Raw genomic sequence first — 72,089 nt, forward strand, 5'->3', positions numbered from 1 at the left:
GGCTCTCACTTCGTGGGTCCTTACCTTCAGCAAAGCAAGGTCTTCCTCCTTCATGTGAGAATGGGCTTCTCTAATCAGAAGCCTTATATAATACGAAACTGCGTTTTTGGACATAGGCATCGAAGGTTTCTTGATTGCACACCATAAGGCTTCTGACTGTCCTCGTATAGGTTTTGACCTATTAAGATAATATTTTAGAGCTCTGACAGGGCAAAGAACTCTTTCTAGCTCGTTACCCACCATGTTGGAAAGGCTAGGAATTTCAAACGATCTAGGCCAAGGACGTGAAGGAAGTTCATTCTTAGCTAAAAATCCGAGCTGTAAAGAACATGTTGCAGATTCGGATGTGAACCCAATGTTCTTGCTGAAGGCGTGAACCTCACTAACTCTTTTAGCTGTTGCAAGGCAGACGAGGAAAAGAGTCTTGAGAGTAAGGTCTTTGAAGGAAGCTGACTGGAGAGGTTCGAACCTAGGAGACATAAGGAACCTTAAGACTACGTCTAGATTCCAGCCTGGAGTGGATAAACGACGTTCTTTAGAAGTCTCGAAAGATTTAAGGATGTCTTGAAGGTCCTTGTTGGAAGAAAGGTCCAAACCTCTGTGGCGGAGAACTGAAGCCAACATACTTCTGTACCCTTTAATCGTAGGAGCCGAAAGGGATCTCTCATTCCTTAGATGTAATAGGAAGTCAGCTACTTGGGTTACAGAGGTATTGGTAGAGGATACTGCATTGGCTCTGCACCAGCTTCGGAAGACTTCCCACTTGGATTGGTAGACTCTACGAGTGGATACCCTCCTTGCTCTGGCAATTGCTCTGGCTGCCTCCTTCGAAAAGCCTCTAGCTCTAGCGAATCTTTCGACAGTCTGAAGGCAGTCAGACGAAGAGCGTGGAGGTTTGGGTGTACCTTGTCTACGTGAGGTTGACGTAGAAGGTCCACTCTTAGAGGGAGAGTCCTGGGAACGTCGACCAGCCATTGTAGTACCTCTGTGAACCATTCTCTTGCAGGCCAAAGGGGAGCAACCAGCGTCAGCCGTGTCCCTTCGTGCGAGACGAACTTCTGAATGACTCTGTTGATGATCTTGAACGGCGGGAATGCATAAAGGTCGAGATGGGACCAATTCAGCAGAAAAGCATCCACGTGAACTGCTGCTGGGTCTGGAACTGGGGAACAGTACAAAGGAAGCCTCTTGGTCATGGAGGTGGCGAACAGATCTATCGTAGGCTGACCCCACAAGGTCCAAAGTCTGTTGCACACGCTCTTGTGAAGGGTCCATTCCGTGGGGATGACTTGATCTTTTCTGCTTAGGCGATCTGCTGAGACGTTCATGTTGCCCTGAATGAACCTCGAACCTCGTTACTAGAGTGAGATTTAGACTTCTTGACCAAATGAGGAGGTCCCTTGCTATCTCGTACAGCTTCCTCGAATGGGTCCCTCCCTGCTTGGAGATGTAAGCCAAGGCTGTGGTGTTGTCGGAGTTCACCTCCACCACCTTGCCTAGCAGGAGGGACTTGAAGTTCATTAAGGCCAGATGAACTGCCAGCAGCTCTTTGCAGTTGATGTGGAGCGTTTCCTGTTCCTTGTTCCATGTTCCCGAGCATTCCTGTCCGTTCAAGGTCGCGCCCCAGCCCGAGTCTGATGCGTCCGAGAAGAGATGAAGAATGGGGGTCTGAATCGCTAACGATAGAGCCTCCTTGAGAAGGATGTTGGTCTTCCACCACAAGAGAGTGGTTTTCATCTCTTTGGTGACAGGAATAGAGACTGCTTCTAGCGTCAAATCCTTGTCCCAATGAGCTGCTAGATGGAATTGGAGAGGGCGGAGGTGGAGTCTCCCTAACTCGACAAACAGGGCTAACGATGACAGGGTTCCTGTTAGACTCATCCACTGTCTCACCGAGCAACTGTTCCTCTTCAGCATGCTCAGGATGCATCCTAGGGCTTGGCTTATCCTTGGGGCCGATGGAAAAGCCCGAAAAGCCTGACTCCGAATCTCCATTCCCAGGTAAACAATGGATTGGGAGGGAATGAGCTGGGACTTTTCTAAGTTGACTAATAGACCCAGTTCCTTGATCAAGTCCAAAGTCCAGTTGAGACTCTCCAGACAGCGACGACTCGTGGAGGCTCTTAACAGCCAGTCGTCTAAATAAAGGGAGGCTCTGATGTCCGATAAGTGGAGGAATTTTGCAATATTCCTCATCAGATGCGTAAACACCATAGGAGCTGTGCTTAGGCCAAAACACAGGGCTTGGAATTGATACACAACCTTTCCAAAAACGAATCTCAGGAAAGGTTGGGAGTCTGGATGAATAGGAACGTGAAAGTAAGCGTCTTTCAGATCCAACGAGACCATCCAGTCCTCCTGCCTGACCGCTGCTAGGACCGACTTCGTCGTCTCCATAGTGAACGTCTGCTTGGTGACATAAGCATTGAGCGCGCTGACGTCCAGCACCGGTCTCCAACCTCCTGTCTTCTTGGCCACCAGAAAGAGACGGTTGTAGAAGCCCGGGGATTGATGGTCCCGGACTATAACCACTGCCTTCTTCTGTAACAGGAGCGACACCTCCTGGTGTAACGCTAGCCTCTTGTCCTTTTCCTTGTAGTTGGGAGAGAGGTTGATGGGAGAAGTGGTCAGAGGGGGTTTGCGGCAGAATGGTATCCTGTAACCCTCCCTCAGCCACTTGACAGACTGGGCGTCTGCACCTCTTCTTTCCCAAGCTTGCCAGAAGGTCTAGAGTCTGGCTCCTACTGCTGTCTGGAGAGGAGGAGAGTCAGTGTTTGCCTTTTGAAGTCTTGGGACCTTTCCTAGACCTGCTCCTGGAAGAGTCTGGACGGGTACTTCCTCGGCTGGGGGCTCTGCCACGAAAGGGCGGAATAAACCTTGTAGCAGGAGTATCGGCCACTGGGGTGCGGTAAGTTCTGGGAACTGAGGGAGCAACCTTAGCCTTACGAGCTGAAGAGGCCACAAGGTCATGAGTGTCCTTCTGAATAAGGGCCGCAGACAAATCCTTGATAAGCTCTTCGGGGAACAAGAACTTAGAAAGCGGAGCAAAAAGGAGTTGAGACCTTTGACAAGATGTGATGCCAGTAGAAAGAAAAGTGCAAAGTTGCTCCCTTTTCTTAAGAACTCCTGAAACAAACATTGATGCAAGCTCGCCGGACCCATCCCGAATTGCTTTATCCATGCAGGACATTATAAGCATGGCTGAGTCCTTGTCTGCAGGGGTGGTCTTCTTGCTCAAGGCCCCCAGGCACCAGTCGAGAAAATTGAAAATCTCAAAGGCACGAAATATACCCTTTAAGAAGTGGTCTAAGTCGGAAAAGGTCCAGCAGACCTTAGAGCGCCTCATCGCTGATCTACGAGGAGAGTCGACCAAACTTGAGAAGTCAGCCTGGGCAGAGGCAGGGACTCCCAAGCCTGGTTCCTCTCCTGTGGCATACCATACGCCCGCCTTAGAAATCAGCTTAGTAGGTGGGAACATAAAGGAAGTCTTCCCTAGTTGCTGTTTGGACTGCAACCAATCCCCTAACATTCTTAAAGCTCTCTTAGAGGATCTAGCAAAGACGAGCTTAGTATAGGCCGACTTAACAGGTTGCATGCCCAGCGAAAACTCAGATGGAGGAGAGCGGGGGGTAGCAGAAACAAAATGGTCCGGGCATACCTCTCTGAAAAGAGCCAGGACCTTGCGAAAGTCAATGGAGTGAGGAGAAGACTTGGGTTCCTCCACGTCCGAAGAGGGATCATCTAGGTGCGCAGCTTCCTCCTCAGAAACCTCATCACCAGAGTGTTGCGAAGCGAGAGGTACAGTAACAGCGGTGTGCTGAACAGCAGAATCTTGACAAGCGGGTGCATAAACACTTGCGGTTTCATCCTCAAGTCTCTGTTGAAGAGGATGAGGGCTGGTAACTACAAAGTCAAGAGGTTGGGAAGAAGGAGGTTCTGCGGCGGTCTGAGGAGCAAGTGTGGAGAGAGGCGACTGAATTAAAACCTGAGGTTCAGGCTGCAAAGACTGGTCAGGTAGAGTAGAGGAAGGTAGATGCATGCGTTGAGGTGGCTGACTCCTAGCATGAGCTTCCTGTCTCAAGAGTTGCGCTTGCTGCAAGGGTTGTGGATGCGCAGTAGCAGGTTCCTGTCTCACGAGTTGAGGTTCTTGCGGTGTGAGCTGCGAGAGTTGAGGTAGCGGTTGCGCAGAACGCAGTTCTTGTCTCACGAGTTGAGGTTCTTGAGGTGCTAGCCTTAAGAGTTGAGGCTCTCGCCTTGAGGAAAGTTGAGGTCGCTGCAGCGAGAGCTGAGGTGGTTGCCTCATGGATGGAAGAGGTTGTCGTACCTCAAGAGGTTGTTGCCTCGATGGTCTAACCGCAAGAGGAAGAGGAGGAAGTAAGGCATAAGACTCCTGTTCCCATTGTTGAGGTTGTCTTAAGGAAGGTGGAGGTTGCTGCACAACGCTGGTAACTGGCAACTCCGACCGCGGTAAGGTAGCCTGAGGAACCTCAACTTCGTACGCCTGGCAGACTGGACTGCGGTGAGGCGGAGCGCTCGCAGGAGGAGGTGTAACCTTCTCAGCCTGAAACTCACGCATTAAGACCGCAAGCTGCGACTGCATGGACTGCAGCAAAGTCATCTTGGGATCAACAGACGCTAAGGTCTGCTGAGGCAAAGCCTTAACAGAAGATGAGGTCTGTTGAGGTATCGCCTTACCTCTCTTAGGAGGTGTACAGTCACCTGATGACTGCGGAGAGTCAGAGCTAATCCAATGACTGCATCCGGGTTGTTGAACTCTTGAGGTCTGGACTTTACGTTTAAGAGGTCTTGAGACCTGAGTCCAGCGTTTTCTCCCCGAAATTTCTCCTGCAGACGAGGAAAATAAGGGCTCAATCGTCTGCGGGTGGGAGTGACGGTCTCTGTAAGACACGCCCGCAACCACCGAGGATACTTCTGTGCGCCGATCAAGGCCTGCCGAACCCTTTTGCCCTTCGACATTGCTTCTCCCCTGGGCTTGGGAGCTTGCAAGAGGTCCCGGACTGGGAGGACGACTGGCACGCACAGAAGTACCCTCACGCACAACACTGACACTGACACTAGCACTCGGCACCGCCCTGACACTAGCACTTGGCACAGCACTGGCACTACCACCTCCCACTGCACTTTTGACCTTAAGTTCTTTGACGTCCGCCAAGAGAAACTTATGATCACTCACTACCGATTCCACTTTGTCACCTAAAGCCTGAATGGCACGCAAAACATCGGACATATCAGGCTGAGCACAAATAGTAGGTTCGGGGGTAGCCACTACAGGAGGAGGAAAAGGTTGAGGATCATGAGGTGAGGAAAAAAGCGAAGAGCGAGCAGAACTCCTCCTAACTCTCTCTCTCTCTAACTTAGTTGAATATTTAAGGAATCGAACAAACTCAAGTTCCGAAAGTTCGGCGCATTCCTCACATCGATCTTCCAACTGACAGGGTCTTTCCCTACAGTCGGAACAAGCGGTGTGAGGATCAACCGAGGCCTTCGGAATACGCCTATTACAAGACCTACATCGTCTATGGGGAGGGGCTTGTGAAAGGTCGGACATCTTGAATCAAAGAGCTAGTCAAGGGGGATTCCAAATCAAGCAAAAGATCGTTAACCATAAATCAAAACCAAATAAAAGCTATCTAAGCTAATAGAAAAGTTTCCAGTATAGCGAAAGCTGAAATCTTAGAGAAATACTTCACCAAAAACCGTGAACAATACTCCAAAATTATAAGCGTATCCAAGAACGTCTTGCCGGAAGCACGACAGAGGAAAAATTGAGGTGGTGTCAACAAGAAGTACTGCAGTACCTGGCCACAGGTGGCGCTGGTGAGTACACCCCCTTCTAGTATAGTGATCGCTGGCGTATCCCTTCCGTAGAATTCTGTCGGGCAACGGAGTTGACAGCTACATGATTATCGGGTAAGTTTAATATTGAAAAATAGCCCAGTGAGAAAGGAAATAAATAAATTACACGAGAAGTAATGAACAATCAAAATAAACTATTTTAAGAACAGTAACAACATTAAATCTTTCCCACATAAACTATAAAGCGGTGTGCCCGAGCGTACTCTCAAGCAAGAAAACTCTGCCCTAAGGCAGTGGAAGACCATGGTACAGAGCATATGGCACTACTAAAGAAGAATTATTTGATTTTGTAGTGTCCTCCTAGAATAGTCGCTTACCATACCTAAAGTCTCTCTTTTACCCTTACCAAGAGGAAAGTAGCTACTAAACAATTACAGTAGAGTAGTTAACCCCTTGAGTAGAGAAAAGTTGTTTAGCAATCTCAGTGTTGTCAGGTGTATGAGGATAGAGGAGAATGGGGAAAGCATAGGCCAGACTACTCAATGTATGTGTAAAAGGCGCTGTAACCAGAGAGAGGGATCTAGTTTAGTGCTGTCAGGCCAGTCAAAGAACCTAATAATTCTCTAGCAGTAGTATCTTATTCTACCAAAATTGGAAATAGGGGCTACAGTACTTCGAAGACAGTTTACACACCTCAACTCTCCAACTCTGCTATTCATATATTCAAAGAATTGTTGTCTTTGATACAGAAAATGACTGGAGAAAAGTTTACGTTTAGTACTTAGACCTTCTATAACACAGACATGCTAGCTAGTAAAAGACTAATCAGATACCTGACCTCGTCTTGGATGACGATTTAAGTAACTAGCCTTGATTAAATCATTGTGCCTGATAAGAGAAAATCTCTAAATTTAGGTTATGCAAATTGGTTAACTTAAGAGATATTTGTAAGTAATCAGATAGGCACTGTAACTGAATCACTTTCATTTGCAAATTCTATTATACGGGTTGTTCCTCATCTCATAGAGGAGAAATGTGCTAGTCATCAAGACTTGGATGTACCTTTAGATTGTCTGACTTGCGATTGGGAGAAGAGATCTGGTATTTACCTCTATGGTAGGTTCAATTTCAGAGACTTGATAATGAGAAATATTTTTCATTCCTATTTTGGGACCTGTGTTGGATGGAGCTAACAACATTAATAGAGTGGTTTAAGTAGGAAACAGAACTCAAACCCATGTCCTGAGATTGATTTCCAGTTATAGGTCAGATTTCTCAAGCTCAGGTGAACCAACAAGATCCTTTTGTTCAGGAGATAGCACAACAGAATTCCTTTACTGATGTTCCAGAAGGATTGCCAACCAAGCTCAAAAACCTTATTGTAAAACAATATGACGGTCATTTCAACTGAAGTCCAGTAGGGGGAAGGCTGTCTCACTACTTCTCTGTTTGGGAAAGACTACAGCCCTACCCAAGGATCTTGCTGTGGTCAAAGAAGGCTACTGAATACCACCGACTACCAACCCGTCTTTATCGAAGAAACCGGTCTTATATCCAAGTTATCTTAATAGTACAGTAAAAGTTCAGTTACTGCAATTAGAAATTGTGAAACTTTTAAAGAATGACGTGATAGAAGAGGTCTTTAACTCTTTCCCAGTGTTCTACATCAGGTTATTTCTGGTCCCCAAAATCTTGGGAAGGTGGAGAAATGTTTTAGATGTCTAAGTACTCAACACATTTACAGTGCTTACAAAGTGCTGGGAGTGATCAAATTAAAGGATTGATTCTCTATAGACCTCTCAGATGCATATTTTCAAATTCTGATTTATCTAAATTCAAAGAAATACTTTTGGTTTATCAACAGATCAAAGGTGTATCAGTTTCAGTACCTATGTTTCAAGCTCAGGACATCACCACAGGTGCTCACCAGAATGATGGCCCCCATCACAAAATGGTTAAGGTTACTGGGACTAAAAGTTGTTTGTAACTAGATGATTGGCTAATTCTAAGCGATTTATTGGAGAGGATCTCAAGGTTCAACAAGTTAGTTACTAAGTCAATGTCAAGAAGTCCCTCCTGGATTCAACTCAAAAGATTTTATATTCGGGAATGATAATAGCAACAGTTACTTTTCAAGTTTTACTAGTGGAAAAGATGATAGTCTTTTCTTGTTTTGCTACAAAGATTCAAAACATCCAAACATATGTCTATGAGTATGTGGATGAAGCTCTTAGGAACCATGGACTCCTTGGTGAAATTTATCACTCTGGGTTATCTGAAAATGTGTGTTTTTCAATTTCATCCCAAGTCATATTGGAACATTATCTATCCCAACAATGATAATGAACTTTAACTGAGTTGGTGGGACAATCACAGTCGACTGTCACAAGGAGTCACTTTGAAAATTAAAAATACCAGACCTTTCCCTGTTCATAGATGTGTCACAGGAAGGTGGGGAGCCACTTTGGAATATTTACATCTCTCATGGAAATGGTCCCCACTGGAAACACAGCTACACAACAATACAAAACCTACATCAGGAACCAAGGGGGTACAAGACAAATTGTTATCGTGGATGAGCCTAAGAGGAATAACTTTACTTCGGCAGTTCATTCCAGGAAAATCTAATGTACTGAGAGACAAGTTGAGAAGGAAGAATCAGATTTTACCAAACAAAAGGTTTCTACATCCCTTGATTTGTCAAGATATTTGGGAGTGGTGGGTTGCCCAAACATAGACCTGTATGTCACATTACTGAACAATTTTTTTTTTACCCCTGGCAGATCCCTTAGCTTGGAAGGTGGATGATAATCTGTTACAAGACTAGTCAAATTTGGATCTTTAGGCATTCCCCCTTTGCCATGATTAAGCAAGTGCTAAACAAGTTTAGGAAGTCTGTGTACAGCAGGATAACACTTATAGCCCCTTTCTAGCAATAGGGAATAGTTTACAGATCTGTGGTCCCTGTTGTCAGACCATCCCAGATGATTGCCATATAGAATAAATTATTCAAAAAGCAAATATCAAAGGTAGTACATCCAAACCTAACCATGCTGCATCTGACTGCATGGAAACTATTCCTTATGTTCTCAGAAACAAAGGGTTTTAAAATTCTTTTGCACTGTCTGTTATTATCATTACTAGCTAAGCTATAAAACTAGTTGAAAAAGCAGGATGCTATACGGCCAAGGGGCTCCAGCAGGGAAAATAGCCCAGTGAGGAAAGGAAATAAATAAACTGTGGTGAAAATAAACCTGTTTATATTATCCTGTCGTTCATAAGGAGTGTGATGTAAGTACCTTCTTAGTTAACACAAATGTTTATTTATGTTTATGACTGTGTCTGATAATGTTTGTTTTGTTGTTTGCAGTGTACAACTGCAGTGGAATTGTTAATTGAATAAAACCTTAGTTCTGGATACACCGGGTTTACTTCAATTTATTCAATTAATCAATTCAGTCGCCATGGAACAGCTTCTGCGCCCATCCCGGTTTGATGTGGACCCTGACTCTGCCCAGGCCGCCAAGAAGTGGACACACTGGCTGAGGACGTTTACAAACTTCGTTGAAGCGGTGCAGCTGACTACCCCTACGCTTGACAAACTGGTTCTTTTCACTAACTATGTGGCTCCTAGTGTGTATGACTACATTTCTGAGTGTGAGACTTATGAGAAGGCTGAAGAGGTTTTGACATCTTTGTACATGAAACCGAACAATGAAATATTTGCCAGGCATCTACTTGCCATTCGCAGGCAAAACTCGGGTGAGTCCCTGGATCAGTTCCTGCAGGCAATGAAGCTACTTGCTAAGGACTGTCAATTCAAAAGTGTAACTGCGGAGGAAGCATGTGACAGTTATGTTCGGGATGCCTCTGGTGCAATACGCCAGCGTCTGTTGGAGAATTTGACACTGAACTTAAATACTGCTTATGAACAGGCCCGCACTCTAGAAATGGCCCAGAAGCATTCAGCCTCCTACTCTTCAGCAGAACCTGTTAATGCTGCTGTGTCAGCAATGAATCGAGAGGAGGAATCGTTTAGTGCCTGTTTCTGCTGCTACTTCTAGTGCTCGGTTTTTTTTTGTGGGAACAACCGGCATCCCCGAACTCAGTGTCCTGCTAAGGACGCAGTGTGTTTGAAATGTAAGAAGCAAGGACATTATGCTAAGGTGTGCCGCTCTGTGAAACAGGTGAGTGGCTCTTCTAGCCCAAAATATTCTTCAACAATGCTAGCTTCTATAGTGGGGGCCTCCTCTAAGTGGCTTGAAAAATCTATAACACCTCTCAAGCTTAATGGTAGCCCTGTCAGTGCCCTTATTGATACTGGGAGTTCGGACAGCTTTGTGCGTCATAATTTAGTGGACCTAAACAAACTAACTATGTCTCCAGAGCATGGAAAATTCTCCATGGCTGATGAATCCCTGTCCTCAAACATCTTAGGTCTGTGCAGTGTGGACTTGGAGTTAAAAGGAGGGACTTATCACGGTGTTGAACTCAAGGTGTTACAAAGATTACGTAGTGATGTGATTCTAGGCCATGACTTCCTGAGGAAACATTCTGGTCTGGAAATGGATTTTGGAGGAGAGAAACCTCCTTTGAAGATATGTTCCCTAGGTGTTGTTAAGGTGTCCCCTCCTTTCCTTTTCAAGAACCTGACGCCAGATTGTAGACCAGTGGCTAATAAGTCAAGACTATACTCCTTGAGTGACAAGAAGTTCATTGAAGCGGAGATTGAGCGTATGATGTCGGAAGGAATAATAAGGCCCAGCAATTCTCCTTGGAGAGCTCAAGTGCTGGTGACATCAGGGGAGAATCAGAAAAGGAGGATGGTTGTAGATTACTCTCGTACTATAAACAAGTTCACTGAGCTTGATGCTTACCCCTTGCCAAATATCGACGAGATGGTGAACAACATTGCACGGTACAAGGTGTTCAGTACCTTAGATCTGAAAAGTGCATATCATCAGGTTGCAATAAGAGAAGAAGAGAGACCGTACACTGCATTTGAAGCTGGGGGTAAACTTTACGAGTTCAATCGCATTCCATTTGGAGTGAAAAATGGAGTGGTTGCTTTTCAACGTGTGCTTGACGAAATCCTTGAGAAAGAAAAAGTAGGTGGTACATTTGCTTATGTAGACAATGTTACTGTGTGTGGTGAGACAGACGAGGAGCATGACCAGAATTTAAGAAGGTTTTTGAAGGTGGCCGAGGAATACAACCTGACTCTAAACCACAGCAAGTGTGACTTCAAAGTCAGAACCATTAAATTACTTGGGTATTCAGTAACGGATGGGGAAATCAAACCCGACCCAGAACGCTTGCAACCACTGTGGAATCTTTCACCCCCAAAGGATGCAGCTTCTCTTCGCATGACCATGGGATTGCTTGCACATTACTCTAGATGGATCCCAAACTTTTCAGAGAAAATCTGCCCTCTCACACAAGCCAATGGTTTTCCTTTATCTACTGAAGCACTGCAATCTCTCGGGAACTTGAAGAAAGACATTGCTAGTGCTGTGGTAACAGCCATTGATCCCACCTCTCTTTTCACTGTGGAAACGGACGCCTCAGGTCATGCAATAGCAGCTACTCTGACACAGAATAATCGCCCAGTGGCTTTCTTCTCCCGCACTCTCACTTGCAGTGAACAGGGACATTCTGCAGTGGAAAAGGAAGCTTATGCCATAGTGGAGGCATTGAGGAAGTGGAGACACTACTTAATTGGACACCATTTCAAGCTCATCACGGACCAGCGTAGTGTAAAGTTTATGTTTGACTCAAAATCAAACAGTAAAATAAAGAATGACAAAATAGCAAGGTGGAGAGTTGAACTCTCATGTTTTCACTATGATATAGTATACCGTCCAGGAACAGAGAACATACCAGCTGATGCTCTCTCCCGCATCTGTGGTGCCACTACTTCTGATAAACTCCGAGAACTTCATGAAATCCTATGTCACCCAGGAATATCTCGTATGATGCATTTCGTCCGAGGGCGGAATCTACCTTACTCGGTAGAAGAAGTGAAGAAAATTACCACCTCTTGCCAAGTGTGTTTAGAGCTCAAACCTCGATTCTTCAAATACTCGGGACAACTGATCAAAGCAACCCAGCCATTCGAGAGGCTGAACTTAGATTTCAAAGGCCCAGTTCCCTCTCAATCTAGAAACAAGTACTTCCTCACGGTTGTGGATGAATTTTCAAGGTTCCCTTTTGTTTTCCCTTGCGCTGATATGACCACTCGAACTGTCATCAGTTGTTTGGTGCAACTATTTGCTTTGTTTGGTATGCCAGCATACATCCACACTGACAGGGGTGCATCTTTCATGTCTGAAGAGCTGAAGGATTTCCTGATGAAGAAAGGTGTAGCTACCAGTCGCACTACACCTTATAACCCTAAAGGGAATGGTCAGGCTGAAAAATATAACGGAATTAAATAGAAAACTCTAACATTGGCCCTTAAAATAAGAAACCTTGATGTGTCTCAGTGGGAAACTGTTCTCCCAGATGCTCTCCATTCTATACGCTTCTTGTTGTGCACTTCCACGAACAGTACTCCTCACGAGCGCCTTTTCCTGCTTAGTAGAAGGTCCACCACCGGCCAATCGTTGCCTACTTGGCTTATCCAAGGAGGACGTGCTCTCCTGAGACGCCATGTAAGACACAGTAAGAACGACCCCTTGGTGGATGAGGTTGAAATCGTAGAGACGAACCCTGAGTATGCTCCTGTGAAGCTTTCAGATGGTAGGGCGACTACGGTTTCATTAAGACATCTTGCTCCTATGGCTAGTGACAATCGAGAAAATACAGATGCTGGGGATCCTGCACCTCAGTCCGAGGTTCTTGAGGAATTGTCAGTTGCGAATGCTCCCCAGGAGATTGCACGCGGTTTCTCCCATGTGGATACTGCTACTCCGAATGACACTCTTCACAAATCACGTACAGTGCCTCAACAGGTAGCCTCACCTCCTCCACTTCGAAGGTCAGAGAGAGTGAGGCAACCTCCAAAGTACCTTCAGGATTACTCCACGTGAACTTAACTCAGAAGGGAAGAATGTGGTAAAAATAAACCTGTTTATATTATCCTGTCGTTCATAAGGAGTGTGATGTATGTACCTTCTTAGTTAACACAAATGTTTATTTATGTTTATGACTGTGTCTGATAATGTTTGTTTTGTTGTTTGCAGTGTACAACTGCAGTGGAATTGTTAATTGAATAAAACCTTAGTTCTGGATACACCAGGTTTACTTCATAAACTACAAGTAATGAACAATTAAAAACAAAATATTATAAGAATAGCAACAACATTAAAACTGATCTTTCATTTATAAACTATAAAAAGACTTATGTCAGCCTGTTCAACATAACATTTTCTGCAAGTCTGAACTTTTGAAGTTCTACCGATTCGACTACCTGATTGATCATTCCACAACTTTGTTACGGCTGGAATAAAACTTCTAGAATACTGTGTAGTATTGAGCCTCATGATGGAGAAGGCCTGAATATCAGAATTAACTGCATACCTAGTATTACCAAAGGATGGTACTGTTCAGGAATATCTAACTGTAAAGGATGATCAGACTTATGAAAAATCTCATGCAACATGCATAACGTACTAATTGAACGATGGTGCCAGAGATTAATATCTAGATCAGGAATAAGAAATTTAATAGACCGTAAGCTCCTGTCCAACAAACTAAGATGAGAATCAGCAGCTGAAGATAGGACCGGAGAACAATACTCAAAACAAGGTAGATTGAAAGAATTAAAACACTTCTTCAGAATAGATTAATCACCGAAAATCTTAAGACTTTTTTAATAAGCAAATTTTTGGAGCAATTGAAAAAACACAAAGATTCTAAAAGATAATCTAGCATTAACTTATATAAAAGACAATGGAAGGTTTATCTTGATTAGTGGAAAGTTAGAACCCTGTCCATGACTACAAGTAGCTTGGATAATCTTAAGATTTTTGGCTTCCTTTTTTAATACACGAAACTTCCTATTTCAGCCATTAAGGGATTACAGATCAATGCTTAATTCAATCCTGTACTGAAGCATTGGGGTTCAGATCCATCCATTTCAGCTATTACAGCATAGATATTTTTAGATCCTTCAGTATTAAAAGACCTACGGTAGTAAGGTTTTCTGGAATTTGGATTTGGTTTTAAAGTACCTAAAAAGACCAAGATTTGAACAGGGGGAAAATCTATCTCCAAAGGATATCAAAACACTTTGTGTTAGCTCTAATGTCAGTGAACATATTAATGAATTACAAAAGATGTCAGTCAAAGTAGGCTTCATGGAATACAAAATGATCTTGCCTCTTTTACCTTCCTTTAGAGCCAAGAATGATTTTCAGGCCAAGAGTCTGCCTCAACTGTTTTAAATTCCTTCACTAAAACTGGAAGAAGACAGTTCATAAGAGAGTAATTTTCTTTGTCCAATACGAGCTGTATAGTTGTATTTGCACAAGAAGAAAGGGAGTAGAGGTAGCATTACTAATTTGTTCTCTAGGCTGCTGAGGTTCCTTAATTGCCTGCTAACCAAAAATGCTTTGTCATTCCATGTTAAAAGTTTGGTCACAGGCACACAAGGAATTAGCTCCAGGATTCATAAAATGCATGAAAGTGGAGGTTCATGATAATAGCAACAAAGCTACTTTCTTTCACTTTTATATAAATCTTTCTTTGGAAAATGTTTTAGTAACAGCTCAATTGTGTAGCAAGTAGTATTTGACAAACAATTCCATACCTTACAGAAACATGGTTTGCTTATGAACACCATTGGGCTCTAGGCCCCATAGTAGCAGCAGGAGATGTGATTTAAGTAATTTTGAGTTCAGTTAATTTATCAATCACTTAACTATGAATCTGGGGTTGTATCTAATACTTGATTTAGAATCCTTCACAATTACCAATGGATTAAAAGCATTATTTAAAGGCAATCTACAGCACAGTATTTTCAATTACTTTAGCAAACAATCTGGAGACCCGTATTTTAACCCATAAAGGGTCTATGAAAGTATTCTAGGCAAGTAACCTAGACCAGCTTGGTAATCCTTACCATTGTTACAGTACTTGTACTTAAAATTAGCCCTTTCTCTTCTTCAATTTATTTTAATGTTGTTACTTTTATTAAAAGACTTTAATTGTTCATTACTTATCTTGTTTTTATTTTTTTATTTTCTTTCTTTAGTGGGGTATTTTTCCCTGTTAAAGCCCTTTGGCTTATAGCATCCTGCTTTTCCAACTAGGGTTGTAGATTAGCAAGTAATAATAATAAAACTAAGAATAATTGTGCCCCACCTCTAACAGTGTATGGCAGTCGGCAATATGAACATCAGGGGAAATTCATAGAATTAAAAATAATCCTAATAAAATATATTTCTATAATCACCTAATATTCATATAAATGTCCACCGTCCTCCTCAATCACAATATCAACAGGAGGGAATAATGTCGCCTACAAAACTGAAGCAGCAACATGGGCTTTTCACATTTACCCCTAAAGGTTTCCATTCCCTTGTTAAGGGCATGTATTTATCAAAGCGGAAGGAAATCGGAAAATTTATAATTTTCAAAATTATACAGGTTTGCTAATTAAACCAGGCTTCTGGAGAAGAAGCAATATGAACATCGTGCGAGTATAAAAAATTTATCATTAAAATTCTATTTTTCATTTAATGGAATTCATTATGATAACAAGGCAGTTAAAAGAGACTAAACTGCAAGGCTGCAACTGGCAGTGCATGTTCCATGTGTGAAGCATTCAGTGCAAATCTAGATATGTACTGTGGATAGAAGAGGTTAGTGGATACATCCAGAAGCCTATGGGAATGCAAAATGTTCATTAATTACTATAGTACATTTCTTTTAGCGATGCATATTTGCACCGACTCGCAGCAGTGCCCTTTTAGCTCGATAAAGTTTCCGGATCGCTGATTGGTTGGACAAGATAATTCTAACCAATCAGCGATCAGGAAACTTTTCCGAGCTAAAAGGGCACCGCCGCGAGTCGGTGCAAATATGCATCGCTAAAAGAAATGAACTATAGTGAATTATTTGATGTTACAATTACTAGGGTAAAATGGATTGACATGAAAAGGTTTGTGGTTAATGTTAATGGGTCACTGGGAGTAAGTGCAAGTGGTAAAGAAAATTGGGGAGTTTTTGGAATTGATAAAATTTTAACTAAATAATAGCTGCTTCATGTTTTGTTTCAAGTGATGTCATTGTCAATTACAACAATTTTGGTGGAATGTAATCTTGTGATGAACTCCTTCACTGAATAAACCGAAGACATAAAATCCAGTTCTTGTCCATCAGATTTTTCAGTCGTAGCTCTGCATAGTAAGCCTGCCCAAATGGAAAAATAAAAAGGTAAATCAACATCAGTTAATTCATGTTTCGTTTATCTTTATATGGTCAGTAAGAAACTATTTTCAGTCATACAAAATTATAAATCAATTTGCTATGTCAAGCAAATTCTGAGAATTAGTCATCCATGGTTTCCATATTTCCTTGTATTCATACCCTCATATCTCCTTACAACCCTTAATACTATAGCACATCAGATCATTTTCAAAATTACTGATTAAAGAATACCAATCAATAACTGAAAGGGAAAAACTTGTTTTTGAAAAATATAACCTACCTCCAAATTCTTCACTTTGAATCACATCCAAGCATTTTCTTATTCCATCGCAGGGAATGTTAGAATATCCTGAAATAAAGAATGAAAAATAAATGAATTTGAAATTAAATAGTTGATAATCATGAACTATTGAAGTAAAAATTATATAAAACATTGCTTCACAAATACTTTTTCTTTTGCCCATCTTGATGTAATTGTAGCTGAAAACACCAGCTGTTTTTATTAATCTTTTACCCCTAAGTAATTCAACAATATTACAGTACAGCAAATCACATGAGTCTAAAGATGATAGGTCTGCTAAATACAGACCATATAAGATGGTAAACTTTTCAACTTTAAAGCAAAGTCCATTCAGAGATACAGGAGGTCACTGTGAATAACATCTATAAGAAGGATTGTAATAGAATAAGGTCCTTCAAAAACAGTTGAATGATGGAATACTGTATTGTCTATCAAGTCTATATGCATATGAATACAATAAATTTTATAAGTAATTTGTATTTTTTCTAGCTATACAAACCTGGGTCTTTTAAAGTAGGGGGAATGTCCTTAGTAGAACTAGAATGGCCATTGAATTTTCTAGAGTTAGTTAACGACAGGTGGTGAGTGTTACTTGTCAAAAACTGTTCACTTTTGACCTTTCGGCTCAGTACTGAGAGGGGTGATTGAGGTGGGAAGTTTAACTTTATAATATTCAGGCTTGTAAAGCTAGGAAAAATACAATTTACTTCTAAGATTTTTTAATGTTCCTATACATATACAAACCTCTTGTCCTTTAAAAGAGGAAGACTGACTAATTAGTGGGTTGGATGGCCCCCTAGAACTGAATTGGTAGGTTCTTTTTCTTCTCTGTAAATGTGAGTCATCTGGTTCATACAGGAGTAAAGGCGATGACTCCAGTAACACCCTACCTGTTTATTATAGTGATAAGTAGGCTAGTAATCCTAGCCTGTACTAAGTACAACTGGTAAGTGGTCAAAGGAGGAATCGATTCTCCTAGAATGTAATACCTGGTGTATGATGATCAATAGTTGGTACTGTATACAGTATATTTGACCATACTCCCCTTGTCAAGGAAGGATAGGAGATAGACTTCTCTAGATTTCTAAAGAATATAGTTCAGAAGTGTAGCTTACTAATATGAAGTAGGATTCAATGAGTAACGGTATGACCACTTCATCTCCAAAAAGGAAAGGAAAACAAGAAAAAGAGCCAGTCCTATTACCTTTCATTCCAGATTTACATCTAAATGTTATCATAAACCATATGATTTCTGCCCCAAGTGAAAGGTGGACTGGCTACACAACTACTTGAGCAGCCACTACAGGACTAAAACCAGAAGTGTCGAGGGACAAAAGGCTGTGAAGGTCATTTGTTGTCTCCAAACCCATGCCTTCTACACCTGGCTGACAGTAAGATTTTTCTTGAAGACTAAGGCCTGAAGGTCGGGGGTGAGGGGGGGAGAGCAAAATTGTTCAAATCAAAGGACGAAAGGTTTGTATACGAGTAGGAACACAGATAAAATGCAAAGACTTCTGGATTGTTTAACCGAGATACTTGGAAATCTATTTCCTGGTTTCTAGATTGGGCAGAAGTAGATTGTCAGTTCCTTGTTAAATAACATGCAAGTACCAATACATTGGATTTGGGCCATAACAACCAGCACTGGGGCCAGGAGGGCAATTCAGCACACAAGCAACTAGGGGAAAAACCCAGTGGCACTATGAGGTAAAAGCTGAGATGATGGAGAGCAGGATATAAGAAAGGAGGCAGGAACAGGTAAAGGCTAAGAGGATGGACAGCAAGATTTAAGAAAGTAGGCAGGAATAAGTGAAGTAGAAGGTCAAGATAAAATGTGTGTCAGTGTAAATGTAAACAGGACACCTGACGTCCTCCAATAAAAGCCAGAAAATATTCTTGGGAAAAAAAAAAATGACCATCATCCACTGCACTAACTTAGAATAATAATTTTCAAAACCAGTCACCAGAAAAATCAAAGAATAAGCATATAATTCATTTCATATCAGAATCCATTTTATTTGAAAAGATTAATCAAGGCAAAGACAATCATTATGTGTCAATGGAATAAATTCTCTACTAAAAAGTGAGCACTCAACCACAAAAACTAAAGGGCAAACAAATAGATAGTTAATAAGGCAAGAGGATATAACTTGACAGGTAAATTCATTCATTTGTACTATTTCAAAAAAAAAAAAAAAAAAGACAACCAAAGCAGGCCATAATTCTTTCTATAAAGTAAAAATGGTATTTTCATTATAAAATAAATTTTTTAACATACTTACCCGGTAGTTATATATATATAACTTACGTCCCTTACGTCACGGCAGAAAATTCGAATCTCGCGCCAATCGCCGATTGGATAGCCAGGTGTACCACCCCTGCGCCCTAGCGAGGTACCTAGGAACCATTCCAGGAACCCTCATATATTCCATGCCTCTAGTCTTTTAGAGGGGAGGAAGGTGGGACTTTAATTATATATAACTACCGGGTAGGTATGTTCAAAAATTTATTTTATAATGAAAATACCATTTTTAAACATAAGACTTACCCGGCAGTTATATATATAGCTGATTAACACCTTTGGTGGAGGGTTAGAGACAGCTAGTATATCTGGAATTTTTCTCAAGAGTTAATCAAAACAAACTTAAGGGTTCGTACCTGATAAGGAAGCTGACTTCAATGATTCTCTGTTTCATTATGTCTGCTAGCCTTATGAGATCCAGCGATCATCCCAGGGGCTGAAGATCTTGTAGGGACTGTCAAACCGGTGTATATACCTCATTATGACAGAACCTCCTCCAATAACCAGTTCCGGGCGCTCTTCAAGGAACAAAATTGACCACCTGACTAAAATCAATGATTTTGGAAGACTGACACAGTCTCCACAAACAACCATAAAAACAAATAAAAGTTCCAAGAGAAGAAAAGGTTATTGGGATTATGGGAACGTAGTGGTGTGGGAACGTAGTGGTGGATCCTTCACCCACTACTGCACTCGCTATCACGAATGGTCCCAGAGTGTAGCAGTCCTCATAAAGAGTCTGGACATGATTAAAATAGTGTGAAGTGAACACAGATTTACTCCCCAAAAACGTTGTGTCCATAATACTCCACCACAATCTATTCTGCTTGAAAGTCATTCAAGTTGTTATAGTACTAACCTCATGCGTCTTGACCTTAAAAACTTGAGGCCAGTCTCACTGTAATGTATATGAGCCTCTCTTATAAGAGTCTGATGAAGAATGAAAGGACATTCTTGACATCTGATAACGAGGGCTTCTTAATCGAGCACCAAAGAGCTTTCGACTTGCCTCGCAACTCTTTCATACTGCCTGGGTAGAACTTCAGGGTTCTTACTGGACACAGGACTCTCTCCAACTCCTCGCCAACCATATCCAAAAAATTCGGAAACTAAAAAGCCTTAGGTCAAGGTTGAGAAAGGCGGTCATTCCTGGCGAGAAAGCCTAACTACAATGAGCAGATAGCTTCGTTATATCGAAAGCCAACGTTTAACTAAACGTATGAATCAACTGAATCTTTTAGATGTCACCAGACTGACAAAAAAAATAGTTTTCATTGAGAGGTCCTTAAAATGAAGATGAAAGCAAGTGCTCAAGCTTGTCACTCACAAGGAACTTCAGGATTGAGTCCAGGATCCAAGCTGGTGAATCCTGGTTGTTTGAAGTTTCAAACAAGTTGAGAAGTTCCTGTAGGACTTTATCAATCGAAAGGTCCAAGATACTGTGTCTGACAATAGTCGCTAACACACACCTGTATCCCTTGATGGAAGAGGATGAACAAATGAGCTTCCTTCGGAGGTAAAACAGGAAGTCAGCAATCCGAGTTGTAGAGATACTGGAAGAGAAAAAGAGATGACTCTGCACCATTCTCTAAAGCTTCCCACTTGGATTGATAAATCCTGATGGTAGAAGTTCTTATTGCACTTGTAAAAGACTTAGCTGCTTCTTTCGAAAACGTCTAGATCCTGTGAGGTTTCAAAAGGCTGAAGGTAGCCCGAAGAAAAGCTTGGAGACTAGAAGGGTAACTTTCCAAGAGAGGTTGTTTGAGTAAAACTACTCTTAATGGAAGACTTCTAGGAGAGTCCACCATCCATTCCAGTATCTTTGTGAACCATCCTCTTGAGGGCCAAAAGAAGGCCACTAAAGTCACCTGGTCCTTTTGTGTGACACAAACTTTTGTGTCACCTTGTAAGGAAATAGAACGAGGAAATCGTACACATCCAGATTGGACCAGACTAATAGGAAAGTGTCTATGTGGACTGCTTCAAGATCTGGCACTGGAGAGCAGTAAGATTCTAGTCTCTTTGTCTGTTAAGTCACGAATAGGACTATACAAGAACGACACCAAAGACGCCACAGATTCTTGCAGATTTCTCGATGGAGTGTCCATTCTCCAGCTGAGACTGTCCTTCCAGAAGTTCTTCTCTTTTTTAAAGAACCTTGTTAGAAGGAATACATTCTTCTCCTTAGCCCAGATGAGAAGACTCCTCTCAGTCCCGAAAAGGAACCTCGAGTGGGTTCCATCTTGCTTGGTAATGAAAGCCAATTCTGTGGTGTGATCGGCATAGACCTGCACCACTTTGTTCCAAACTGACCCTTCAAAGCTTTTTGAGAGCCAACTGGACTGTCAACAGTTCCTTTGGGTGATGAGGAAGCTCTTCTGATCCTCTGTCCAAAGTCCCGAAGCTTCCAACTGTCTAGTGTTGCTCCCACCCCAAAACCGAGGTGAGGAGACACAACACAAGGTCTAAGATCCTCTGTTCAAAAGGGGTGACCTTCCGGAAGTTTGACTGGATCGAACCACCACTGAAGGCAACTTCTTATAGCATCCTAAAAGAGATGCATATCGACTCAAGACCTTCTCCTTGTCCCAATATGATTGAGGTTGAAATGGAGAGAATAAAGATAACTCACATAAGGATCATAGCTTCTAGCTTCTGACTGGCCGGGAATCGAACCCTGGTCCAGGAAAACTAGGATGAAGTGACATAACAATGGTCACCAAGAAAGAATCAGTCTTCCCAGGGAAAAAACCCCCTCCCCAAGAGGAGAGGTTTCCCAACACACTCATCCACTTCCTCACAGAACACTTCTGTATCTTAGAAAGATTGCAGTTTCAAGAAGGCTTGCTCCGTTCTAAGAGGAGACGTAAAAGCCCGAAAAAACTTGACTCTGAATCGCCATCCTTAAACAAAGTATTTTTTGTGATGGTGTCAGAAGATCTAACGGAAGTAGTGACGTTGTGTTTATCAGGATACATGTATTTAAGGGCCTGACTCCTGGCGTCAAGGAAACCCAGATCACCGCCTATGTCGCCGCGTTGTACTAAGGCTAGACACTCGATAAAAAAACTTTCGTGATCAAAGAGATCGGAACTAAGGCGTCCTTGATCTCGACATTCGATTCGACTAGTGTCACCACGAAGTCCGAGGTTCTCATGTTCAATGTTATGCCTCCTTCAGGATCTCCGACGTCGAGCGCCCTGAAAGACAGGGCGTCGAGCGTCCTGAAAAACGTGGCGCCGAGCGTCTTGTAAGACGTGGAGCCGAGCGTCCTGAAAGATGTGGCGCCGAGCGTCCTGAAAGACGTGGCGCCGAGCGTCCTGAAAGACGAGGCGCCGAGCGTCCTGAAAGACGAGGCGCCGAGCGTCCTGTAAGACGTGGCGCCGAGCTTCCTGTAAGACGTGGTGCTGAGCTTCCTGTAAGACGTGGCGCCGAGCCTCCTGTAAGGCGTGGCGCCGAACGTCCTGGAAGGAGTGGCGCCGAGCGTCCTGTAAGATGTGGCGCTAAGCGTCCTGGTGTCAGAAGAGACTCGTCTAGTTGACAGGAATACTCAATTCTTCTGAAAGGTTCAAAGTTATCTGAAAATCCTTCATGAAGATTGTAAAAAAGAGCTCTGATAAATCAATTGTCCAGATACAGGGAGGCTCTGATGTCTCTTGAGTGCAGTATTCTGCTACATTTAGCAAAAGTTTAAATGCAAAGCCTGCCTCTTAAACTCCTCTCTAGAACTGTGAGAGAGATCTATTGGAGCTAAAACTAAAGGAGGTTTTCCCATGAAAGGAAATTGTAATCCTCCTTCAGATGTACTGACCAAAGGTCTGCTCTCCTCTTCTCCCAAGATTGCCAGAAGTTATGTAGTCTGGCTCTACTGCCTGAAGGCGAAAACAGTCAGACACTGCTTCGCCTTGTGACCAGGCTGACATGAGACTTTAAATAGTTCATGATTTCGATGTCTCCATGGAGAACTTTGACTTCTGAACGAAGGCATTGAGAGCAGTTACATCCAGGACCGGATAAAAGCCTCCCTCTCCCAAAAGAGAGACATTTGATGTTGCAAAGACTGTTTTGCAGAGAGGTCTTATCAGAGTAACTAACAAAGGAGGTTTCACTAGGAAAAAGATTTTGCATCCATCCTAAAGGAATAGCACGGACCTCAAAGTTATCCTGCCTCATTGTCTGGATCCCTTAAGAGATTCAGCGATCCACCCAGGGGGCTGTAAAAATCTCTGTGGGGCTGCCACAAGGTCCTCGACCTTAACGTGGTTAGACCTCCACCCTTGCTATCCTTGAATACCTGATAAGGAAGCTGGCTTCATAGGTTTATATGTCTCATTTACCTGCATTCCTTGAGAGACTCAGCAATCCACCCAGGGGGCTGTAATAGTCTCTGTGGGGCTGCCACAAGGTCCTCGACCATAACGTGGCTAGACCTCCACCCTATATGACATATCTGTTTATGACGTTGTTACTGTTTTAAGAATGATTTATGTTAAATTATTCTCATCATTTATTCATCTCCTTATTTCCTTTCCTCACTGGGGTATTTTTTCCTATTGGAGCCCTTGGGCTTAAAGCATCTTACTTTTCCAACTAGGGTTGTAGCTTGGCTAGAGAAAATAATAAAAACAATCTCGTACCTCAGATACAAGATCTAGAGGCCAGGTTATTCAGAGGAAAAAAGAAATCTGTCTTTCCTTGGTGCTTCTGAGTCTCTAAACAGTCTCCCACCATCCTTAAAGCTTCATTGATGACCACGTGTAAATTCAGAGGGTGGCGAACGTGGAGCAACAGGCATAAAATAATTTGGAAACTAATCATAAAAACTTTCATGAGTTTCTAAATCAACTGAATAACGAGAGGAATAAGGATCTTCTCCTTCTGAGAATCTCAAATTCAACAGGAGAAAAGTGATCACCAATGTCTTCTACTGACAAAGATCTTGTAAGACGTGACGCCGAACATCCTGAAAGACGAGGCGCCGAGCGTCCTGAAATACGAGGCGCCGAGCGTCCTGAAATACGAGGCGCCGAGCGTCCTGAAATACGAGGCGCCGAGCGTCCTGAAATACGAGGCGCCGAGCGTCCTGAAATACGAGGCGCCGAGCGTCCTGAAATACGAGGACCGATCGTCCTGAAAGACGTGGCGCCGATCGTCCTGAAAGACGTGGCGCCGATCGTCCTGAAAGACGTGGCGCCGATCGTCCTGAAAGACGTGGCGCCGAGCGTCCTGAAAGACGTGGCGCCGAACGTCCTGAAAGACGTGGCGCCGAGCGTTCTGAAAGACGAGGCGCCGAGCGTCCTGAAAGACGAGGCGCCAATCGTCCTGAAAGAAGTGGCGCTGAGCGTCCTGAAAGACTTGGCGCCAAGCGTAAAATGATCTTCATTACGTCACTTGGCGCGTTCAGTTCATCAAAGGGTTCTCATGGCCGACTGGCGCTCTGGAACAAGAACCGTGTCTATGTTGGTTCGTAAGCATTACTGTATAGTATTGCTATTATTAGCAAATGTGATGCAATGCAAGACTCTAACAGCAATGTTAGTAGCTTAACATCCAACGCTCTTTGCTTTCCCATGGCAAGGGCGAACATTCTTGGGAACGTCAACGGGAACGCTCGAGAGGACGTCTGCTCGTGAGCTAACGCCTCTCGTTTCCTTTGGCCGATCGACATTCCTTCTCCCAGGGGTTGGAGAGCTTGAAAGAGGTCTAAGGCTAGGAAAAAACGTACAGTGCTGAATAAATTCACTGCACTAATTTAGCACTGACACTTGCACTTTCAACTCTTACACAAAAGACCATAATTAGTCCTGCCCGTTGTGATAGATCTTTCTCTACTGCCAAGGGCTTGAATGAGAATGCAAAATCGTTTCTAGCTCTTTCTATACAAAAATGTAACAAAATATTTTTTATAAAATATTACCCTGATATTTTCATTGTAAATAAATGTTTGAACACACTTACCCGGTAGTTACATATAACTACCGGTAAAGATAAATGTTATACATACTCACCCGGTAGTTATATATAACTACCGGGAAAGTTACATGTTATATGATTCAAATGAACAGATATAGGAATAACATATATAAATGTAAACAACCCTTAATTCTTAAAGGTTCCCAAAAATAGTGATTTGTTAGTATTAAAATTAACAGAAATCGCAATAACGTGTATATACAGTATATGTAAACAACCCTTAAATCTTAAGGGTTTCCAAAAATAGTGGATTGCTACACTTTACAATCGGAACACATATGTGAATATACGAATAATACTAGAATCCCAACATTGAAAGAAAATAAACAACGATATCAAGAATTGTTGGGACTGCATCGTATTTTCCTGAGAACTATGCAGCGAAAATTAACAAAACGCTAGTTCTATTTAATCTTTGAAAATAATATCGATGATTTAAAGTACGAATACTAAAAACACAAAAAATTTCTCAAAAATTAATACAATCTTTTTATATTAAAAGTTAAATACTTATTGTAAGTTAGATTTCCTTTTCATTCTTTACAAGAAAAAGCAAAGAAAAGAATTATGCAACATATTACGTTTTACTATGTTGCTTACGTCACACAATTGTGACGTCATAGAGATGGTGGAACGATCTCCGCCATCATGTTAAAGAATAGGTTCGTAAGTTTTACAGTAGGGGGGAAAAAATTCCCATTCCTACCTCTGTTAAGATGCTATACAGGTGGGGGTGTACATCAACAGCGCCATCTGTCGAGCAGGTACTCAAGTACTCGATGTCAACACAGAACCAATTTTCTCCTCGGTCCACTGGGTCTCTATTGGGGAGGAAGGGTGGGTCCTTTAATTTATGATCACCGGGTAAGTATATTCAAAAATTTATTTTACTAATGAAAATAACATTTTTCAATATTAAACTTACCCGGTGATCATATAGCTGATTCACACCCAGGGGGGTGGGTAGAGACCAGCATATATGTTAACATTAAGAGCTAAGTATTCCGTATTTCATTTTAGCAGTTATTCAAAATAACAAACATAAAATTAATAAGTACCTGGTAAGGAAGTCGACTTGAACAATTACTCTGCCTTTTTAAGTACGTCTTCCTTACTGAGCCTCGCGATCCTCACAGGATGCTGAGCGACTCCTAGGAGCTGAAGTATGAAGGGTTGCAACCCATACTAAAGGACCTCATCAAAACCTCTAATCTAGGCGCTTCTCAAGAAAGAATTTGACCACCCGCCAAATCAACCAGGATGCGAAAGGCTTCTTAGCCTTCCGGACAACCCAAAAACAACAATAAAAAGCATTTCAAGAGAAAGATTAAAAAGGTTATGGAATTAGGGGAATGTAGTGGTTGAGCCCTCACCCACTACTGCACTCGCTGCTACGAATGGTCCCAGGGTGTAGCAGTTCTCGTAAAGAGACTGGACATCTTTAAGGTAAAATGATGCGAACACTGACTTGCTTCTCCAATAGGTTGCATCCATTACACTCTGCAGAGATCTGTTTTGTTTGAAGGCCACTGAAGTTGCGACAGCTCTAACTTCATGCGTCCTTACCTTCAGCAAAGCATGGTCCTCCTCATTCAGATGGGAATGAGCTTCTCGAATTAAAAGTCTGATATAATAAGAAACTGCATTCTTCGACATTGGTAAAGAAGGTTTCTTAATAGCGCACCATAAAGCTTCTGATTGTCCACGTAATGGCTTAGTCCGTTTCAAATAGTACTTAAGAGCTCTTACCGGGCATAGTACTCTTTCTTGTTCATTTCCAACCAAATTAGCAAGGCTTGGAATATCGAACGATTTGGGCCAAGGACGAGAAGGAAGCTCGTTTTTGGCTAAAAAACCAAGCTGTAAGGAACATGTAGCCGTTTCAGATGTAAATCCAATGTTCCTGCTGAAGGCGTATATCTCACAGACTCTTTTAGCTGTTGCTAAGCAGACGAGGAAAAGAGTTTTCAAAGTGAGATCTTTTAAAGAGGCTGATTGAAGTGGTTCGAACCTTGCTGACATAAGGAACCTTAGTACCACGTCTAAGTTCCAACCTGGTGTGGCCAACCGACGCTCCTTCGAGGTCTCAAAAGACTTAAGGAGGTCCTGTAGATCTTTGTTGTTGGAAAGATCTAAGCCTCTGTGACGGAAGACTGCTGCCAACATGCTCCTGTAACCCTTGATCGTGGGAGCTGAAAGGGATCTTTCCTTCCTTAGGTATAAAAGGAAGTCAGCTATCTGAGTTACAGAGGTACTGGTAGAGGATACTGATTTAGACTTGCACCAGCTTCGGAAGACTTCCCACTTCGACTGGTAGACTTTGAGAGTGGATGTCCTCCTAGCTCTAGCAATCGCTCTGGCTGCCTCCTTCGAAAAGCCTCTAGCTCTCGAGAGTCTTTCGATAGTCTGAAGGCAGTCAGACGAAGAGCGTGGAGGCTTGGGTGTACCTTCTTTACATGCGGCTGACGCAGAAGGTCCACTCTTAGAGGAAGTGTTCGGGGAACGTCCACTAGCCATTGCAGTACCTCGGTGAACCATTCTCTCGCGGGCCAGAGGGGAGCAACCAACGTCAACCTTGTCCCTTCGTGAGAGGCGAACTTCTGCAGTACCTTGTTGACAATCTTGAACGGGGGGAACGCATAAAGGTCTAGATGGGACCAATCCAGAAGAAAGGCATCTATGTGAACTGCTGCTGGGTCCGGAATCGGTGAACAATAAATTGGGAGCCTCTTGGTCATCGAGGTTGCGAACAGATCTATGGTGGGTTGGCCCCACAATGCCCATAGTCTGTTGCATACATTCTTGTGAAGGGTCCACTCTGTTGGGATGATTTGACCCTTCCGGCTGAGGCGGTCTGCCATGACATTCATGTCGCCTTGAATGAACCTCGTTACTAGGGATATGTTTCGATCTCTTGACCAGGTGAGGAGGTCCCTTGCGATCTCGTACAACGTCATCGAATGAGTCCCTCCTTGCTTGGAGATGTACGCCAGGGCTGTGGTGTTGTCGGAGTTCACCTCCACCACCTTGCCTAGAAGGAGGGACTTGAAGCTTCTCAAGGCCAGATGAACTGCCAGTAGCTCCTTGCAGTTGATGTGTAACTCGCTTTGAACCGCATTCCACGTGCCCGAGCATTCCCGACCGTCCAATGTCGCACCCCAGCCCGTGTCCGATGCGTCCGAGAAGAGAAGGTGGTCGGGGGTCTGAACAGCCAGTGGCAGACCCTCCCTGAGGAGAATGTTGTTCTTCCACCAAGTCAGTGACGACTTCATCTTCTCGGAAATAGGAACCGAGACCGCTTCTAGCGTCTTGTCCTTTCTCCAGTGAGCAGCTAAGTGAAATTGAAGGGGGCGGAGGTGGAGTCTCCCTAACGCGATGAACTGGTCCAGTGATGAAAGCGTCCCTATCAGACTCATCCACTGTCTGACTGAACATCGGTCCTTCTTCAGCATGGACTGGATGCATTCTTGGGCTTGACTGATTCTGGGGGCCGACGGAAAAGCCCGAAAAGCTTGACTCTGAATCTCCATTCCTAGGTATACTATAGTTTGGGATGGGACGAGTTGGGACTTTTATATATTGACCAGGAGACCCAATTCCTTGGTCAGATCTAGAGTCCACTGTAGATTCTCCAGACAGCGACGACTTGACGCAGCTCTTAAAAGCCAGTCGTCCAAATAGAGGGAGGCTCTGATGTTTGCTAAATGCAGGAATTTGGCAATATTCCTCATCAGTTTGGTAAAAACTAGAGGTGCCGTGCTTAGGCCAAAGCACAGGGCTTGGAACTGGTATACAACCTTCCCGAAAACGAACCTTAGAAAAGGTTGGGAATCTGGGTGGATGGGGACGTGAAAGTAAGCGTCCTTTAGGTCTAACGAGACCATCCAGTCTTCCTTCCTGACCGATGCTAGAACCGACTTTGTCGTCTCCAAGGTGAACGTCTGCTTTGTGACAAAGACATTCAGAGAACTGACGTCTAGCACCGGTCTCCACCCTCCTGTCTTCTTCGGCACTAAGAAGAGGCGGTTGTAGAAGCCCGGGGATTGATGGTCCCGGACTATGACTACCGCTCCCTTTTGTAGTAAGAGAGACACCTCTTGCTGTAAAGCTAGTCTCTTGTCCTCCTCTCTGTACCTGGGAGAGAGGTCGATGGGAGTTGTTGCTAGAGGGGGTTTGCGCAAGAATGGAATCTTGTATCCCTCCCTGAGTAACTTCACAGACTGTGCGTCTGCGCCCCTGTTCTCCCAGGCCTGCCAGTAGTTCTTGAGCCTGGCTCCCACTGCTGTCTGAAGAAGGTGGCAGTCAGACTCTGCCTCTAGAGGACTTGGAACCCTTCTTCTTGCTCCCACGTTGACTTCCGGCACGAGCACCTCCTCTGCTGGAGGCTCTGCCACGAAAGGGCGGAATGAACCTTGACGCTGGAGTGTCCATCCTGGGTCTAGGTACGGAGGGCAAAGGGGTGGCTTTGCGTGCGGACGACGCCACCAGGTCATGGGTGTCTTTCTGGATCAAGGAGGCAGCAATCTCCTTGATCAACTCTTCAGGGAAGAGACACTTCGAGAGTGGAGCAAACATAAGCTCCGACTTTTGACATGGGGTGACTCCAGCTGACAAGAAGGAGCAAAGGTGATCTCGCTTCTTGAGAACCCCAGACACGAAAGAAGCCGCAAGCTCACTAGAACCATCCCGTATGGCTTTGTCCATGCAGGACATGATGAGCATGGAAATTTCCTTATCAGAAGGGGAGGTCTTCCTGCTCAACGCTCCCAAACACCAGTCCAAGAAGTTAAAGACTTCGAATGCGCGGAAAACTCCCTTCATAAGATGGTCCATATCCGAAGGAGTCCAGCAAATCTTGGAGCGTCTCATAGCCAGCCTGCGGGGAGAGTCTACCAGACTTGAGAAGTCGCCCTGGGCAGAGGCAGGAACTCCCAAGCCGAGAACTTCTCCCGTGGCATACCAGACGCTACATCTGGAAGCAAGCTTGACCGGGGGAAACATGAAGGATGTCTTCCCAAGTTGCTTCTTGGACTGCAACCACTCTCCCAGTACCCTTAAAGCTCTCTTGGACGAGCGAGCGAGTACGAGCTTCGTAAAGGCAGGTGCTGCTGACTGCATGCCTAAAGCGAACTCAGAGGGAGGCGAGCGTGGTGCTGCAGACACAAACTGATCCGGATATAAATCCTTGAACAGCGCAAGCACTTTCCTAAAGTCTAAGGAGGGAGGCGAGGTCTTGGGTTCTTCGATGTCTGAGTGTTGGTCGTCAAGATGTGCAGCTTCGTCATCATCAGAGATACCATCGTCTGAATGTTGAGGAGGAAGAGGCAACGGAGTGAGCTGGACGGCTGAGTCCGGCAGCACGGGTGCATGCGTGGCTGCACTGGACCCAACATCATGCCACTGTTGGTCAGTCTGAGAACTGGCAACAACCAAAGCTGAGTGGGTGCGCAAAGAGTCTACTCCCGACTGTGGAAGGATAGCGGAGACCACCGTGGGTTGCGGAGGCTGACGCACCGCGTCAAAACACGGCAGCCTAACTCCACCCTCCTGTTGTTGCGGTAGCTCACGCACGGCAACGGAGGGTTCCGTGCGTCTGTGAACGTCAGTATGCGTCTGGCAGGGTCGACTGCGCATGGGTGGAGGAGCTCTCACAGCTGGCGTGTGGGAGCAGGCAGCCTCAGCGTCTGCTGGGCGCACAACCGTGGCAGGTTGTGGGCTAACGGGTGCAGCGGCAACCTTCTCCGCACGAAACTCCTGCATAACAGCAGCTAACTGAGTCTGCATAGACTGCAGCAAAGACCACTTAGGGTCTACAAAAGCGGCAACAGACGGAGCTACTGTCCGTTGTGACTGAGGGTCTAAAACAGCGGGTGCGGCAACAGACGGAGTTACTGCCTGTTGCGGTACCACTTTGCCTCTCTTAGGAGGTGTGCAGTCGTCGGAGGACTGCAGCGAGTCCGAACTGACCCAGTGGCTACACCTGGGCCGTTGGACTAGCTCGGAAGGGACCTTACGTTTAAGAGGCCGTGAGACCTTGGTCCATCGTTTCTGTCGAGAAACCTCTTCCGCAGACGAGGAATGAACGGGCTCACTCGTCTTCTTGTGGGTGGGACGATCTAGGTAAGATACGTCCGAAACCACGGAGGGTACGTCTGTCCGCTGATTAAAGCCTGTCGAACCCTTTGGTCGTACGACATTGCTTCTCCCCTGGGCTTGGGAGCTTGCAAGAGGTCCCGGACTGGGAGGACGACAGGCACGAACAGACGCACCCTCATGCGAAACACTGACACTTTTCACTGCACTGACACTCACTTCACTTCCCACAGCACTTTTACCTTTCAACTCTCTGACGTCAGCCATGAGTTGATTGCGGTCATTTGCCAATGACTCGACTCTCTCACCTAGAGCCTGGATGGCACGCATCATATCTGCCATTGAAGGTTGATGAGAGCTAGCAGGGGGGTCGGGTGCAACCACTACAGGGGAAGGAATAGGTTGAGGGGCATGGGGAGAGGAAAAATCAATTGAGCGAGACGAACTCCTCCTGATCCTATCCTTCTCTAGCCTACGTGCATATTTCAGGAATTCTTGAAACCCGAATTCCGAAAGCCCAGCGCATTCCTCACATCGATCTTCCAATTAACAGGCTTTACCCCTACAATTGGAACAAACGGTGTGTGGATCGATAGAGGCCTTCGGAAGATGCCTTGAACAGTCCCTAGCGCTACATTTCCTGTACTTGGGGACTTGAGAAGGGTCAGACATCTTGAATTAGTCAAAGGGGGGAATTCAAAATCTATCCAAGTCGTCAACAAATAATCCAAAATCCAAAAAAGAATGCAAGGAAGTATTGAAGATAACTTCTGCACAGCGATAGCTAATAACCAGAAATGAATACTTCACCAAATAACGTGAAAATCAATCCAGAAAACAAGAGCGTATTCAGTAGGTCTTGCCGGTGGCACGACAGAGAGAAAATTGGTTCTGTGTTGACATCGAGTACTTGAGTACCTGCTCGACAGATGGCGCTGTTGATGTACACCCCCACCTGTATAGCGATCGCTGGCGTATTCCGCCCGTAGGTTTTTTCTGTCGGGCAGCAGAGCTGACAGCTATATGATCACCGGGTAAGTTTAATATTGAAAAATAAATTGTACATCAAGATAACTGTAATATACAGGTTATAGCGAGTGAAAAATCCAACATCTAGCGGCAAGGAATATATGAGGGTTCCTGGAATGGTTCCTAGGTACCTCGCTAGGGCGCAGGAGTGGTACACCTGGCTATCCAATCGGCGATTGACGCGAGATTCGAATTTTCTGCCGTGACGTAAGGGACGTAAGCTATATATATAACTGCCGGGTAAGTCTTCTGTTTAAAAATATAAATTACTCTGTAGGTGAATAAACCAATAACATAATTTCCTATGACTTCCTGTCTTCTGCTAAATATTTAGAGGGCAGTGTTTGGAAAGAATTTTAAGAGGTTATCATCAGTAAAGTAAAAAATTTACTTAATCAAAAGTTCTTACCATCTAATGCTCAGATCAAGCAAAGACAGATCCTCATACTTCAGCACGAAGTCGCCATTCGTTCATTCGTCCGTAAACCAAGCTGGATTCTACAGGTGCTTTTCACACTCCATTCACCAAAGTCTTGCCTTGGCATCGTACCCATTCCCATCAAAGGTGGCAGAGATGTCGAGAGGTTTTCTCACAAGAATTCAGGTATGAAAGATTTGTTATTTAATACTACTAAAGCGTGTTTCTATTCTAAGGTTTAATGATGCCTCCTGCCAAATCTGTGTGCTGTAATCTGATTGATTATTCCATTACAAAAATCCAAAATGTTTTACTACAAGTTAGGATAGAGAAAAAATGAAAATATTAAGCAGACTAAAGTGGCTTTAAAAAGAGAGAAAAAATATAAAAGGGGATCATAATCGTCTGGAAGAGGGGAATGACAATAAACTGGTAGGAGTATTTAGCATAATAGAGGAACAAATAGAGATCATAACAGCATAAGAGATCAAAAGTGCCTTTGGGAAGATTAAAGATGAACAGACCCAGAACTCTCTGGAAAAGCAAGTGACTTTCAAAGCACTAGGAGAACTTCTCATTCATGACTTTACTAGAGCATTGTGGGAATAGTTTCACAGTTTTGTTATAAAAATGTAAAGGGAATGCTCTACAGTATAGAAATTACAAAGAAATAAGACTTGACAATTAGATGAAAATAGAAAATGCTCCCCAGATGAAAACATGAATTAATTCTTAAAACGAGGCAATTTGGGGAGATTTGACCATAACACAAGATCTCAGGATTAAGACTGTGACAAGAGTGTCAGATGATTTTGAGGTTATTAAAAGATCTGTGTCCAGCCCTTTGCTGTTTATCATAACAAAGGGAAAGGGTTACCTGCTTAATGCAGATAACCCATTGTCAATACAAGAATATGAAATAGACACACGAAAGGTTGAAAAGTACAGTACCATGAAGAGGAGGGGATAGAAAAAACAAAGTAAAAAACAGGTAAAGTGGATTTGAAAGGAAGCCAATGAAATAGTATGAGGTAACTGGCCATGTAATTGATGTGGGGAAAAGTGTTGAGGCCATCATCGTATCTCATCGCATCAATGTAGAAAAAGAGGGAATTTTTTTTGTCTCTCTGAGGTCTTGATCTGAGCAATGAGGGCCCAGTGGGTACCCTTGTAAGATGTGTTCCATTGTTTGGAATGAACTATGCAGTGGGCACCAAATGAAACAGATGAGTTTTTACGGTGTTCTGCTCTGGATTACAAATTCTACCTAGAGTATGCATGGAGCAAGATATTTTAGATGCCCAAATTGCATAACAAGAGCAAATAGGGAAAAGTTAACAATTGAGAACCCTGGTGTGAAAGTGTGAATGACTGAAAGGTCTTAGATGTAGATTGGCTCATAGGACCCAGCACTGGAAACAGAATAAAGAATGGTAGCAGCATGTATGAAATAGAGGCTGAGACAGAACTGGAAAATAAAAATGTCCCATTAGTAAGGAGAGCATATTCATGATGTGTACATAAGAACTGTACTATTCCAGAGTAGAAACCCATGGCACCTACAAAGAAAAAGGTCGAGAACTCAAAAGATTGAGAAAGTTTCTTGTGATGAGATGATAGAGAAACAGTTGGAGAGACAAGAAGTAGGTATGGAAATGGCCGGCTAAAGACATGTGGAAGACTTTGGCCTGATAGGGTTTCAGTAAGAAAAGGGTGAAAGCAAAGAAAGGACAGAATTCATTTCTAAACCCTATAAAGATATGAGAGAGAGAGAGAGAGAGAGAGAGAGAGAGAGAGAGAGAGAGAGCCTTACCTTATTGCCTTATTTTTTGTTTGGGTTCCCCCAGGTCCCTCAGTGTGAGGCACCTCGTATATCCACCAGAGAGTTGCTAATACATCTTCCAGTGTATTTTGCATCTTCCAGTCTTGGATGGTCTGGGATGCATCTTAGGTATTTATCGAGCTGATTTTTAAACGCATCTACGCTCACTCCTGATATGTTTCTTAGATGAGCTGGCAGCACATTAAATAGTCGCTGCATTATCGATGCTGGTGCGTTGTGGATTAATGTCCTGTGCGCCTTTCTCAGTTTACCTGGAATGCTTTTTGGCACTATTAATCTACCTCGGCTTGCTCTTTCTGATACTTTAAGCTCCATGATGTTTTCAGCAATTCCTTCTATTTGCTTCCATGCTTGTATTATCATGTAGCGTTCTCTTCTCCTTTCTAGACTGTATAGTTTTAAAAATTGCAGTCTTTCCCAGTAATCAAGGTCCTTAACTTCTTCTATTCTAGCAGTATAGGACCTTTGTACACTCTCTATTTGCGCAATATCCTTTTGGTAGTGTGGGTACCATATCACATTGCAGTACTCGAGTGTACTACGCACATAAGTTTTGTAAAGCATAATCATGTGTTCAGCTTTTCTTGTTTTAAAGTGTCTGAATAACATTCCCATTTTTGCTTTACATTTAGCCAACAGTGTTGCTATTTGGTCGTTGCATAACATATTCCTATTTAAAATTACACCAAGGTCTTTAATTGCTTCCTTGTTTGTGATTGTCTCATTATTAGGTCCCTTGTATGCATACACCATTCCTTCTCTGTTTCCATAATTTATTGATCCAAATTTATCGGAGTTAAATACCATCCTATTTATCTCCGCCCATTCATATATTTTGTTTAGATCTCTTTGTAGTGAGTTCCTATCTTCATCACTAGTAATTTCTCTACTTATTCTTGTGTCATCGGCGAAACTTCTCACTACGGAGTTTTCAACATCACAGTCTATGTCTGAGATCATAATAACAAATAGCAGTGCAGCTAATACCGTACCTTGGGGCACACCAGATATTACCTGGGCTTCATCTGATTTCTCGTCATTTGCAACCACTATCTGTTTTCTGTTTTGCAGGAATTCTTTTACCCATTTTCCTATCTTTCCCACAATATTATGCTTTCTCATTTTTTTCTCCAATATGTTATGGTCTACCTTGTCAAAGGCTTTTGCAAAATCTAGATAGATCACATCTGTGTCTTTTTCATATATCATATTATTGTATATGTTTTCATAGTGAGCTATCAGTTGGGTCTGTGTACTTTTTCCAGGTACGAAACCGTGTTGACCCATATTAAACAAATTATTTTTGACCAAATGGTTCATTATTTTCTTTTTTATTACCCTCTCATACACTTTCATAATATGTGATGTTAGACTAACAGGTCTATAATTGCTTGCCTCTAGTCTTGATCCACTTTTGAAGATAGGGGTTATATAAGCTAATTTATGTTTAACATATATCTCGCTCATATCTATACTCTGTCTTAGCAGTATTGCAAGTGGCTTCGCGATAGTGTTTGCAGTTTTTTTTAACAAAATCGCTGGAACTCCATCTGGTCCGGCTGCCGATCCATTTTTAATTTCGTTTATAGCCGTGACAATATCTGCTTCATTAATATCTATATCCGTTAGATATTCAACATTTTCTTCTCTCATTTCTGTTTCATTATTCTCATTAGCAATTCTTGGCGTGAACTCACTCTTATATTTTTCTGCTAATATGTTGCATATTTCCTTTTTTTCATTCGTTAGCCGTCCTTCAATTCTTAGAGGGCCTATTTCTATTCTCCTTTTATTCATCTTTTTTGCATAGGAGTAAAGTACTTTGGGGTTTCTTTTTATATTTTGAAGTGTCCTTTCTTCTAAGTCCCTTTTTTCATTTTCTTTCGACTGTATAATCTTTTGTTCTGCATTTTCTATCTTACATTTTATTTCCCTCATTTTCCACACATTTTTTTCTTTTGCAAGATTTTTCTTCCACTTTTTAATTTTCTGAAATAAGATCCTTCTGTCTCTTGGTATGCACGTCTTTTGTTTATTGTTTTTTTTCTGGTACATATTTTTCAACAATTTTCTCCAGTATTTTGTACAGTATATCCGTATTTACCTGTATATTATCACTTATAAATACATTTTTTCCATTCTTTATCCAGTTCTTCATTTATTTCTGACCATTTTATATTCTTACTGTAAAAGTTATATTTTCCATATCCTTCCCAAAGTTTTGTGTTTTTATTAATTCTGTGATCACTTGCTTTGGAATGAACTATCAATTCTATGACATTGTGGTCTGAAATTCCCGTGTTATACACTATTATTTCTTTAACATAATTCACCTCATTCACAAATACTAGATCTAGGACATTTTCCTTTCTTGTTGGAATGTGGTTTATTTGTTGCATATTATGTTCTAATAGCATATCTTGAAGCTTTTCAAATTGCCTCTTATCTTCTGCGCTACTATTACTATCTTTTTTATATGTATACATACAACCACTTTCTTCTATCCGTTCTTTCCAATCCACGAAAGGAAAGTTAAAATCTCCGGATAGGAGTATATTCCAGTCTTTATGGTTTCTACATATACCATCTATTTTTTCTATTATTATTTCAAACTCCTTAGTGTTTGGGGGTCTGTAAACTACAATATTCATTAGTTTTTCAAATTCAAATTCTACCGCAATCAATTCACATTCTGTGTTGCTGTATTTTTCACATACTTTTCCTTGATTTATGTCTCTTCCATATATTGCGGTTCCCCCTTGATTCCTATTTTTTCTGTCTGATCTATAAGTTTGGAAACCCTTTATCTGGTCATCACTGCCAGTCTCTTGGGAATACCATGTTTCACTTATATTTAATATATCTATTTTTTCAATTTGGGTTAGTTCTTCTAAGAACTCTATTTTCCTTTTAGAGTTACTCGTGACTAAACACTGTGCATTCATTACTATTATGGTTTGTGTTTCATCCCATTATTTAATATTGGTAATAATATGGATTCTCCCATGCTTCCTTCCTGTTCTGATATGATGTTCTTTTCTTCATTTCCCGGAATTCTGCCATTAAAAAATCCAACTTTTCTATTATATTTGCTCTTTCGCCTTCATATTTATTTGTGTGTGTATACCTGCAACTGTCCCCATATCTGCACCAACCCCTGGCATTATAGATGCATTCTTTGTAGTTGGGTTCTACATGTGCCGGTTTAGGTTGAAAGGCCTCATATCTTGGGGCTCTTGGTTCAAAGCGCGGTATATACACGGCCTGCTTTTTTGTTTCTTTTTTGCTTTCATTTTTCTTTTCAGTTTGCTGAGTTTTCTTACTTTCATTGAGAGAGAGAGAGAGAGAGAGAGAGAGAGAGAGAGGAGATGAGAGAGAGAGAGAGAGAGAAAAAAAAAATTTCCTTATGGCCAAATACAAAATTTGATAAGAAATGAGAATCAGTATGGCTATACTATTCTAACTTACAATAATAAAGGAAAAACCTGATACAGATAAATTTCTTAAATACAGGAAAATATGAAAAATATTGGTTTTACATATCCTTTTTTTCATACAAAATCTTAAACCATATTGAGCCTACATTTGCAGTCTTGAATGTTTCCAGGCATGTACTGCCTTATGCCTTATGAAAAGAAGGGGAAGAGGAAGATTACAAGGAGACTAAAAGCAATCATTCACACATGAGCACCACAAACTCATCTTTAGGGACAAACAGCTCTCATAATCTGTGCAGAATTGATGGGAAACACCAAGAAAAACCGGTTTGGATGTGGGCACTACATGCCATTATACATTCTGCACAAACAAAATTTTATTTGGTTTGTATAAAAAAATTATATCATAAAATCTATGTTTTATCATATGTTCAATAACCAGCCATACAGAGCCAGAATTACATTTTGGAAAGGAGAAAAAAAATCTAAACCTCTTGCAAGGGTCTGATGGCTGTTGTAGGTTATTAGGGGACTGCATAGATGTGGGAAGAAGGCTTGATGAATACTCATGGGGTACTTGAAATATTGAACGCTTAAAAATTGGAGTAATAAGTCTAGACATTTAATCAAAGATGATTACACCTCTTAATGATGTAAGAAATATGGAAATGAAGAAGCTAAGTGACCTGAAATTAAGACAATTGCATCTTCTGCTGCTGATAAAACTAGTCCTGCTACAACTGATGACCCCAAATGATTACAAACCCATCTCCTTGTTGATCACACCTCTAAGATAACAATGGGCAAATGTATGAGGGGCCTCTCCATTATCCTGCATTGAAAACAAGTGTAGAAGAGAAATAAGATAGAATAGTGTGCCCAAGTGTACCCTCAAGAAAGAGAACTCCAATCTAAGACAGTGGAAGACCATGGTACAGAGGCTATGGCACTATCCAAGACTACAGAACAATGGCTTGATTTTGGAGTGTCCTTCTCCTGGAAGTGTAGAAACAGAAGGGTCCTACCGAGGTAAGCAGAAGGCCCTGCATCTCTTTCATATTTCATATTAGACGACAACAATGGAATAGCAAACAGTGAAGTGTAGATTTTGGCAACCAAGTCTAAAGTATACGACAAACCAACAGAAAATCCTCCTCCAGCACCCAAAACTGCTTGATAGAGCATGGAGCTCACTCGCACATCTAAACGAAGCAAAGGTTTGAAAATGGTCTTCATCATAGAACAGAAAATAGATTAATTGGCAGGTGACTGGAAAGGTTGATTATCAGGATACATACAATAAATGATTTCTAATTTTTCACCTTGATGACAGAAAACTAGGCTGACCATAACATGAAAGACTTGAATGCAGAAAGTGTCAACAGGAGACCACTCACCCCTCCTTGCATTGAAGGTCTTTCTTCTCTCAATGTGAACAATGTCCGATTCCAGCAAATATCACAGGTGAGAGCCTGTGAACACAACTATGCAAAGATGTTGTGGGTTTAAGTTTAAAAAAAAAAAACGCCCCCTAAAAGACGTTGATATGTTTACTATGGCATACACTACTTACAAAACAGCAAATGCACAGAGTAAAAGTCAAAGTAAAATAACAAACCATTCATATAATGTTACAAAAGAAGACACTGTAAATGTGAAAGAGTCACAGCAAAGCACAAACAAATTCACAAAAAATATAAATAAATAGCAAACTACACAAATAAATATCAATTACAAGCAGCAAGACAAACAGAATCAACTGGAATTGAACAAAAAATATTGTAATTCCAAAAATCCTGACAAATAGAATCAAAGACCTATACATCACAAACAAGAAATCCGAGGTAGCCTTAAAAGCTTACCTCACAGTCAAACAGAAACTAAACAAAGAACACTTGAATTCAACTTAATTACACACAAGCAGCTGGCACAAGCAAAACTTAAAACTTAAACAAAATGTTAACCAGCTATACTTAAAAGGAGGCTAGTAAAATGTTATTTTCATTAGTAAAATAAATTTTTGAATATACTTACCCGATGATCATGTAGCTGTCAACTCTGTTGCCCGACAGAAATCTACGGTCGGGATACGCCAGCGATCGCTATACAGGTGGGGGTGTACACAACAGCGCCATCTGTGAGTAGGTACTCAAGTACTTCTTGTCAACAAGAACTCAATTTTCTCCTCGGTCCACTGGGTCTCTATGGGGAGGATGGGCGGGTCCTTAAATTCATGATCATCGGGTAAGTATATTCAAAAATTTATTTTACTAATGAAAATAACATTTTTCAATATTAATCTTACCCGATGATCATGTAGCTGATTCACACCCAGGGTGGTGGGTGGAGACCAGCATACATGTTAACAAAGAAGCTAAGTATCCCGTATCTTATTTTAGCCGTTATTCAAAATAACAAACATAAAATAAATAAGTACCTGGTAAGGAAGTCGACTTGAACCATTACTCTGCCTTTTTAAGTACGTCTTCCTTACTGAGCCTAGCGATCCTCTTAGGATGCTGAGCGACTCCTAGGTGCTGAAGTATGAAGGGCTGCAACCCATACTAAAGGACCTCATCACAACCTCTAATCTAGGCGCTTCTCAAGAAAGAATTTGACCACCCGCCAAATCAACCAGGATGCGGAAGGCTTCTTAGCCTTCCGGACAACCCAGAAATATTTCAAGAGAAAGATTAAAAAGGTTCTGGAATTAGGGAATTGTAGTGGTGGAGCCCCCACCACTACTGCACTCGTTGCTACGAATGGTCCCAGAGTGTAGCAGTTCTCGTAAAGAGACTGGACATTCTTAAGATAAAAAACGCGAACACTGATTAGCTTTTCCAAAAGGTTGCGTCGAAAATATTTTGCAGAGATCTATTTTATTAAAAGGTCACGGAAGTTGTGATAGCTCTAACTTCGTGTGTCCTTATCTTCAGCCAAGCTTGGTCTTCCTCATTCAGAAGGGAATGAGCTTCTCGTATTAACAGTCTGAAAATAATAGGATAAAGAATTCTCTGACATGGGCAAAGATGAATTCTTAACTGAACACCATAAAGCTTCAGACGGGCCTCGTAAAGGTTTTAAAATAGAACTTAAGAGCTCTACAGGACATAATACTCTTTCTAGTTCATTTCCAACCATATCGATAAGTTTGGAATAACGAACGATATTGGTCAAGGCCGAGAAGGCAGCTCGTGTTTGGCTAGAAAACCAAGATGTAGAACATGTAGCCGTTTCGGATGAAAATCCGATGTTCTTGCTGAAGGCATGAATCTCACTGACTCTTTTAGCTGGTAAAGCATATCAGGAAAAGAGTCTTAAAGGTGAGATCTTTCAGGGAGGCTGATTGAAGTGGTTCGAACCTGTCTAACATAAGGAATCTTAGAACCACGTCTAAATTCCAACCAGGTGTAACCAAACGACGCTCCTTCGTGGTCTCAAAAGACTTAAGGAGGTCCTGTAGATCTTTATTGTTAAAAAGATCTAAGCCTCTGTGACGGAAGACTGATGCCAACATGCTTCTGTAACCCTTGAAAGTGGGAGCTGAAAGAGATCGCTCTTTTCTCAGATATAAGAGGAAGTCAGCTATTTGAGTTACAGAGGTACTGGTCGAGGATACGGATACTGACTTGCACCAGTTTAGGAAGATTCCCCACTTCGATTGGTAGACTCTAAGGGTGGATGTTCTCCTTGCTCTAACAATCGCTCTGGTTGCCTCCTTCGAAAAACCTCTAGTTCTCGAGAGTCTTTCGATACTCTGAAGGCAGTGAGACGAAGAGCGTGGAGGCCTTGGAGTACCTTCTTACGCGTGGCAGACGTAGCAGGTCCACCCTTAGGGGAAGAGTTCTGGGAACGTCTACTAGCCATCGAAGTACCTCGGTAAGTTATTCTCTCGCGGGCCAGAGGGAAGCAACTAGTGTCAACTTTGTCCCAACGTGAGAGGCGAACTTCTGCAGTACCTTGTTGACAATCTAGAACGGAGGGAATGCATATAGATCTAGATGAGACTAATCTAGTAGAAAGGCATCTAAAAGAACCACTGCTGGGTCCGGGATAGGTGAGCAAAGTATTGAGAGCCTCTTGGACATCGAGGTTGCGAAGAGATCTATGGTTGGCTGGCCCCAGGTGACCCAAAGTCTCTTGCATACATCTCTGTGGAGGGTCCAATATGTTGGAATTATTGTCCCTTCCTACTGAGACAAACTGCTAAGACATTCAAGTTGCCTTGGAAGAAATTTGTTACTAGTGAAAAGTCTAGACCTGTTGAACAGGAGAGGAGGTCACTAGCGAACTCGCACCATGTCAGAGAGTAGGTCCCTCCTTGCTAGGAGATGAACATCAAAGCAGGGAGTTGTCCGTGTTGACCTCCATTACTTTGTCTTGAAGGAGAGACCTGAAGCTTTTCCAGGTCAGACGTACTGCCAGAAGCTTCTTGCAGTTAAAATGCATTGTCCTTTGACGCGAGTTCCATAATCCCGAGCATTCCCTACCGCCTAAGGTCGCACCCCAGCCTACGTCCGATGCGTCTGAGAAGAGAACGTGGTTGGGAGTCTGAACAGTCAGGGGAAGACCCTATAAAAGGTTGATAAAGTCCTTTCCTCAGGTTAGACCAGACTTATCTTCCGGAAACCGGGATCGAGACCGCTTCTAGCGTCTTGTCCTTTTCCAGTGAAGAGCTAGATGAAACCGAAGAGGACGGAGGAGTAGCTTCCAAGTGACACCAATTGCACCACGGATGACAGTGTCCTAACCAGACTCATCCACAGCCTGACAGGGCCGTATTCCTTCTTCAGCATCTTCTGGATGGATAGCAGGGCTGGGGATTGATCTTCTTGTTCAGCCATGTCCTCATCAGAGGGTTCCTCATCCGAAACTGATGAGGAAACGGCAACAGAGTGGGCAACGTCTGACTCGCTGAATCCGGTCGCACTGGTGGATGCGTGACGGAGCCGGACACAAGATCATGGTACTGCTGCACAGTCTGTGAACTGTCAACCATGGGGAAGCGAGGAAGTACAGCGACAACCCGAAACTGTCTAGACTGTCTGGGTAGTACAGACAACCCCTTATCGGGTTGCTGAGGTTGCCGCACTGCGTCACAACAAGTCACCTCTGCTGGTTGTTGAACGTCTTCCCAGTGACACACTGAACGTCCACAACCACCTCCGAGAGTAGCATAACATCAACGTGCGACTGGCAACCCACACTGGGTCGCACCGGTGGAGGAACCATCTCAACTGGCGGACGTGAGTAGGATACCTCAGCGTCAACAGGGCGTACAACCAACCGGTAGGAAGGTCGTTGGCAAGAAGGGTCTTCTCCGTAAAAAATCCTCTATCAAGGACTAAGCTTGGACTGCATGTCTTGCAACAAAGCCCAAGGTCTATGGGAGCAGGTGTGGCAACAGACGGGGTTAGCGACTGAAGCGGAACCATTTACCCTCCCTGGAAGCATGTTATGCTTAAATAAAAGTCCATAGGAGGCTAAGCAGCTTAAGGCTCCTCTCCAAATGACAGAGTCCTCAAGGGAATATCAGAAGGAGGGAGAACAGCACTTTCTCATCTACAGGAACCATATCCGAGAAAAGCTAGGTTCTCTCAGTGAGGGTTTCACTGGTGCAAAAGCAGCAGACCAGAAGGCAACGTTATGAAACTGCTTGACAGTCTGTGAACTGTCAAAAACTGAACTGTCAACCACAACAGGAGCGTGAGGACATACAGCACTGGTGTATAAGTAGCAGACGAGAAGGCAACGTCAAGTAACTGTTTGACAGTCTGTGAGTTGGCAACAACCAAAGTTGTGTGGGGAAGCCTCAACTCCTGACTGACTAGTTTGCTGCGGGCGAGTGGCGGTAACCACAGTGTGTTGCGGAGGCTGACACACCGTGTCAAAACACGGCAGCTTGTGGTAGCTCACGCACGGCAACGGAGTGCTCTGTGTGTGGGAGTCATCATACATCTGGCAGGGTTGACTGTGCATGGGTGGAGGAGCTCTCACAACAAGAGTGTGAGAGCAGGAAGCCATGCCGGGCGCACAACCGTGGGAGGTGTAGGCCCACGGGTGCATCGTCAACCTTCTCCGCAGTCGGAGTGTGGGAGCTGGCAACAACAAAAGCAGAGTGCTGGTGCGTGGGAGGGGCTGCGGTGGGTTGAGGAGCATGCGGTATGGTATGCGGAGCATGCTGTAAGGCATGCGGCTCATGCTGCATGGTATGCGGAGCATGCTGTAAGGTATGCAGAGCATGCTGCATGGGCTGCGGAGAATGCCGCATAGTGCTGGAACCCGGCAGCTCTACAGAACCTTCCCACTGCTGATGCGGTAGCTCACGCATGTTAGCAGATGGTGCAGCAAGAACATGCGTCTGGCAGGGTGGACTGCGCATCGGTGGTGGAGCTCTCACAGGTGGAGTGTGGGAGCAGGCAGCCGCAGTATCTGCTGAGCGCACAACCTCGGCGGGTTGTAGGTTAACAGGTGCATTGTCAACCTTCCAGCACGATACTCCTGTATGAAGGAGCAAGCTGAGACTGTATAGTCTGCAGCATGGACCACTAGGGTCTATGAAAGACAACAACAAACGGAGCTACTGTCCGTTGTGACTGAGGGTCTAAAACAGCTGGTGCGGCAACAGACGGAGTTACTGCCTGTTGCGGTACCACCTTGCCTCTCTTGGGAGGTGTGCAGTTGTCGTACTGCAGCGAGTCCGAACTGACCCAGTGGCTACACCTAGGCCGTTGGACTTGCGCGGAAGGGACCGACTTGCACTTAAAAGCTGCAAGATTTGGTCCATGGTTTCTGCGAGAAACCTCTTCCGCAGACGAGGAATAAATGGGCTCTCTCGTCTTTGTGTGGGTGGGGTGATCACGTCGGCAACGTGTGTAGATACACCCGAAACCACGGAGGGAAACGTTTGTTCGTCGATCAAGACCTGTGGAACCCATAAGTCCTTCGACATTACTTCTCCCCTGGGCTTGGGAGCTTGTAAGAGGTATCGGACAAGGTGAACAACTGGCACGAACAAACGAACCCTCGAACGCAACACTGTAACATTTTGCGCATATCACTTTATCACTTTTGATTTTCTGTTTGCACTTATTTCACTGAACTCGAAACTTTAAGTGGTTTGTACCTGAAACACGCAATCCTATCCTTCATTAAAAGGTAGTAATTGCGAAAACAGTTTACAATGTAACAGAAAAACATAATGAAAGATAAAGAATTCAGTGGCTGGAAAAGAGACTAAACACTAGATCAAATAAACTACGTTTAAAATCTCTCACCGCATAAAGCCTGGGAACAAGAATAAAACTCTAGAAACGTTTTACCTTCTTCCCTATAGCGACTAGGGAGAAGAGTAAAAAACGAGAACAACGTTACCCGCTTGAACGAAACGTTTATCCTCCTCTCTCTCCCTCCGTCTCTATCTCTCTCTCTCTCTCTCTCTTGACTTAGAACCTGAGAGATGAGCCCAATTATATATCGTTAAAACATATTATTTGTTAAAGGAAAAAAAACTGAAAGGTTTCCCAAATAAAAAGTTCCTTTATTAGAATTAAAACCATTTAAGCTAAGAAAGAATGAACGAAATGCTAGAATCGGTTTACTATTACTGCAACGTGAAACCGTGCTGAACGTCAACAACTGCGGAGACTAAACTAAACGTTAGTTCAACTTTGAAAACAGTACGAGACTATCAAAGAAATTCTTTCAAAAACATTAAAATAAAAATAGCATAAATTCTTAACAGGAAAAACGATATGACGGGCTCAATGTTAATTAACTTCGGTTCCAAGTAAGGACCGCCTACTATTAGGAAAGGTCGCATATAAACAAACATAAAAATTAATTTTTATAAGTTTATAATAAATGGAAAGTTAATCGAAGAGGCCTATAAATGGCGGAGAGATATAAAATAAATCTATAACTTTGTTAAGCAAAATTACCAAAAACCTAAACACACTTCCGTCTAAGGGAAGGGTGGGTCATTAAAAGTGAAAGAGAGTCTATACTCTCTTCGACACCAACACTTCCGTCTAAGGGAAGGGTCGGCCATTTAAAAGTGAAAGAGAGTCCATACTCTCTTCGTCACCAAAATAAAATCTATCCAAAACGAGTTCAAGTTTTGAAATGAAGATAAAACCCCTGCATAGCGAAAGCTCAAAACTGGAATAGTGTACTTCACCAAAAAGTTGTGAAAACAAATCCAGTTAGGGACGGCGTATTAGTAGGTCTAGCCGGTGGCACGACAGAGGAAAAATTGAGTTCTTGTTGACAAGAAGTACTTGAGTACCTACTCACAGATGGCGCTGTTGTGTACACCCCCACCTGTATAGCGATCGCTGGCGTATCCCGACCGTAGATTTCTGTCGGGCAACAGAGTTGACAGCTACATGATCATCGGGTAAGATTAATATTGAAAAATAAATCTTAATGTAATTGTGGTTATGAATATCTTTAAAATATTAAGATGATATTAATAGGCATACAATAGAATGAAATGCATTAAGGAGAGGTTTTCTAGAATGAATATTGCCTAATGATTGCAGACCTGCCCATTAATGCCACTTACAAAGAGGCTGGGGAAAAACTGGTAACAATAAAGACGTAAGAATTATGAAGAGAATAGTTGGTTTGTAAAAGACAAGGAAGTATAAGTCTGAAGACATTTTAGATCTGCAAATGGCCTAATACAAATGGGTTTGTGATGAAATAAATACATTGTCCTATTTTATATGAAAACCCGTAAAGGTTAACTGGACTATATTCTGCTTGACATAAAAGTGAAAAAAATTTTTTTTTAGTAGTTTGTATTTTTCTTAACATTACTCTAATTGGAGTATGCTTTCAGCAAAGCTGGATAGAGCTGCTAAAACTTAATGAAGTAATGGCAGTTAGCTGGAGGGCGGTGGGTAAGTCCACCCACCCGACAGGGCACTGAGCTCTCACTTAGGCTGTGTGGGCCCATTGTAAATGTCCCTGCCTGACGATTGTCGGACTGGGGTTAGAGTCCCGCTCAAGTTCGATAGGGGGCTTCGGTGCTGATCATATGGATATGTGGTCAGTTTCTAGAGCATTCCCCTGCAAGCTAGGGCAGTCACTGTCCCTTGCCTTTGCGATTCATGAGTGACCTTTACCTTTAAACTTGCAGAGTGATTAAGGTGAGAAGTGTAACTTAAAGTGCTCAGGTTTGTATAGTTAGGAAAAATACAAATTAAAATATGTGATTTGTTCTTACATGAATAAAAATGTTTGTCCTTTAATATCAGACTTATCCTTAGGAAGGAGGGAGTCTATACAGGTATAATAAATCTGGCTGATTTACTTTCCCAGGAAATGTCAAAGCACTTTGGTCCAATACAGGAGCAAAAGTTTAGACTTATGTCAACCTCATAAGAACCTGACCATGAAGATCAGGCATTAAGCAAGGTACTGTGAAGATGGTTAAGGAAAAACCTATATCCGTGTGGAAGATAGGTGGTCAGAATATACGGTCATTCGTGATGAATGGGATTGCAAACATTTGGCTCTCCTCCCCCTCATATGGGAGGAAGGGGTGAGATAATTACTTCTTACTCTAGACTTAAGTCACAATCACTATCTAAGATTAGATGTTTCTTGTCCTGTGAAGGAGCTAGGTTACCTACATGATTGAGCAGCTACCACTGGGACAAGGTTACAAGTAACCAGGGACCCTTGGGTATGCTCCCATAGATAATGCGCAGAGAAAGTTGTCTGCCGTTATCCAACTCTTTACTTAACGAACTGCGCCTCTGACATTTTCCTGAAAGCTGTAATAGATCCAACACGTCTGACTTTGTGCTCTCAAATCCAAAATGCTCCCTTGATCTCCTTTTCAGGTGAAAGAGCACATGTCTAAATGTCCCAATAAGCAAGACAGAAACAGTGTTCTAGGATCTTTTCTCTTATTCCTTCTGTTGCCGGACGAAGAGTCAAGAGTCCCAAGAAGACGGGATGGCATGTCATCCTGGGTCACATTAATTGCTTCTTGTAGGGCAAAAATTAAAAAGGAACTGAAGTCGTGAACAGCTGGGTCCTAGGTCCGACTATGAAATCCTGAGCCAAAGTCAAAAGAGATATTCTATCCTCCAGAACAATTCGTGACAGGCCAAGATATGGCATTTCCCACTTGCTTCATCAGGATTAAGCTAGTAGAAAACATTCTCAAGGGTTGAAGCACTAACTGCTGCCCATCACCCAGTTTTGAGTGAGATCGCTTGAAAGACCTGCGAACTTGTCAAACATTCCTAGTTGCTTGAGTCTCCTAGAAGCATCTTGCTTGTCTAGACAATTCTTGCAGAGTCCATACCTAAATTCTAGTTGAAAACTTGTATTGAGGGTTGAGTGCTATCCTTCACACAAAGATTAAGGAGCTTCTCTGATGATGGAAGAAAGGAAAAAGCTGATCTGGATGCCATCATTGTGTGGCTGTTTGAGAAGGATCAGGTTCATGCTGAGCCTTGATGTCATCTACAAAAAGCAAGCATCTAGAATTCCCAGGGATGTTGGAAGGTTTCCTTGGATACTGCCAACGGACATGAACTTCGGAATTCTGAAAGTTACATGTTCAACTGAATGGTAAGCCAGTCAAGCGAGGGTGATGACACGAAGTACGAAGCCTTTCCACCAAACAATAATGTAGGGATCAAAATTGACCTTTACACCAAGACCCTGTCAACTGAGTGCATTTGCTTGAACAGTCCTTTAGCCTCTACCACGCTGGGTTTTGGTACAGAACTGCTCTTCCCCAAAAACCATGAAGAGGAATCTGTAAATGTTTCATGAGCCTTGGACCAATCATACTCCTCTTCTCACATGAGAGAGGACATAGTGCACTCATCCTAGGAGAAGAAGTCTTTCTGAAGTTCTCTGAAGAGGGTGGAAGGCAAGGACAGGGGCATTCATTCAAACCAATGGTGTGCATACTTGATCCCATATGGGACAAAGTACTGGTAGCAAGGAGATGATAACCTGTAGGCCTACCTCGTAACGACCCACCTACTTGTGTTGGGTTGGAGGGTGGTAGAGCACCGCCACTCTCATGTGTATAAGAGGTGAGGTTGGACAAAGTCTAATAAGACTTCAGACTATCAGTCTTCATAGGTTGGCTTTTTATTTTCGGAGAAGCTGCGGTTGCGTCCGTGGGCTCAGCAGTTCAGGGCAATCTTTCTAGTATATTCTCGTACAGGATTAAAAATAGAATTGGGGTGAAACCGTGTACTATATAGGAAGGGATGAAAGCTTGAAGAACTGACTCTTCAGAAGCATTGGAGCTCCTAGCTTCTGTGCCCTCAGAGGCCGGAGAAAGTGCTTCAGTTTCTGATGGGCAAATGTAAGTGTAGCACTAAGAGGTGTGTAAGCTAGTTATGCAAAGGTTTGTAGGTCGTGAGGAATCTAGGCGATGACAGTCCGTACACAATATAACGTCTCGATGATCGGTAAAACGTTCCGAACAGGATCAAGAAGGCACCGAACAAAAGACGGGTGGCACCTATCCCCTTCACACTTGGTGGCAGCAAAATCTTTTTCCGAAGGAGCATAACGATCAGAATTACGCACTGTCACAAGGGCACACTTGTGAGGAAATAAACAGAAAACAGGACTGCTGTTTAACAGAAAAAAGAATGTGGATTATAGCATGTTGCATATACAACTGTTAAACAGGTTTAGTTATTGGGAAACAACAGCCAATCCTTTATTCCTTAATCTCCCTTGTGCATGATAACCAGCCAATAAATTATCTAAAAGAAATATAAAAAGATTACAAGAGCCAGTTGAGGGTGCTGAAAACCCATCTATCTACCAGAAAAATGAAAGCAAAGTGAGATTGAAGTGGTCTGTCAAGTGGGTGGGGCTAACTACCACCACCTTGTTGAGTTATATCAGCCGTATCCAGGTTCTCTGAATCCATATTACAATTAAAGGATGAAAATTTCTATTTGTGTAGGAAAAATCTGACATAATTTGATTATACTTGGCTAACTAGAAAAACCTAAGATGAGAAAAATATGTCGGGTAATATTTCTATTCTACTGGGTATTAAATGTACGTAAATGTGAAGACGTGAATTTAGGAATACAAGAACAGAACCTCTCGACACCTCTGCCAATCTATAGGAAGAAAAGGAAGAAAAATATTGATTAGTTTTGAAGTGGCAATGCATACCTTGAATAAGAAAATAATCTCTCACTTTGGTAAGGCAATATTAAGATACTATACAGTGCATTTAATATAACAGAGGTAGAATATTTTCAAAAGATTTATAACAAGATTCTAATCACTATACTGTACCTATTTAAATTCATTTATGTTGCAATTCACAAATACAATTACTGTAGTTGACTTTTGGTCCCTTAGCAACAAAATCCAGGACATCAGGTGCCTCTTGTATATCTGTAATAAAAGCAATATATAACTACATTTGTCCAATAGAAAACAGTAAAAATGACAAATTTGTAGATATGACAAATTCAGAGATAATTTGTATTTTTCCTAACCATACAAACCTTAGCTATTTACATGGGGTTTTACTTTCGGCGTAGCTGAAGTGACGAGCCATTAGAATTTTAACGAGGGTTAATTACCCCCGCGCTAGTTAGCAAGGGGGTAGGGGAGTGGTAGCTAGCTACCCCTTCCCCCCCTCACACACCGGTGAACTGCTTCACTTCACTTAGAGGTAGGACTTGCCTTGGGGGACAGGGCTGGCGGGCAAATATGTGTAAATAGCTAAGTTTTGTATGGTTAGGAAATATACAAATTACCTCCGAATTTGTCATTTGTTCCATAACCGAAATACAAACCACACTATTTACATGGGGTGACTTACCCCTTAGGTAGGGTGGAGAGTCCCGGCCTTACTGGCTTTGGATTTACCCGGGGACACAGAATCCGAGTGAGAAGCACTCGAGAAAAAGTGTCCCTGCACCTCGCAAGTCGCAAGGAACGTGGGGCCTACATAAGCTTGTGTGTGGAGGATTGAAGTGTGACTCGTCCTAGGAAGTTGACCTGAAGTCCTTTAGATGGAATTCTAGGCTAGGACGTTCCCAATACCACCTCGTCAGGGTATGGGGGACGCGACAGTATTATCTTAATACTAGGAACACAAAGAAGCATGGTTTACCTGCAGAGGTTCGAGGTCAGCTATGCAGAGAACCCAGGATGCTGCTTTCCCCAAGAGAGGGGAGGATGAAGAAAGAAGTAAGGGCCAGACATACTCTTTCATTCATGCAGTCTAAAACCGGGTAACAATGCACTCAATCTTCTGCTACCTGTCCATTAAGGAGCCTGAGGTTAGACCAGCTGTTGTGCAGCCACCACAGGGCCAATCGAGAATGTATCAAGGCTCCTGTGGGTCACGTCCTGCAGGTAGTGGGCTGTGAAGGTCGTTTGACGCTTCCAGACCCAAGCTTGTAGCACTTGCGTCACCGAGAAGTTTTTCTAAAAGCCAGAGACGTTGCGATGCCTCTGACATCGTGTGCTCTGGGACGACGTGACGGAGGAGGATCTGGATTCAAGGCGTGGTGGATGACCCTTCGAATCCAAGCAGAGATGGTATTCTTGGTGACCCTCCTCTTCGTCCTTCCCGTGCTCACAAACAGGGCTTGCACGCGGGGATGGACTGCAGCCGTTCTCTTCAGATAACGCCTCAGACTTCTCACTGGATATAGCAGCAGATGGTCTGGGTCACTTGTTACAGAACGGAGACTCGAGACCCTGAAGGAGTCAAACCGTGGGTCCAGCACTCCAGGATTCTGAGTTTTAGCTACAAACTCAGGGACGAACCCGAACGTTACCTCCCCCCATCCCCTTGAATGGGCGACATCGTATGAGAGACCATGAAGTTCACTGACCCGCTTGGCTGATGCCAAAGCGAGCAGGAACACCGTCTTCCAAGTCAGGTGTCGATCAGAGGCCTGGCGTAATGGTTCGAACGGAGGTCTCTTAAGAGCCCTGAGGATGCGAACCACGTTCCATGGAGGAGGTCTCACTTCCGACTGAGGGCAGGTAAGTTCGTAGCTTCGTATGAGTAAAGAAAGTTCCAGCGAGGAAGAAATGTCTATTCCTTTCAGCCTGAAGGCTAAGCTTAAGGCTGAGCAATAGCCTTTCACCGCCGAGACTGAAAGGCGCATTTCCTCCCGCAAATACACGAGAAACTCCGCTATTGCTGGAATAGTGACATCGAGGGGAGAGATACCCCTCCCACGACACCAACCACAGAAGACTTTCCACTTTGCCTGGTAGACCCCTGCGGATGACTTTCGCAGGTGTCGAGACATCCTCTCCGCAACTTGTTGCGAAAAGCCTCTCTCTGTGAGGAGACGCTGGATAGTCTCCAGGCGTGAAGCCGAAGCGAAGCTACAGCCTTGTGGTAGATGTTGCAGTGTGGTTGCTTGAGTAGCTCGTGTCGTGGGGGGAGTTCTCTCGGGAGTTCCGTCAGGAGCTGCAGAAGGTCTGGGAACCACTCTGCGTGATGCCATAGCGGAGCTATTAAGGTCATTGACAGATTGACCGATAGTCTGGTCTTGTTGAGCACCCTTCTCATCAAACAGAACGGTGGAAAGGCGTAGACGTCGATGTTGTCCCACCGTTGTTGGAAGGCATCTTGCCAGAGTGCCTTGGGGTCCGGGACTGGGGAGCAGTACAGCGGCAGCTTGAAGTTCAAAGCTGTCGTGAACAGGTCCATTGTCGGGGAACCTCACAAAGTCAGGACTTTGTTGGCTACTTGAGAATCCAAAGACCACTCGGTACTCACTATCTGCGATGCTCTGCTCAGGCTGTCAGCGAGCACATTCCTTTTGCCCGAATGAAGCGAGCTGATAATGGAATCGAGTGGACTTCGGTCCACCTCAGTATCTCTACTGCAAGATGGGATAGCTGTTGTGAAAAGGTACCTCCCTGCTTGTTGATATAAGCCACTACTGTGGTGTTGTCGCTCATCACCACCACGGAGTGGCCCGCCAGGGTCTGTTGGAACTGTTGAAGGGCCAGATAGACGGCCTTCATTTCTAGCAGATTGATGTGGAGGTACCTTTCTGATTCTGACCATAGGCCTAAGATCCTCTGGTTCAGAACGTGGGGCCCCCATCCTTCTTTTGACACGTCCGAGAACAGCATCAAATCCGGGGAGAGGACGAGAAGATCCACTCCCTTTCGAAGGTTTTCGTCGGTCAGCAACCACTGCAGGTCCGTCTGTTCCATAGTTCCCATAGGGACCAGAGTGTTCGGGGAATCGTTGCCTTGATTCCACCGGGACTTGAGCCGCCATTGTAGGGATCTCATCCTGAGGCTGCCGTTCGGAACTAGACGGGCCAGGGAGGCCAGGTGACCTAGGAGACGTAACCAAGATTGGGCTAGAAGCTCCTCTCGTACGAGGAAAGGTCTTGCGACCCTCCTCAGCCTTGCTATCCTGTCGTCTGACGGAAAGGCTTTGTGGAGATTGGTGTCTAATATCATGCCTAGATATAACAGTCGTTGAGTTGGAAGCAGAGAAGACTTCTCGAGATTTACCATGATCCCCAGATCTTGGCAAAGTCCCAGAAGCTTGTCTCGGTGGCGAAGAAGGGTAGACTCCGAAGTCTGCCAGGATGAGCCAGTCGTCCAGATAGCGGAGGAGATGGATGCCGATCCTGTGTGCCCATGAAGATATCAGGGTGAACACTCTGGTGAACACCTGAGGTGCTGTGGAGAGACCGAAACACAGCACCTTGAACTGGTAGATCTTGTTGTCTAGGCTGAATCTCAAGTACTTCCTGGAAGACGGATGGACTGGGATCTGGAAGTACACGTCCTTCAAATCCAGAGTGCACATGAAGTCTTGCGGTCTCACTGCAAGTCTGACCGTGTCTGCTGCCTCCATGCTGAACGGAGTTTGCTTGAAAAACTTGTTCAGAGCTGAGAGGTCGATGATGGGTCTCCAGCCTCCAGACGCCTTCTTTACAAGAAAGAGTCGACTGAAGAAGCCTGGGGAGCCGTCGACGACCTCCTGGAGAGCATCCTTCTTGAGCATGGTCTCGACTTCTGCCCGAAGGGCTAGCCCCTTTACCGATCCCATGGCATAGGAGCTCAACGACACTGGATTCGCTGTCAGGGGAGGAAGAGATGTTATGAACGGGACGCGATATCTTTGGCTGATCACAGAGATCGCCCAGGAATCGGCCCCAAGTTGCTGCCACCTGTCCACGCAACTTTGTAGGCATCCCCCCACTGGTGGACATGCAGGGGGATTGCCAATCCTAGCGTTTACGGCCTCGGCCGCTCCCCCTAGGATTCCTACCTCCCCTAGAGGACTTTCCGCCTTTCTTGTCCTTGACAGGAAAGGGCTGCTGCTTAGGCACCTTTGCCTTTGCTGCCGGAGCCTGTCTCGATGTACTAGACTGACGAGTCTGCTGATGTTGTTGTTGAGGAGCTGGAGGCTTGTAGGGCCGAGATGTAAGGTCCCTTTGGAGGAGCGAATCGTGATTCGACTTCCTCCACCTCTCAGCTGTCCGTTCCACATCCTTGGGCTCGAACAAACTCTCTCCAAGGATGGAGGAGTGTCTGAGCGTGCCGACATCCACGGCTGAGACTTTCGAGTGGAACCTCTCGGTCACGGCATCACGGCGTTTTAGGATCGAGTTTGCCCACAAGTTCGAAACTTGGCGAGCTAAAAACTCGATGGAGCGCGTGTCCGAGAGGAGGAAAGTCTCAAGGGCCTTCCGAGGAAAGTCTCAAGGGCCTTCCTGGTGCTCTCCTTGGACAAGTCCTTGGATCGCAACAAGATGCCCAGAGACCCCAGCCAGATGTCCAGCCACGAAGTGGCCTGCATGGCACACTTCGCGACCTTCTCCTGGCTTAGGATCTCCGTAGCCGAGAATGTCACCTGCCGGGCGCAGAGTTTCTCGAGAGAAATTACCCTAGAGAGCTCTTCCACAGAGTGGTGGAGGGGAAGAGCTAAACAAGACTCCCCCATGATCTCGAGGTACCTCCTCTGTTGTACACGAGGAGGTGGGAGGAGTTTGTTCCCGGCAGAGGAACGGCTGGAGGAGGTGAGTTCGGCGAGCTGGCCCTCAACCTTGTCTCTGGCACTCTTCACTCCCTGGGACCAGGGCAGAGCAGCGCTGGCCTTTGGGAGCTTCTGGGTACCGTAGACTTGGTCCAGGACCGTATCCTTACCTTCGAGGGGGGCGGTCTCGGGGTCCTTGAATCCGTTGAGTTGCCTCATTAGACTCAGGACCTGCCAGATGGCATGCTCCGACTCGTGCTGCTCTCCTCCTTGTGGGCTGGCAGCAAGGTCTCCTGTCCCCAGTAGCTCTACTTGGGGAGATACGTGGACATTCTCCTGGGGTCTCGTTAGCTCTGGTCGAATCCGGGTAGAAGACTTAGGAGCAGTCTTCGAGTCCTTAGGCTCCCTCCTGGGAGGGATACAGGACTCAAGCAAAGAAGTCTGGGGGCTCCTCTCCACGCGAGACGGTTCTCTTCCTCGAGGTGGGGTTCCTCACATTGGTGCCGTGGGAGAATGCCTCACCTCGCTGGATTCTCCTGAGGACGGAAAGGCTTCGTCCACAGGGGGAAGGAGAAAGTGTCTGCGAGGGGGAAAGGGCCTTCCTGACGGACTTCTTGGGAGCCAACTTAACCCTAGGATTAGTTACCACGTAGTCCACTCCTCTCCTTCTCTTCAGCGGGGACGCGGGTGTCGTTGGTTTCAGTCCCAGATCAGCGAGGGCTGGCTTCATAGCCTGCACGACCGCTTTGATCAGGGACCCGAACCAAGGCTGGCGGCTGACCGACGCAGTGTCAGCAACACCCGCTGGAGGGAAGGGGATCGGCTGATCCTTAAGAGTGGATACCACGGGGCCTGCCTGAAAAGAAGAATGTTGCGTAGACCTCTCCGAAGATTCTTCCTGCTCCTGGACATGCACAGCTCTGCGCTTGCGGGGTGGAGATCGCGAGGACGAAGATCTGGAGGCATGCGTTCCCGAAGACTCGCACGGTTGGGTGCGCTGCGAAACCCGGCGGGAATTGCTGGCGAGGTCGCACTGGCGCTTGCACGATGGTAGAATCGCTGGTTAGCGCGCGGGCGAACGGAGATGAAGGCGCGGGGGCGAGGAAGCGTGTGAGCGAGAGGGCGCGCGGGCGAGTGGGAGCGCAGGCGAAGGTGCGCGTGCAGGCGAGGGTGAGCGTTGGTGTGCAGGTGAGGGTGCGCGTGGGTGCGCGCGGTTGTAAGGGCGAGCGCTGGCGGTCGGGAGAACGATGGCGCGTAGGCGATCGATGGCGCGTTGGGGAGCTATGGCGCGTAGGCGATCGATGGCGCGTTGGGGAGGGATGGCGCGTAGCGCGAACAGGCGATCGACTACGCACAGGCGAGTTAGCGCGAGGGCATGTCGGAGACCTGTGGCGATCTGGCGCATGGGCGCATAGGAGAGCGCTTGCGCGCAGGCGCGTAGGAGATCGCTGGTGCGCAGGAGATCGTTGGCGCGCAGTTGCGCGTTCAGAAGGAACCAACTGGGGCGCAGGACCAGAGGGTGAGGATGCGCGCAAAGGCGAACGCTCGTGGGCGGGCTCACGAGACATCTCGTGGGCGTGCCCCGCAGGAACTCGGGCTGTCTTAGAAGTGCGCACAGGAGTGTGCGCGCGATGGCTGGCGCGTAGGCGAACGTCGGCAAGGAGGCGGAGGGACAATGTCCTTGCCTGCGCCCAGATCCAGAGATTGTGGGCGCGCGGGCGAACGTTGCGCGCATCAGGAACAGGGCGGCCAGTTGTGCGCTGACGAGCAGGAGATCGTGGACGCTCAGGAGACCGATGGAGCGCATTGCGCGCAGCAGGAACAGAAGTGCGCTGGCGAGCTGGAGAACGCTGAAGCACAGGAGGTCTCTGTAGCACAGGAGAGCGCTGGCGCGCAGGTGAACGCTGGCGCGCAGGAGATCTACGGCGAGACTCAGCAGGAGATCGTCCGGGCGCTGCGAGTCCTGAGGAACCTGTGAGCGCCTGTGCGCTCGCTAAGGAACTTTTTGGACTGCGCGCGCGCAGGTAAGACCTGGCGCTTGAGGGACTCACCCGCATTGTGGGATAAGCCCTCTTGCCCCGAAAGGACCGGTGCCCGTTGGACAACGGGGTGCGTAGGCGCCAACTGCGCATCAGCATCCAGGAACGGAAATGGAAGACTGGAAGGTCTGGCAGGCGTCGGAGATCGCGAACGATCTACGGAGAGGTCAAGCGATGCAGCTGCAACGGTCTGCTCTCGTCGTGGAGGATCTCTGCGGGGGACGTCGAAGGCGAAGATCCAAAGAGGCGCCTCCTAACTCCCTTGTAAGGAGAAGGAAGGCCTCTACGGCGAAGAAGAGGGCGAGCCTCACAGCGAAGACGACCTCGAGGCACAGCAACACCATCGTCTGTCCTCCGAAGAGGAGTCTCTGTCAGTGCACTCCCCCGAGGGGGAGACTCACCCGCAGGAGAGACCGTTGGACCCAGCTCCTCCCTCAAAGGATGTTCGGAGGGGGGAACTGAGCCTTCAGCAACATCTGCGACCGCAGCAGGGGTCTGACCGGACCCGTCGGAAGCCTCTGCCACAACAACGTCGACAATAGACAGAGGATCTACCTCTGCTATTACCGGCAACTGTTTGACAGCTGCACCGAACTGGATCAGGTCAAACAGGGCGAGCCCTTAAGCCCCAAGGAAGTCCAAAGCTGTAAGAGATCATCGTTAGCAACATGGTCATCAACAAGATCACTGCCCTCCCCCAGAGTAGGAGGGGGAACTGCCTCGCTATGGGAGGTAACGCCCTCTCCCGAACCCAGAGATTGGGAAACAAAAGAAGGGCCTGCGCTACCACTCGCCGGCCTCTCGCAAGAGACCGATCGAGTGGGAGCTTCGGAGGATGTTCGGGCAGCGGAAGAAGTGTCCTTGGAACCTTCCTTCTTCAAGGCAGCCCTTGAAGGAGAACGGTCACGCTTAGACTTCTTCTTACGCCACCGGGCAAACCTCTCCCACTGGGAGGTAGGCCACTCCCTGCACTCACTACAGGTATTATCCCTTTCACACCGTTGACCTCGACACTGCAGACATAAGGTGTGAGGGTCTGTCTCAACCGCCGACATGAACGTTCCACAAGGGTGGTCGGGGAGTCCAGGGCACTTCCGCATGATAGGAAGGAAGGATGAGGCCAACTTCAAGCACACAAGCTGAAAGAAAAAGCAAAACAAAATTAAGGCTGTCAATAATGCATTAAACTACTAATGTTGCCTGATTCTTACTACTGCAATTGTAAGCAAGGTCTCAACAGATACATGGTGGCACCTAAAATCTCATCAAAATGCCTGTTAGCTACTGCATTTGGCTTCATCACCAATAAGAAACACACATAAAGTACAGCCTTACAAAAGTCAATCAATAAGTAAAAGGATTTAATATAAAAATGACAAATTCGAAGATAATTTGTATTTTTCCTAACCATACAAACCTTAGCTATTTACAAAGGGTATTACTTTTAGCGCAGCTGAAATGACGAGCCAATAGTTTTTAACGAGGGTTAATTACCCCCCCGCTAGTTAGTGGGGGGTGGGGAAGGGTAGCTTGCTACCCCTCCCCCCTTCCACACACCGGTGACTTGCTTCACTTCACTTAGAGATAGGACTTGACTTGGGGGTCAGGGATGGCGGGCACATATGTGTAAATAGCTAAGGTTTGTATGGTTAGGAAAAATACAAATTATCTTCGAATTTGTCATTTGTTCCGTAACCGAAATACAAACCACGCTATTTACAAAGGGTGACTTACCCCTTAGGAAGGGTGGAAAGTCCCCAGCCTTACTGACTTCGGCTTGCCCGGGGCTCGATCCCTCAGAGAGGGAGCCCCTGTACCTCACAGGTTCCTAGCATCGCTAGGAACGAGTGGTCTACATAAGTAGTGTGAGGAGGAGAGTGTGACTCGTCCTATGAAGTTGACCTTGAGACCTTCAGATAGGAATTCTAGGATAGGACGTTCCCCATACCACCTCGTCAGGGTATGGGAGACGCAACAGTATTAAGCTTAATACTAGGAGCACAAAGAAGCATGGGTTACCTGCAGAGGTCGAGGTCAGCTATGCGAGGACCAGGATGCTGCTTCCCCAAGAGAGGGGAGAATGAAGAAAGAAGTAAGGGTCAGACATACTCTTTCATTCACACAGACTAAGACCGGGTAACAACGCCCTCAACCTACTGCTACTTGTCCAAAAAGGAGCCTGAGGTTAGACCAGCTGTTGTGCAGCCACCACAGGGCCGATAGAGAACGTATCGAGGCTCCTGTGGGTCACGTCTTGCAGGTAGTGGGCTGTGAAGGTCGTTTGACGCTTCCAGACCCCAGCTTGAAGTACCTGCGTCACAGAGAAGTTTCTCTTGAAGGCCAGGGATGTAGCAATACCCCTGACATCGTGGGCCCGAGGGCGACGTGACGGAGGAGGGTCAGGATTCAGGGCATGGTGGATAACCCTTCGAATCCAAGCAGAGATGGTGTTCCTGGTGACCCTCCTCTTTGTCCTGCCTGTGCTCACAAACAAAGCTCGCACATGAGGACGGACTGCAGCCGTTCTCTTCAAGTAGTACCTCAGACACCTCACTGGGCATAGTAGCAGCTGGTCTGGGTCGTTTGTTACAGAACGGAGACTCGCGATCCTGAAAGAGTCGAACCGAGGATCCGGCACTCCAGGATTCTGAGTCTTGGCCACAAACTCAGGGACGAACCTGAACGTTACCTCCCCCCATCCCCTTGAATGGGCGATGTCGTACGAGAGACCATGAAGTTCACTAACTCGCTTGGCCGAGGCCAAGGCGAGTAGGAAAGCCGTCTTCCAAGACAGGTGGCGATCGGAGGCCTGGCGTAATGGCTCGAAGGGAGGTCTCTTGAGAGACCTGAGGACTCGAACCACGTTCCAAGGAGGGGTCTCACTTCCGACTGGGGGCAGGTAAGCTCATAGCTACGTATGAGTAAAGAGAGTTCTAGCGATGAAGAAATATCCACGCCCTTCAATCTGAAGGCCAAGCTTAAGGCTGAGCGATAGCCTTTCACTGCCGAGACAGAAAGGCGCATTTCTTCTCGCAGATACACAAGAAAGTCCGCTATTGCTGGAATAGTGGCATCGAGTGGAGAGATACCCCTTCCACGACACCAACCACAAAAGACTCTCCACTTCGCTTGGTAGACTCCCTCAGAGGACCTTCGCAGGTGCCGAGACATTCTCTCCGCAACCTGTTGCGAAAAGCCTCTCTCCGCGAGGAGACGCTGGATAGTCTCCAGGCGTGAAGCCGAAGCGAGGCTACGGCCCTGTGAGGGACACCGGAGTGGGGTTGTCTGAGAAGCTCGTGTCGTGGAGGAAGCTCCCTTGGGAGTTCCGTCAGGAGTTGCAGAAGGTCTGGAAACCATTCCGCGTGATGCCATAGCGGAGCTACTAGAGTCATGGAACAGTTGACCGATAGTCTGGTCCTGTTGAGCACCCTTCTCATCAGACAGAATGGTGGGAAGGCGTACACGTCGATGTTGTCCCACCGTTGCTGGAAAGCATCTTGCCAGAGTGCCTTGGGGTCCGGGACTGGTGAGCAGTACAGGGGCAGCTTGAAGTTCAAGGCTGTTGCGAACAAGTCCACCGTCGGGGAACCCCACAAAGTCAGGACTTTGTTGGCTATCTGAGGATCCAAAGACCACTCGGTACTCACTATCTGTGAAGCCCTGCTCAGACTGTCGGCGAGCACATTCCTCTTGCCAGGAATGAAGCGAGCTGATAGTGTTATCGAGTGGGTTTCGGTCCACCTCAGAGTCTCTACTGCAAGATGGGATAGCTGTTGCGAAAAAGTGCCTCCCTGCTTGTTGATATAAGCCACTACCGTGGTGGTGTCGCTCATCACCACCACGGAGTGACCCGCCAGGAACCGTTGGAACTGTTGAAGGGCCAGAAAGACGGCCTTCAATTCTAGCAGGTTGATGTGTAGGCACTTTTCTGATTCTGACCAAAGGCCTGAGGCCCTCTGGTTCAGAACGTGCGCCCCCCACCCTTCTTTTGACGCGTCCGAAAACAGAGTCAATTCCGGGGGGACGACGAGAAGACTCACTCCCTTTCGCAGGTTCTCGTCGGCCAGCCACCACCGCAAGTCCGTCTGTTCCAGAAACCCCATTGGGATCAGAATGTCCGGGGAATCGGATCCTTGATTCCACCGGGACTTGAGCCGCCATTGAAGGGATCTCATCCTGAGGCGGCTGTTTGGAACCAGACGGGCCAGGGAGGATAGGTGGCCTAAGAGACGCAACCACGATTGGGCGGGGAGTTCTTTTCGCCTGAGGAAAGGTTCCGCCACCCTCCTCAGCCTTGCTATCCGGTCGTCTGATGGAAAGGCTTTATGGAGATTGGTGTCTAATAGCATGCCTAGATAAACCAGTCGTTGGGACGGCTGCAGAGAGGACTTCTCGAGGTTTACCACGATCCCCAGATCCTGGCAAAGATCTAGAAGCCTGTCTCGGTGTCGAAGAAGGGTCGACTCCGAGTCTGCTAGGATCAGCCAATCGTCTAGGTAACGAAGGAGACGAATGCCGTTCCTGTGCGCCCAAGTCGAAATCAGGGTGAACACTCTGGTGAACACCTGAGGAGCTGTGGAGAGACTGAAACACAGCACCTTGAACTGGTAGATCTTGTTGTCTAGGCAGAATCTCAGGTACTTCCTGGAAGACGGATGGATTGGGATCTGGAAGTACACATCCTTTAGATCCAGTGTACAAATGAAGTCTTGTGGTCTCACCGCAAGTCTGACCGTGTCTGCTGTCTCCATGCTGAACCGGGTTTGTTTGACAAACCTGTTCAGAGCCGAGAGATCGATGACGGGTCTCCAGCCTCCAGTAGCCTTCTTTACAAGAAAGAGTCGACTGAAGAAGCCTGGACAGCCGTCCACGACCTCCTGGAGAGCACCCTTCTCGAACATGGTCTCGACTTCGGCCCGAAGGGCCAGCCCCTTTGCCGATCCCATGGCATAGGAGCTCAACGACACTGGATTCGCTGCAGGGGAGGTTGAGATGACGTGAACGGGACGCGATAACCTTGGCCGATCACTGAGACCGTCCAAGCATCGGCCCCGTGATGTTGCCACCTGCGGACGCAACGCTGAACGCATCCCCCCACAGGTGGACACGCAGGGGGACTGCCACCCCTAGGGCTTGCGGCCGCGGCCACCACCCCTAGAAGTCTTGCCTCCCCTGGAGGACTTACCGCCCCTCTTGACCTTGGCTGGAAAGGGCTGGGGCTTAGACACCACTTTCTTAGCCACCGGTGCCTGTTTGGGAGCCTTACGAGGCTGTTGCTGCTGTTGTGGCGGGGCTGGAGGCTTATAGGGCCGAGTTGTAAGGGCCCTGTGGAGGAGGGAGTCCGTGCTGGATTTCCTCCACCTCTCAGCCGTTCGCTCCAAGTCTTGAGGCTCAAACAGGCTCTCCCCCAGGAGGGAGGCATGTCGGAGCCTACACACATCTACGGCGGGGACCTTCGGATGGAATCTCTCGGACACAGCATCGCGACGCTTCAACACCGAGTTGGCCCACAGGGTGGTAACCTGGTGCGCCAAAAACTCGATGGAGCGGGTGCCCGAGAGCAAGAAGGTCTCTAGGGCCTTCCTATTGGTCTCCTTGGACAAGTCCTCCGATCGCAATAGGATGCCCAGAGATCCTAACCAGAAGTCCAGCCACGAAGTGGCCTGCATGGCACACTTAGCGACCTTCTCGTGGTTAAGGATCTCTGCCGCCGAGAACGACACCTGCCGGGCAGAGAGTTTCTCCAAGGGAACTCCCTTCGCCAGCTCCTCCACAGAGTGGTGGAGAGGAAGAGCGAGGTTGTGCTCACCCAGGATCTCGAAATACCTCCTCTGCTGAAGGCGAGGAGGAGGGATGAGTTTGTTTCCGGCAGTGGAACGACTGGAGGAGGCAAGAAGTGCGAGCTGAGCATTGGCCCTAGCTCTGGCACTCTTCAGCCCCCGAGACCAGGGCAGAGCTGCACTGGTCTTAGGGGCCTTCCGAACGTCAAACACTTCATCCAGAATCGTGTCTTTGCCTTCACGGGGGGGGTTTGACTGGATCCGTAAGACTGTTAAGTTGCCTTATCAGGCTTAGGACCTGCCAGAAGGCATGTTCGGACTCTTGCTGTTCTCCTCCCTGCGGGCTGGCAGCTAAGTCTCCTGCCCCAGGAATCTCTTCCTGGGGTGATACGTGGACATTCCCCTGGGTAGTCGTGGGTTCCTGACGAATCCTTGCAGAGGGTTTAGGGATGGTCTTGGAATCCTTGGGCTCCCTCCTGGGAGGGATACAGGATCCCAACAACGAGGTTCGAGGGGCCCCTTCCTCACGAGACGATTCTCCTGCCTGAAGCGAAGTCTCCACCCCTGGTGCCGAGGGGAAGACTACCGCCCCACTGGACTCACCAGAGGACGGAAAGGCCTCGTCCACGGGAGAAGGAGAGAGTACTCGTGCAGGAGAGGGGACCCTCGAGACCGACCTCTTGGGAACCAACTTCGCCCTGGGGGAAGTCACCACGAAGTCCACTCCTCTCTTTCTCTTCAGCGTAGGAGAGACAGCCGCTGGTTTGTTACCCTGGCCGGCGAGTGCTGGTTTCATAACCCTCACTAACGCCCGTGCCAGCGGACCAAACCAAGTCTGCTGCTCCAAGGACACAGAGTCCGAAATCCTCGCTAAGGTGAAAGGGATCGGGCGATCCTTTGGAGTGGACACGACGGTACCTGCCTGAAAAGAAGGTGGGGAAGAATGCTGTACTGACCTGTCTTCGTCCTGCAATACCAACCTGTGCTTGGATGGAGGTGATCCCGAGTGCCGTCTAGGAGCACGCGTCCCTGCTGCTACCACCGGTTGTGGAATTCGCCGCAAACTATGGTCGCGCGAGGGCGAACGGTCGCGCAAGTGCGAATGGTCGCGCGGGTCATCGCGCGGGCGCGCAGGCGAGCGGTCGCGCGGGGCGCGCAGGCGAGCGATCGCGCGGGCGCGCAGGCGAGCGATCGCGCGGGCGCGCAGGCGAGTGGGCGTGAGGGTGGGCAGGTAAATGAACACGTGTCCGAGGCGACGAACGCAAGCGATGGCGCGACGGCGAGGGATCGTGCTGCCGCGTAGGTGAAGAAGATCGCTGGCGATAATGACCGCGTGATGGTAAGCGATGGCGAGCAGCATGTGTAGGTGAATGATCGCGTGATAGGGTGCGATGGTGATCAGCATCCGCAAGAGGGCGATCGTTCAGGGTTGTGCGATGAGGAGCAGCATGCGTAAGCGGGCGATCGTGCAGGGTTGTGCGATGGCGAGCAGCATGCGCAGGTGAATGATCGCGTGAAAGGGTGCGATGGTGATCAGCATCCGCAGGAGGGCGATCGTTCAGGGTTGTGCGATGAGGAGCAGCATGCGTAAGCGGGCGATCGTGCAGGGTTGTGCGATGGCGAGCAGCATGCGCAGGTGAATGATCGCGTGAAAGGGTGCGATGGTGATCAGCATCCGCAGGAGGGCGATCGTTCAGGGTTGTGCGATGAGGAGCAGCATGCGTAAGCGGGCGATCGTGCAGGGTTGTGCGATGGCGAGCAGCATGCGCAGGTGAATGATCGCGTGAAAGGGTGCGATGGTGATCAGCATCCGCAGGAGGGCGATCGTTCAGGGTAGTGCGATGAGGAGCAGCATGCGTAAGCGGGCGATCATGCAGGGTCGTGCGATGGCGAGCAGCATGTGTAGGTGATCGCTGGCGAGCTGGTGATCGCTGGCGAGCTGGTGATCGCTGGCGAGCAGAAGGTCGAAGCGTGTCCTGTGAGAGGACAGGTGGTGCGGCGCGTTCACGAGCAGGAACAGGAAGATCGCTGGCGCGTTCACGAGCAGGAACAGGAAGATCGCTGGCGCGTTGGCGAACATGTGTTTCTGACACACGCGCAGCACGATGTTGCGTAGCCACAGAACCAGGTGGATGGTGAGCAGGGAGTTCAGCAGGAACTAAAGGGTGGTCAGAGACCCCAGGGCGATGGTCCTCAAATGAGTGCTGACGCTCGGAAGAGAGCTGACGAGCAGGAGAGTGCTGGCGAGGGGGGCGAACATCAGGAGAGAGCCGACGAGCAGGTGAGCGTCGGCGAGCAGGAGATCGCCGACGAGCAGGAGATCGCTGGCGAGCAGGAGATCGCCGACGAGCAGGAGATCGCCGGCGAGCAGGAGATCGCCGACGAGCAGGAGATCGCTGGCGAGCAGGAGATCGCTGGCGAGCAGGAGATCGCTGGCGAGCAGGAGAGCGCTTGTGCGCTAGCCCTGCTCGCGTAAGGGAAGAATCCCTTAGCCCCGAAGGGACCGTTGCCCGTCGGGTGACGAGTTCTCCAGAAGGCGAAGATCCGGCAGGAGATGGTGAGCGGTCTGCAGAGAGGTTCAAGGAGGGCGGAGCAGTCGGTTGAGGCTGACGAGGAGAGTCCCCCCCGGAGGACGAAGACCCAAAAAGGCGCCTCTTAGTCCCCCTGTAAGGGGAAGGGAGGCCCTTGTGGCGTAGAGGGCGGTGAGCCTTACGGCGGAGGCGGCCTCGGGGGAGATCGTCGGGACCATCGGTCCTCCGAAGGGGAGTCTCCGTCAAAACACTTCCCTCAGAAGGAAGCTGGGCAGCAGTCGAGACCGAAGGACTCACTTCCCCCTTCGAAGGATGCACGGAAGGAGGAGGAGAGCCTAGAGCACCATCACCAGCAACAGCACCTGCGTCGGAAGGCCCAGCCACGTCGGAGGCCTCTGTCACCACGACGTCGACAATAGACAGAGGGTCTACCTCCGCTACCACCGGCGACTGTTTAACAGCGGCCCCCAACGAGACAAGGTCAATAAGAGCGACCCTGGAGGGCAAGCCCTTAAGCCCCAGGGACGACCAAATCTGTAAAAGATCATCACTGGATAAGGCATTATTATCAATAACCTCCCCCGGAGGAGGAGGGGGAACCGCCTCGCTATGGGAGGCGACGCCCTCTCCCCCCACCGAAGGTAGGGAAACAGAACAAGGGCCTGCGCTCCCACTCGGACGACTCTCCCTAGGAGGCGGACGAGGGGGAGCTTCGGAGGAGGTTTGGGCGGCGGAATTAGAGTCCCGAGAACCTTCCTCCTTCAAGGCTAACCCCGGAGGAGAACGGTCTCTCTTGGACTTCTTCTTATGCCGACGGCCAAACCTCTCCCACTGGGAGGCAGACCACTCCCTGCACTCACGGCACATGTTATCCTGGTCGCACCGTCGGCCCCGACATTGAGGGCAGAGGGTGTGAGGATCCGTAATCACGTCCGACATGAAAGTCCCACAAGGACGGCCGGCAACTCCAGGGCACGTACGCATATTAAATAACTGAAGGTCAACTTCCAACCAATCACACAAGCTGAAAAGAAAAAGCAGAAAATTAAAGGCTGTCACGAAGGCGATGAACAGACACGTCTGATCACCGCCGAGCCAAAAGTGAAGTGGAGCAAGTCACCGGTGTGTGGAGGGGGGAGGGGTAGCAAGCTACCCTTCCCCACCCCCCGCTAACTAGCGCGGGGGTAATTAACCCTCGTTAAAAACTATTGGCTCGTCATTTCAGCTGCGCTAAAAGTAATACCCTTTGTAAATAGCGTGGTTTGTATTTCGGTTACGGAACAAACTGATGTTATTAGATGGAACAAACCTGCATTATGACCAATATAAAAAAAATAAAGTTGGCTGCGATAGAAGCTTTTAAATATAACGACCGCTAAGTTTTATAATTAGTAAGATGTTTTCTGGCAGAGCACTGCTAGCCGAGGCAACTTCTCCAAAGGTAGAATTAGAATGAACAGATGATTGTACATTCTAAGTTTCATGCTATATTTCTTTGCTCTCGAGATACTAAAAGAGCATGCTGCCAAGTTGCATTATAAATATAACTTCCTGGAGGTGTTAAAAGGCATTACTGTATTTAAAAAAAAAACGTTTTATTGTGGTATGTACTGTATATACAATAGCCTACATGTAGTCTTGAAATACAAAAGACAATCCTAAATATCATAACAATTCTAAATCTATAAAAATCTATTTGCTATACTCAAACTGCAGATTTAAATATTTCCTTATCCAAACCTCCTATAATAACTTCATCAGGATGCCAATGTCATACCGAATAAATTCATTTGACAACCACATTTATACTTTCATCACAATTATTGATACCATAGGCATTGCATACTAAAACACTGTTCCATAAATGTACATCACATGCCGGTGAAAAGACACAACTCATCATTGTCATTTATACATACATACATATACCAAGGCACTTCCCCCTATTTTGGGGGGTAGCCGACATCAACAAATGAAACAAAACAAAAAGGGGACCTCTACTCTCTACGTTATTCCCAGCCTGACAAGGGACTCAACCGAGTTCAGCTGGTACTGCTAGGGTGCCACAGCCCACCCTCCCCCGTTATCCACCACAGATGAAGCTTCATAATGCTGAATCCCCTACAGCTGCTACCTCCGCGGTCATCTAAGGCACCGGATGAAGCAGCAGGACCTACCGGAACTGCGTCATTTATAATTTTGATATAAATTTTCAAGATTTTTCAAATCTCTTAAATCTTTATTATAATTATTGAATTTCTATATGGACTACGTTTCAGTTTATGCGCAACAGCCCTGTATAAAAAAATGTGCCATAACTAGAAAAGATTGTATCATTACATTCCTCTGACTCGGGACATAGTGTCCTTACTCATCGACCGACCCTTTCCTTACCTAACCTGACCTGGGGGTTGGAATACGTGGTCTCCTTAGGATCTTTGGGGTGTATGTATGATAGCGGCCACCTGTATGATAACGGATAACTTAGAATACGGTAGTAGGTAAGGGCACGGCTTGTAGGTTAGGTTATGGTGGGGGGGGGAGTTGAGATTAGTTGATGTCCATTTTTAATTCACAAGGGAGGAACTGGCCACTGACATACAAAAGCTCCGGATCTTTGAAAGGCACAGGTGTAGCTATTCTTTTATAACTGGCACTGCCAAAAGCTTTTTATTAAAAATCCTGTTCCTGCAAGAATCACCCCAGCTAGAGGTTGTGACCTAGGAACTACTAGGTTAAGTTAGGTGGGTTTGTTAGGTTCTGTACCTTTTACAAATATCAAGTGTTAAATAATTACACTTTGTCCTGTTTTAAGCCACTTGCATGAACCATGTATTTTTCCAAATGGTTATATTGTGTCTATTTTACATTTATGACGGTTATTATTCTTGTAAATCACTCTTTTAAGACACTTAACCACCCAATAAAACCCAAATAATTCTCACTGGTGCCCTCCATAATATTCATAATATAAAGGGGTCCATATATAAAACTCATGAGCATGTGTGTTGTCCCAATAATCAAGGTCAGAAATGCATAAAACACAAGATAGCGAGTAGGAAAAATATATGGTTCATGTATTTGGCAAGAAATTAAAGCATCATTTATCTACCCAAATACCTTTGGATGTAAGTATTTATCCACAGATAATACCAACGTTGTACACATAAGCTACTAGTTATGTTAAACAACCAAAACCATGGGCGTCAATGACCTTAGATGTCAGGATGACTGAAAACTTTAATTCAATCAATCAACCACCAAAACGAATTTACAGGGTAGCCATTGATAGGCTTTCCCATGTAGGCTACCTAAAATTTTACCTAAGATAATTTGGACAACTCGACAATTCAACACTTCATAATTCCACAAAATGAACATCTGTCACTTAAAAATATAAAATCAACGAAAAAACAACAATAAACCATGAAATACCTGCCAATATTAGCTGAAATAGCGTTAAGCGTTACTTAAGGTAAGCAATAACCAACGTAACAATACAAATGTTAGTTCAAGGAAGGTTCGTTTCGATAATCTTGTTTAAAAAAATCCTAACATCTATGATTATATAAGAAAGCTTTTATGATAATAATATAAAATATTACAAGTCAATAAATTATTAAAGTTATGATCTAACGTCTAAAAATTAGTAATTTGATGGTATATAAAAGTTTTGTCGCTGAGACCAACTCCATTGCATTGGAGTTTCTGAGAAAAGTAAATTAAATGGCGTTTGGCTATAATTGTTTTACGTGTACTTTTGAAAAAAAAAAAAACATACGTACAAACCATAATACACATTATAAACGTTTATCTATCTATCTATACACACACACACATATATATATATATATATATATATATATATATATATATATATATATATATATATATATATATATATATATATATATATATATATATATATATATATATATATATATATATATATATATATATACTCGCTACAAGTGTTAATATACCCGCATTATCTAGTAGATATAGAGAAATATGCATAGATATCCACAAACACGTTTTGCATAAAATATGACAAGCACAATGCAGTTTTAAGCAAGTGACTTTAATCCCTTCTTATCGGCGCCATAACTGATATAAATTAGTACCTAGAATAATAGATAACATCATAATATGACAAACTGTCTAGTGTAACGACATTTTCTCTAGGTAATCTAACCCAAAGAAGGAAATTTTACACTTAGAACTCGTCGTTTTCTTTAAATAATGATGGTGTCCTATATGATAAAACGAAAATTTGTAAACTATATGATAGACTTTACTAAAATGAAAAAGCTCGTCGAAAGTCGACTATTTTTCCTAAGCTGTCGAGATCTAAATGTCCTAGGACCTAAAATTGCCCGTAATTATTAATAAAATAATGTTGTGCTATCCTATGACAGCAATAATTTGTTTCAATTACCGAAAAATCAACGTAATAAGCGTGAATAAAGTGAAAACGCAAACATTAAATTTTACTCAAATGATGAACGGAGAAACTATGTTAATTTAGATTATTACTTTTTAAAAATATTTTTTTGGAAACATTAAATACAAAATATATTATAAAATTACGAATATATTGAGATTACTGTCTAAAATTCATATATAAAGAAAGAAACAACGAAAATATTTTGGATTTTACGGCGACCAATTTGGTAACAATGTCGGTTACATTGTAAACAATGGCAAATGAATGCTTTCGTGAAAACAATTTCTGCTATTTTACGGTCTTGGTTTTAATATCAATGCATTTATTAAGCTTAGGTAATAGAATATTTTGAAAAAAAAAAACTATCATACAAGAATACTGAGGATAACCAATAATATTGAAATGAATAACAACAATTTGCGTACAAAGGGAGTCTTATATAGTAAGGTGTTCGAGAAAAATTATGGCGTTTGCATTTGTTGTTTCTATTATATTTATTTCGTCATTGTCGATAATTTGACTTATTTTCATGATAAATTGAATACAAAGATGTGTAAAGTCTGTTAAATTATGTATAGTAAATCTAAATGACCAAAAATAAGTTTAAATATCTCTGAAATACCGTAAATTGGCCTAATACAAACATTGAAATTTTCCCAAAGTATTCATTGCCAGTGACTGTAAATGAAAAAATAAAAAAAACATTTTTTACTACTAAGCTATACTTGGACTAAAAGTGTCTTAATAAAGTTTTTTCTCTGCCTGTTTATTTCTACAAATTTGATACAATTTGATACAATACCTAATTTTACAATAACAAATCCTATTCATGCAAATATCAGCGTTTATAGAATTTTGTCTCTAACGCTAGCAAGAAAAGTAAAACCAGCTTGATGTTTTCAGTTAAAAACTATCCTATATATCATATAAAAAGTTATTATAAAATATCAAATTAACTTCAAATATATCAAAATTAATATTTATATTTATTTAATATCTTATTTATGACTAAAATTACATACTAGCTTCAAAATTTCAATCTTAAATAGGCCTTATTTAAAACTTAGATGGCAATACTGAAGTAGGCTTCGCTCTCATTTGAAAAACTATTCTAGATTAAAATAATTTCTTCGTCGAGAATTATATGTATATATTTATTTGGTGTTAAAATTTATAGAATTGATAAAACTTAATTTACTTTCCTCTACAAATTTTGTAATTGATAGTAAAATTATGGAAAAGATTCGTTTCAAATTTATGGATTTAGCCGTAATGTTCTAATTTATTACTCCGTTTTGGGCGGAATTTTTTATGTTCCCAATAAAAAAAAAAAACCATTTCCAACATTTAAATTATCCCGTGAAAGGTGAAAAAGAAATAATTTTTTTCCAGACGTTATATGAATATTGACGGTAACTAATTCATTCGCGTAGATAATTCTAAATGTTTATTTTTTGTGATGTTCCATTTGCAATATATTTGAATATATTGACTCCACTCGCATTTTCTCATTATTGGTAGCACTTAATAAGTTTTCAAATCGACATTTTACACAAACTCGTCAAGAGGATTGATAATTAACTTGGAATACCCTGTGTGATACTCTAAATACTTAAGAATGCATACGCTAAACATACCTGGTAGGTTCTGTAGTTCATATGATTTCCTTGTGTGATAGGACCAAGAAAACAACCCTGAAAGTAAAATAATATATATATATATATATATATATATATATATATATATATATATATATATATATATATATATATATATACATATATATATATATATATATATATATATATATATATATATATATATATATATATATACACACACACACACACACACACATATATATATATATATATATATATATATATATATATATATATATATATATATATATATATATATATATATATATATATATATACACACATTTCAATTTTGTTACATTTGATACGATAGTCGACTCTAAGCTCTTGTTTCCTTCCCAAATAAAAAGTCAGGATTTAAACAATTTACTTTCTAAGACCTCAAAGACAAGCAAATACTTTCAACTAAGGTTGCATTCTACTCAGATGTGAATTATAAATTAGTTAGTTACTTTCTCTACTTTAAGGGCTGCTTCTCTGGTCCTAAGAACCATACTCTCTAGAAGACCTTCACAGTCATTTTATCACATGCATTCAGAGGCATTCAGCGTTCCACACCACATATTGCTCGTTTATTGTCAAATCCATACTGTCGAAGCACTTAGAGAACAAGAAAGTCTTCAGTTTCCTCTTGAAAGTCTTAATATCTTCAGTCTTTCGGATGTCTAGTGGGATCTTATTGTATAGCTTATGGGCCACATAATTAAAGGCTCTAGAGCCTGCAGTAAACATATATATATATATATATATATATATATATATATATATATATATATATATATATATATATATATATATATATATATATATATATATATATATATACACACATATATATATATATATATATATATATATATATATATATATATATATATATATATATATATATATCTAGGGTCCAATAATTTGAAACCATCTGTAACTATTCTCGAGTCATCACGATTTATTGGCTGCACCATATGTAAAAATTCTTTTGGATATTTTGTCCAGTTCTGATAGCTTGATAGAATATTGTACATATTTTAAACTCAATTCTTGCTTTAAC

General features: G+C 44.7%; 2 long non-coding RNA genes across 2 annotated transcripts; both read right to left on the bottom strand.

Moving 5' to 3' along the window:
- Positions 1 to 15,888: 15,888 nt before the first annotated feature.
- Positions 15,889 to 32,670, bottom strand: LOC137654230 (uncharacterized). The gene is made up of 3 exons (XR_011046563.1): positions 32,299 to 32,670; positions 16,472 to 16,540; positions 15,889 to 16,173 (listed from the first exon to the last, which is right to left on the bottom strand). It is a non-coding gene; the product is annotated as an uncharacterized lncRNA (long non-coding RNA).
- Positions 32,671 to 47,014: 14,344 nt separating this feature from the next.
- Positions 47,015 to 68,424, bottom strand: LOC137654231 (uncharacterized). The gene is made up of 3 exons (XR_011046564.1): positions 68,369 to 68,424; positions 49,894 to 49,995; positions 47,015 to 49,712 (listed from the first exon to the last, which is right to left on the bottom strand). It is a non-coding gene; the product is annotated as an uncharacterized lncRNA (long non-coding RNA).
- Positions 68,425 to 72,089: the final 3,665 nt, after the last annotated feature.

This window comes from Palaemon carinicauda, chromosome 15, assembly GCF_036898095.1.
Source record: "Palaemon carinicauda isolate YSFRI2023 chromosome 15, ASM3689809v2, whole genome shotgun sequence".
Lineage (NCBI taxonomy): Eukaryota > Metazoa > Arthropoda > Malacostraca > Decapoda > Palaemonidae > Palaemon > Palaemon carinicauda.